This window comes from Heloderma suspectum, chromosome W (genome assembly GCF_057233095.1).
Source record: "Heloderma suspectum isolate Gila_16-S chromosome W, 16-S_ref, whole genome shotgun sequence".
NCBI classification, from domain to species: domain Eukaryota; kingdom Metazoa; phylum Chordata; class Lepidosauria; order Squamata; family Helodermatidae; genus Heloderma; species Heloderma suspectum.
The window spans coordinates 48724864-48781285 of NC_139475.1; the positions used below are offsets into that span (position 1 = coordinate 48724864).

The 56422-nt window shown below is 48.2% G+C and overlaps 1 protein-coding gene across 1 annotated transcript; it reads left to right on the forward strand.

Annotated features, from left to right (window-relative positions):
• The first annotated feature begins 1350 nt into the window (after positions 1-1350).
• LOC146334002 (uncharacterized) lies at positions 1351-17027 on the forward strand. Its single transcript, XM_084824896.1, has 9 exons — positions 1351-1717; positions 7563-7626; positions 8701-8934; positions 9364-9504; positions 10737-10864; positions 11719-11812; positions 13628-13808; positions 15583-15642; positions 16980-17027. Exons 1-9 carry the CDS (start codon positions 1351-1353, stop codon positions 17025-17027), a joined length of 1317 nt encoding a protein of 438 aa, XP_084681022.1.
• The last annotated feature ends 39395 nt before the right edge of the window (positions 17028-56422 follow it).

Here is a 56422-nt window from a genome sequence, read left to right on the forward strand (position 1 = left end):
CACGTCACCCCTCATTTCAAGGACCTCATGCAAAGACCCTTTCTCACACACACACTGCACTCCCCCTGCTCCCAACCAAGTCATAAACTACCCAAAGCACAGTCCCTGTTCCGGAGGGCAGCCCAAGGGGGAAGAGAAGAGGCGTCTGGGATCTACACAAGGATATACAAAGCACAGATAGGCAGCATTTGAAGGATGTAAGTTGAAACTCAAGGATCAAGTTGTTTGTTGTTAGCCTTCGTGGCAATGTTTTATCAAAAGGGAGCCAGTGTGGTGTAGTGGTGAGACCGTGAGAGTGTTGGGACTGGGAACCAGGAAATCTGGGTTGTAGTCCCACTTGGCCCTGGAAGCTCACTGGGTGACTTTGGGCCAGTCACAGACTCTCAGCCCAACCCACCTCACAGGGTTGTTGTTGTGAGGATAAAATGGAGGGGAGGAGGATAATGTAAGCCGCCTTGGGGTCCTTGCAAGAGGAAAAAAGGCGGGATATAAATGCAATAAACAAACAAATAAGAGCCTTTGCAAGCACACGGTATATGGTACGTGGAAGGCAAAAGGAAGAAAAAATACATGCATGCCTCACGGCACTATTGATGTCAGGGTCAACGCTCCGCACCCCCAAAAACCTTTCTCCGAATGTTCTCACACTTTCCCACAATTTTTGTATGTGATTTATTTTCAACCCCACTCAAATGCTCAGGAAACAAAATAGATGGAGAACTTGGGCCCAGCGCTCGTCCTTATGTGACGGACCCAGGTGCTAACTGGTGGCAGGCAACTGGTTCGTTGTCTTTCAACTGGATTTGGAGAGGACGCCATGGATAGGGGACAGTTGTCCAGCAGCCCTTCCAAGAGAGGATTGCCTTCTGTCAAAGAGGAGCCTTGGCCACCCTGGTTTGGGGTCAGTGGGGGAGAGGAGGACGGAAGGGCTGGGAAAACAGAACGGTGTGTGCCGTTCAGCAAAGCCAACGTCACAGCCAACTCCGTCCTCTGCCAAGGAGCCTTCAGAGGTCCAGCTTGGCTGACGTCTTTCGGAGGGCTCTTGGGAGACCCGGGCTGGTGAAGAGAGGCCCAATTTGGCCCTGGCTTTGAAGAGACTGTTGCAGTTGGCCAGAGGAAAACAAACAGAGCAAGGAAAATGTGGCAGGCCGATAAGGACAGAGCTCGCCTGGCTACAGGGGTCTGTTATGCTAACCCTGGAACCATCAGCTCTTCCAGTGAGGCAGGAAGGAAGGAGCCAGGAGAAAGGAAGTATTAATTAGGCACAACATAAACACATTGGGACCACACATCCCCGCCCAGCTGGCCCAAAGGCGAAGCCACTCACCGGACACAACAATTGCCGACACGATGGAGAAGAACCCATACAGCATGGCCAAGCTGGGCTTGGAGGGCAAAGACAGCCTGAAACCCAAGCGGGACTGTGGGTTCTACGTCAAATATTTCTTCCTCTTCCTCTCGCTCATCCAGTTTCTCATTATCTTGGGGCTGGTGCTTTTCATGGTGTATGGCAACCCCCAAGAAAGCACCAAGAAGCGCCTGGATGGGCTGTCGGAGCAGTTGGACCACTGTCACAAGAGCTCGGGCAACCTCAACAAGGAGACTGCCACTCTGAAACGCCAGGTCAATGCCAGCCGAGTGGAGAGCTTCAAGACCCACGTGGAGGTGACCTGGATCAATCAGACCTTGAGGACCTGCAGGCTGCAACGCAGAGAAGGTGCGTTCCACGTTTCTGGATGGCACGTCTCCACGGCAGACAGATACTAGCATAAAGCATTGGGGTGGAAGACAACTCGTGGGTCGCAGGGGAGAGGGATCTTTTCTATGTTCTCTGATTCCTTGGAAGAAGACCAGTTCCCTTAAAGGAGTACATGATACTGAGTACCTTATAGAAAGGTTGGAGATGAGGATGATGATGAAGAATAAGAATAAGAATAAAAATAAGAATAGGGATGGTTTGAAGAAAGTGAATGGAGAAAAGGTTGCATATAAATAAGTCTATAATATATATATATATATACACACACACACACACACACACATATACATACACACACATTAAAATTAATAATTCTACATTCAATAAATTAATAACTTTTCTTATGCCACCAGTTCATTCATTGATAGAATTTGCTGCCGCAAATTTATATTAAGACATTTATGTCTGGTGCAGGCAAGCTGGGGCCCTCCAGTTGTTTAGGACTACAACTCCCATTAGCCTGAACCAGCATGGGGCCAACAGTAAGGGGTTATCGGAGCTGTCGTTCAAAAGCATTGGGGGGGCAGGGCACCTCCCCCCCGATTTTATGGCGATGGATGCTAAGCTTAGATTGAAAGGCTAGGTTGTTTGAAGAGTCCTGTTACCTTCATGTCTGGCTCTTGACATCTGGCTGTCCACCGTTGGGCAGTGGACACTGGGTTAGGTCTTTTTAGGGTTGGGTCACTGGAAAATGACATCTGGCTGTCCACTGTTGGACACTGGACACTGGGTTAGGTCTTTTTAGGGTTAAGTCTTTTTAGCTGGTGATGACGGGATTGATCCCATATGTGCAACGTAGGTGGCCTGCCACTGAGCAATCAAAACCCTTCCTGCGTTATTTCTCCCCTCACTCCCAAGAATTTGGGGGGAGATTTGATCCAAGTCAACCCAAAGTTGCAGGACTCTCTCTCTCTCTCTCTCTCTCTCACACACACACACACACACACACACGGGTAATTATGGCACTTAGAAAGATTTGATATGAGAGAAGTTAAAAGGATTCGCCCCAGGCCAGCTATACCCTGGGCTATGCGGGATATCTTAAAAGGCATCCCGCTCAATGCAAGAGGAAACTAAATTTAGAATGCTGTGTTTGGGCAGAATCATTCCTGCAGGATGAGGCCCACAGGGTGGCAGGGAAGAGGCAGAATGGGACCAAGACCTTGTGTTGCATAGGACTGGGCCCCGAATCAACCGAAACGGCGAAACCTGCATAAAAATTAAAAATATTGTTGCAAATCAAGAAGCACGCTACCTTTGCTTTTGGGTATGGCAAAAGCCATCACGAAGAGTTCCTTCCACTCCATGCGCCTGGGGAATGTTCAAGCACTTCCCTCGTCATGCGCGCTGTAAGGCTTCGTCAATTTATTGATCGAGGACTTAATTCATTGCTGCATGGCTTAGCCAAAAACAAAGGTAGTGGGCTTCTTGATTTGCATGGGCCATACCCCAAAACACGGTAGCGCGCTCCTTGATTGGCGACGATATTTTTAATTTATATGCAGGTTTAGGCTGATTCAAAGCCCAATCCTGTCCGTATTTAGACAGAAAAGTCCTAGAGCTCCCAGCATTTCCCAGCTAGCATGGTTGCCTGGGGAATGCTGGGCACTGTAGGATTTTTTTCCCTGTCTAGACCTGCTTAGAACTGGGCCCTTAATTGATTAAACTAATAAAACACAGACAGCTCATCAGCAAAGATCTCCTTAATAAGGTGGCAATGCTACAATTACATGGAACGTATCGCAAGGCTAAAAGATATGACGCCGGAAGATGAGCCCCTCAGGTCGGAAGGTGTCCAATATACTACTGGGGAAGAGCAGAGGGTATTTCCAAGTAGCGCCAGAAAGAGTGAAGCGGCTGGGCCAAAGCCGAAAGGACACTCAGCTGGGGATGTGTCTGGTGGTGAAAAGAAAATCCGATGCTGTAAAGAACAATATTGTTTAGGAACCTGGAATGTCAGATCAATGAATCAAGGTAAGCTGGAGGTGGTCAAACATGAGATGGCAAGATTGAACATTGACATCTTGGGAATCAGCGAACTAAAATGGACAGGCATGGGCGAATTTAATTCAGGTGACCATCATATCTACTACTGTGGGCAAGAATCCCTTAGAAGAAATGGAGTAGCACTCATAGTCAACAAAAGGGTGGGAAAAGCAGTACTGGGGTACAATCTCAAAAACGATACAATGATCTCAGTACGAATCCAAGGCAAACCATTCCACACCACAGTAATTCAAGTCTATGCCCCAACCACTGATGCCGAAGAAGCTGAGGTTGATGGGTTCTATGAAGACCTACAACACCTTCTAGAACTAACACCAAAAAAAGATGTCCTCTTCATCACAGGGGATTGGAATGCTAAAGTAGGAAGTCAAGGAATAACCGGGATAACAGGCAGGCATGGCCTTGGTGCACAAAATGAAGCAGGACAAAAGCTAATAGAGTTTTGCCAAGAGAACACGCGGATCATAGCAAACATTCTTTTCCAACAGCACAAGAGGCGACTCTACACATGGACATCATCAGATGGTCAATATCGAAATCAGATTGATTATGTCCTTTGCAGCCAAAGGTGGAGAAGCTCCATACAGTCAGTAAAAACAAGACCTGGAGCTGACTGTGGCTCAGATCATGAGCTTCTTGTTGCAAAATTTCAGCTTAAATTGAAGAATGTAGGGAAAACCACTAAACCATTCAGGTATGACCTCAATCATATCCCTGATGAATATACAGTGGAGGTGAGGAATAGATTTCAGGGATTAGACCTGATAGACAGAGTGCCTGAGGAACTATGGACAGAGGTCCGTAACATTGTTCAGGAGGCAGCAACTCAATCCATCCCAAAGAAAAAGAAATGCAAGAAAGCCAAGTGGCTGTCTGAGGAGGCTTTACAAGGAGCTGAGGAAAGAAGGGAAGCGAAAAGCAAGGGAGAAAGGGGAAGATATGTCCAACTGAATGCAGAGTTCCAGAGAATAGCCAGGAGAGACAAGAAGGCCTTCTTAAATGAACAATGCAAAGAAATGGAGGAAAACAACAGAATGGGAAAGACTAGAGATCTCTTCAAGAAAATCGGAGATCTCAAGGGAACGTTTTGTGCAAAGACGGGCATGATAAAGGACAAAGAAGGCAGGGACCTAACAGAAGCAGATGAGATTAAGAAGAGGTGGCAAGAATACACAGAAGAACTATGCAGGAAAGATCTTAATGTCCCTGATAGCCATGATAGTGCAGTCACTGAACTTGAGCCGGACATCCTTGAGAGTGAAGTCAAGTGGGCCTTAGGAAGCATTAATAACAACAAAGCTAGCGGAGATGACAGTCTTCCAGCTGAGCTATTTAAAATCCTAAAAGATGATGCTGTTAAAGTGCTGCATTCAATATGCCAACAAATTTGGAACACTCAACAATGGCCGCAAGACTGGAAAAGGTCAGTTTACATACCAATTCCAAAGAAGGGCAACGCCAAAGAGTGTTCAAACTACCGCACAATTGCGCTCATTTCACATGCCGGCAAGGTGATGCTCAAAATCCTGCAAGCTAGGCTTCAGCAGTATGTGAACCGAGAACTACCGGAAGTACAAGCTGGGTTTTGAAGAGGCAGAGGAACTAGAGATCAAATCGCCAACTTTCGCTGGATCATGGAGAAAGCAAGAGAATTCCAGAAAAGCGTCTATTTCTGCTTCATTGACTACGCTAAAGCCTTTGATTGTGTGGATCGCAACAAACTGTGGCAAATTCTTAAAGTGATGGGAGTACCAGACCACCTTACCTGTCTCCTGAGAAACCTGTACGAGGGTCAAGAAGCAACAGTAAGAACCAGACATGGAACAACCGATTGTTTCAAAATTGGGAAAGGAGTACGACAAGGCTGCATATTGTCACCCTGCTTATTTAACTTATATGCAGAGTACATCATGAGAAATGCCGGGTTGGATGAATCACAGGTCGGAATTAAGATTGCTGGGAGAATTATCAACAACCTCCGATATGCAGATGATACCACCCTAATGGCAGAAAGCGAAGAGGATCTCAAGAGCCTCTTGTTGAGGGTGAAAGAGGAGAGTGCAAAAGCTGGTTTGAAACTCAACATTAAAAAAACGAAGATCATGGCATGTGGCCCCATCACTTCCTGGCATATGGAAGGGGAAGAAATGGAAGCAGTGACAGATTTTACTTTCTTGGGCTCCAAGATCACCGCAGACGGTGACTGCAGCCATGAAATTAAAAGACGCTTGCTCCTTGGGAGGAAAGCTATGGCAAACCTAGACAGCATAGTAAGAAGCAGAGACATCACCTTGCCGACAAAGGTCCGTCTAATCAAAGCTATGGTTTTCCCAGTAGTAATGTATGGCTGTGAGAGCTGGACTATAAGGAAGGCTGAGCGCCGAAGAACCGATGCTTTCGAACTGTGGTGCTGGAGAAGACTCTTACGAGTCCCCTGGACTGCAAGGAGGTCAAATCAGTCCATCCTAAAGGAACTCAACCCTGACTGCTCATTGGAAGGACAGATCCTGAAGCTGAAGCTCCAATATTTTGGCAACCTAATGCGAAGAGAAAACTCTCTGGAAAAGACCCTGATGCTGTGAAGGATTGAAGGCAAAAGGAGAAGGGGACGGCAGAGGATGAGATGGCTAAATAGCATCACCGATGCAATGAATATGAACTTGAGCACACTCCGGGAGAGAACGCAGGACAGGAAGGCCTGGCGTGCTATGGTCCATGGGGTCACGAAGAGTCGGACACGACTGAAAGACTGAACAACAACAACAGATAATGCATCTTCTCCATTTACCCATCTCTATTCCCACACCCCCTTCCTCCCCTGTCTCCCCTGAATCAGCTTTGAGCACACTTCAGGGATGTTGGCGGTATCCATCGGGGGGACCTCAGTGAGCTTTTGCTGGCTCAAACCCCCTCCTCGACTCCAGTCCGACATCTGCAGCTGGCCCGACTTGGCCTGCACCAAGTCGGGTGAGCTGGTGGATTTTCCGCCTTTGCACAGCGGCAGTGCAGCGGGAGGATGAGACAGACGCACTGCTCCATTTTGTGCACAGGGGCTGTGCCCCTGTGCATGAGTCTTTCTTCTCCCTCCTGGCCCCGGGAGGGAGAAGGAAAGACTTGTGCGCAGTAGCCCTGCTGCTGTGCACAAATGGCTCCTTCTCTCCCTCCTGGGAGCACAGTGCTGGTATTGCCTGCCACTGCCATGTGCAAACCCCTCGCTCTCTCGTTACCCATGGCAGTAAGGAAAACATGAGGGGTTTGTGCATGGCAGCAGTGGGAGGCTCTGCCACCACCACCCACCACCACCAGCACTGCCATGCGCATGGGAGGGGGAGAAGGAGCCATTTGCACACAGCACTTGCGAATTCTGGCGGGGAGCCCATGACTAAAGCAAGCGCTCGCGGGAAATCCATCACATCCCAAGAGGGCTGGATTTCCACAGGCCGGATATCCCTAGCAGGGAAGAGCTGTACTTATTGAACTTGGCCAGTGCAGCCAAGGGACAATTCTGTTCCTGTTGATTTTTTGATCCAAGTTTACCAAAATTCCATTCTGGGAGAGAAAGAACTCAAGATTGTACAAAATTCGAATATGGGAAAGATGGTGGTAGAGCCAGTGTGGTGTAGTGGTCAGAGTGTTGGACTGGGGAGACCTGGGTTTGAGTCCCCACTTGGCCACGAAGCTCACTGTGTGACTCTGCGGCCATACACTGACGCTCAGTCTAACCTACCTCACAGGGTTGTCGTGAGAAGAAAATGGAGAGGAGGACCATGTAAGCTGCCTTCGGCTCCAAGAGCAGGGCTGCAGAACACTTTACAGCCCATGGGCCACATTGGGAGAAGCTCTCGGAGGACACATTCCAGCACCGGGAGGGGCCAAAGACAAAAAGGGGTGGGGCAAAAAATGCCCAGAATGCCACTGTATTGCATCTTAAAGATCTTACTGCCAGTGACTGAGCCTGAGGAGTGGCATTCCAACTTTTTCAGATGGGGAAAGCACTGCACAAATGCTGACAAGCCACCAAACTATCCGCATTTGGGGGAAAGGGGGTTCCTTTCTGGGGAACCCTAGAGGGCTGGACTAGAACCCCCAGAAGGCCAGAGGCGGCCCGCACGCTCTGAAGCCTTCAGGTTCGCCAATCCTGTCCTAGGGGAAAGGGGACATACAAAGGTAACAAATACATAAGAAACAGCAGAGGAGAGAAGCCACGGGATACTCAGTGGTGAGCAGGGGGGGCTCCATAGGGATGGTGCGGGTGTCTGATTCCATCTGGGAATCTGGCGGAACCCCTCCTGCCCACACCCCCAAGCCCTGCTCACCGAGCCCCTGCTCCCGCTCACCCCCTGCCCACTCTTGGAGAGCAGCCTGCACTCACTCTGGCAGCCTCATGGAGCTCCATGGTCACCATTTTTTGAAAACCAAAACAGGGATCACAAAAACGTGCATAGTTGTGCATGCATGACAGTGTGCATTTTTGCAAATGCACATAGCTGCTATGAGAAATGCATTTTTGCAAGTGCACATACTTGCACATTTTCACAAAATGTGCATCTTCACACACACATGAGTATGCGCATTCGCAAAAATGCATGTTTTTGCTCATGTGCAAATATGCCCTTTTTTGCGCTTGCCATTTTTTCAAAAAATGGCAACTGTGGAGCTTGACAAGGCCATTGGGGTAAGTTCAGGCTGCTCTGGAGGGCCTTGAGCATGGTCCAGGGACCAGTGGGCAGGGGCAGGGGCTGGGCAGACACCCTGAAAACCTGGACAGGGATGGGTTTGCACATCCCTAGCTCTCCAAAGTACGCACGAGTGTCTGTATTTCCACTTGCACATTGTTGGCCCCCTTGATGCCTTTCTTGTGTCTCCCTGCAGCCAAGCTGGACATCCTTCAGGAGAAGCTGAAGATCCAGGAGGTGGGCGCCCAGGTGAATGAAGGAGATCCAGTCCTTGCAAGAGAGCATCAAAGAGGCCAAGAAGGAGACGAAGGACTGTCAGTTGGAGAAGCTGCAACTGCAAACCCAGCTGCATACGCACCATGTCTTGGGGTCCCAGGTGCTGCTGGCCATGGAGCCCGCCCAACAGAACCTGAGGAGCGCGGTGGATCAAGCACTCTCCGAACTCCCATTCCCCTCCAGTTACAAGGTCAACAATGCGTGCCGTGTAGGGATGTACGAAACACCTACCTGGTTCTGCACTGGGGCATCCGCGGTGGGGGGGAGGCACTCTGTTCCTCCCCCTGGAATCCTCCCCAGCCAGCTCTGCTCCGCAGCAGGTCTGCAGAGCTGCCGGCCGAGACCAGCCGCAGCCAGAGTTCCGGCCACGGCTGGGCTGCTGCGGCCACAAATGGCGGCCATTGTAGCAGCTGCCATTTGCGTCCTTCCAGGCTGCCGTGACAGGCTACATAAGTATTTATGTAGCCTATCACGGCAAAGAGCAGGGGTGCAAACGGCGGCCACTATGCCGTTTGTGCCCCTGCTCTTTGCCATGATAGGCTACGTAAATACTTACGTAGCCTATCATGGCAGCCTGGAAGGATGCAAATGTCAGCTGCTACAACAGCCACCATTTGCGGCTGCAGCAGCTGGCTGAGACCCCAGCCGCTGGAGCTTTAAATCGGAGATTTACACCAAGCGGCAGAAGCTCATTGGGGAGAAAGAGGCCCTGCAGACACTGCTGGACCAGAGCAAGCGACTCTGTGTCCGGAAGAGGGTAAGGAGAACTGACAGCAGAGCTCCACAGTAGCGCACCAGACATCCCGGTTTCCCTCCCCAGCATCTCCAGATCTCTGCCAGATTGGGAAAGGCTCTCACCATCCCCAACCTGGTGCCATCCGGGAATCTGGAGGAACTCCCTCCTGCCCACACCCCTGAGCCCCGCTCACCAAGCCCCTGCCCCCGCTCGCCCCCTGCCCATGTTCGGCAAGTGGCCCACACTCACCCCAGCGGCCTTGTCAAGTTCCGCGGTCGCCATTTTTTGAACAATAAAATGTCCATCACAAAAAGGCAAATTGTTGTGAATGCACATAACTGCATGTGCAAAAATGTGCATTTTTGCAAGTGCACATATTGGCGTATGTGCAAAAATGCACATTTTGCAAGAATGAGTATTTCCATGCATATGCAAATATGTGTGTTCGCAAAATGCACATCTTCGCCCATAGGCGAATATGCAAGTTTTTGTGATTGCTGTCTTATTTTTCAAAAAGTGGCAACTGCGGAGCTTGATGAGGCTGCCAGGGTGAATGCAAGCTGCTTGCCGAGTGCGGAAGGGGCTCGGGCACAGTCTGGGGACTGGCAAATGGGGACAGGGGCTGGGTGGGTGCCTGGAGAACCCAGACGGGGTGGGTTTGCACAAACTCCCTGCTGCTGGGTGTGGTTCTGATGGTCCCCTGCTCAAATGGCTTTCAAAAAGGGCATTAGACCAATTCAGGCAGAATGGCTCTTGAGAAGTGATTGCTCAACAGAACCCCCATGGCTCAGTGGCAGTCTACCTTCACATTCCATTTGCTGGGAATCAGGCTTCCTGCACTGAGCAGGGGGTTGGACTCGATGGTCTTGTAGGCCCCTTCCCACCCCATGATTCTATTCTATTCTGCGAGGAGAAAAGTCATTACCTTTGTGCCTTCCTTGGGGGACTTCCCAGGTGCTTTTTTGCTGGCCGCAGAATGCTGGACTCGGTGAACCATAATTCTAATCCCATTAGAACACAAACACACATGGTATCTTCAGTTTGAGGATATGAACTGTCAGGTTTCTACAGAATCTTCAACTGTCCCTGGAGTCGTCTTGCCATTTCTCCTCCTTGGGGCGATGAATCACATCTTAAATATAAAACAACAGAGGATACATGAAGTCGGCATATCCGATGTTTGCTTCACAGATGAACCCTGCATCTCCCAGCAACCTGGCCATCAGGTTCCCAATGATTCCGGGATCTTCTGGAGGCACTAACACCTTTGGCCATGTTCTAGGGACTTCCACGAACATGGGAAGTCTGAGAAACCCCGTAGGAGCAGCAGTAGTCCCGGACACCTGCAGCAACCCCTGGAGACCTGCCAGCCAACCATGTTCGAGCTCCCAGGGAAACCTAAGCATGCCAGTGAGTAATTTGTTCTGGGAAAGATGGCTCCATTCTGTAAGGTGGCAGCAAATGGCCAGAAAACCCGTGCCACCAGGAGCAAGCAGGAGCCCTGGCAAACTCCTGCCCAAGAATTCAAGGTGGCTGGAGCCAAGCAAAAGGCTACGCTTGGGTTTGCCATACACTGTAAGGCGGTCTGGAGGATGTCACTAGGAATGAGGAGTGTATGGATCTTGTAAAACCTGTTCTCTCTGAATTTTGTGGATTCTCAGTTGCCTTTTGTTCTGTCAGCCCTTCACTGGTGGAATCGTATTTTTTCAGATTTCCCAAATGTGTGCAAATCTGCATTTGCACAAATTTGCACTTGAGAGAATGTGCAACCTCCCCCCCCCCAATCCACAAATCTCCTCAAAGGTCGCATTTTGCATGCTTTAGCCTATGGGGGAAATGTGCATTTTTAGCTGCTGGTTTTTAAAAAAAATTATGTATTTTTCCGCAACTAAATTTGTGTAAAATTCTGGAAAGTAAAAAAAAAAAAAAAGCCCGCAAGTCCGTGGAATCCATGTGCCTGGGGAAAAGCTGGTCTGCTGCGGGATCTGTTGGTTGGATTCATAGAGACCCAAACAAATATGATTTCATTGTGGATTTCTCTGACATCCCTAGCTGGGAATGAGGGGTAGGATGTCACCAAGATGTCGGGGTGGTACACATTTCACTCACATTTCAGCTTTGGCGGATAAAGAGGCACGAGAGCTCTGATGTTTCCTTGGGCTAGCTGGGAGCCTCCCGTTGCCACGAAACTGTCATTAGGAAATGTACGCCCCCCCCCCCAACGTAGCCCAGCCTGTGTGTAAAACTGGGTCTTGTTCTCACAGACCGAATGAGAGCACAGGAACTGCTCAGGGCTGCCGCAGAGAAAGTGAAGCAACATTACCAGCCCCTGGTGGTGAAACCAGGGGAGCAGTCCAGGTAGTTGCAAAGACGTGGGGCAGCCGGGCAGGGGTGTTCGAAAAAACTGTCAGTCCATGGGCAGAATTGGGTTGGGACAAGAGCTTCTACTGTGACGCCAGGTAGGTTTCAAACCAGGGGGGTGGGGAAGCTTTGATCAGGGCTCAAAATGCTTACCAGCTCAAAACACCCAGCTGACTAAATAAAATGATCTGATGGGGAAAAAAGAGACAAAGTCTCAGGATGCAGAAAAAAAATATACAGTTTTGTTCCTCAAAGTAGCTACTTCCTCGAAGTCACCCCATGCATTCCAGTCCTCTGTACCATCATCTTTGTGCCTTCTTTGAGAGTTAATGTTTTTAAAAATTGCCTGCAGAGATCCTTGAAAAAATACATCGTCTCCAGTCCCAGGTTTCATCCTGGAGATGTTTCCAGGATGAATCTCGAATTTCAACCCCTGAAGAAGGCCCAAAATATATGGCACAGGGCCAAAACACGTTGGGTTACTTCAAGGAATGAATATATATATATATGCATGTTCTCCAGTTTTGTCTGACCCTGACTAAATAAAACTTGCAATGTACTTGCAAGTTGGCAATCATAGGACCAGAATAATTAGCTCAGTCTTCTCCAAACTGGTCCTCTCCAGACACAGGTGTTATTAGGTCTGGGCCCATAGGGTTGTGTCCTTGGATCCATTCCCCAGGGTCCTGGAACTATTCCCCAGGGCCCTGAATCTATTTCCCAGGCACCGAATCTATTTCCCAGGCACCGAATCTATTTCCCAGGCACCGAATCTATTTCCCAGGCACCGAATCTATTTCCTAGGGTCCCGGATCTAATCCCCAGGGCCCCAAATCTATTTCCAGGGGCTGAATCTATTTCCCAGGGTCCTAGACCTATTCTACAGAGCCCTGAGTGTCCATTGGTGCCTATGAAATAGGGTTGTTGTTTTTTTTCTTTCAACCTAATTGACAGGCAGGGAGTGATTTTCAAGGGGGATTGCATCTGGGAAGAATTCAGGTTAACCCTGCAAAAAAAAAAAAAAAAAATTCCCCTGCATGGCAATTAGGTTGTGGCAGGGGGGAGGACATTTTCCATTGTTTGAGATGATCTGGGGCAGGGTGCAAATGAAATGCAGAATTTGTTTTATGTGAGGTGATTTAAATGAGAAATAATTTAGCCTGGTCGGCCTCCTGTGAAATACAAAGTTAGCCTTGTAATGAAATGTGCATATCTCAATATGCCGATTTGAGTCCTATGGGCCTGGGCCCCTGAATCTTTTCGGTGCTTGCAACAGGTGCATTGGACTTCAGGTCCCATCATCCCCAAGGCTGTGCTAGCTGGGGACATTGGAAGTTGTAGTCTCACACCATCTAGATGATGCCAGGGATGGGGAAAACCGAGTTTGCACATGGAATACTTAACAGCCACAATCCCAGGGCACAATCTCAGGTAGCTTCAAAGGGGGAGGGAGTGGCAAAATAGAACCTCCAGACTGAGGTGCAGTCTACCTCTGATGGGGAAGGACGGCACCTGCCCAGCCCTGCCCAGAGTAATCCATACAGCCACTGTGTGAATCACCTCCATTTGATATGGGAGTTGCATATACTTCCCCCAGGAGTCACACCACACTGAATTTATTCGGACCTACTTCCCAATAAACCTGAGGCAGGGCTGCGCATTGTGCACGATGAAATCTGTGAGACGAGAGAAACAGCATGGAAGTCTTTCACTTCCATCCCTTCCTCGGGCATCCCTGTTCCCCTTTTCCGGAGGAAGAAAAGACCTCAGCTTAGAGGGACATGTTGATATATTTCTCCCCCACCTCCCAAGGAAAGTGTCTGAGTGTTGGTCGATCTATTTTCACACTCCCCCACCCCTGGCTCATGCATGCTTCTCCTTCATTTTGCTTTTCCTGCCCCAGCAGTTAGAGGCAACAGAGACAAAGCGGCTGCCCACCGGGAACAGAACCTGGGACCATACTGTTGACCTGGATAACCTCGGAGGGACTCCGGTAATGGAAAATGCCCACATTTGTCGATGTGCTTCAAGCGGGCCAGAGGGATAAGGAGGCACTTGAACAACGGCCTTGAACAAGAATGCCAAGCTAGCTCCCCTGCTTTGTTTTCTAACATTGGTGCCCCTTCACACGAGCACCACCTCTGTAGAGCCGTCTTCCCTTGACCTGTTGCTGCTTTCTGTCAATAATCAATATCTCCCATCCTGTGTAAGCATCATATCTCTGGGGGTGTCCAATGTGAGGCCCATGAGTACCAGACCCCTCTCTCAGTGACCACCAGGCTCCCTGGCCCTCCTGATTTTTATTGGATGGGTGGGGAGGGAGTGGGGTGTGGGGGCATTTCTTATGCTGGCTGTGTGGGAGCATTTCTATGCCCCCACACAGCCAATGCTGGTGTGGGGGCATTTCTTAGCTAGCTGGTTTGTTTGTCTGTTTGTTTTGGCGGGGGGGGTGGCTCGCCTAGAGTTGGCTGATCAGCCTGTGGCCAATTCCTGTTCTCATTTGCAATCGCTTCTCGTTTTGCGCGAATGGGAAAATTGCGCAAATGGAGCAGTGATTGGATGTGACATTTGAGCCAATTGAGCTAAATTTGTGCAGATTTCCTAATTTGCGCAACTTTCCTCCAGAGATTAAAGCAGGGCTTTCAGTCTGCCGGGGGGATTTGCACAAATGAGGACATTTGCGCAAAATCAAGCTGGGAAAGTTGCACAAATTGAACACCAGCACATGTCCAGCAATTTGTGAACGTTTGGGGAGAAACATGTGCTCGCGATGCTCACATGTTTTGCGAGCAAAAATGAAATTCTCATCCGTCCCTAGTCTTGCCTGATTTGTGTGGGGGTGTCTCTGAGCATTATCAGTTTGCCTTCTCTGTGAAATGGGTCTTGTGTTGTGCTTGGTGGGGGCAAATTTTTTGTTCGGCATTTGGGGCTCGGATCCCCCACCTCTACCTTGCACTCAGTTTCTCAGCCAAGTTACTTGTCTGTGAGCCTTGTCAGTTTTGCCTGTTGTGGAATGGGTGTTGGAGGAGAACATTGTGGGTTCGAAAGAGTGGCTTAGTGTTTTGAAGCTAGGCATGTATGGAGTTTGTTAAATGCATTCTGTCTGTGTTTCTTAGATTGCCAGGTGTCTTTTGTTCCATCGTCTGCTCATTGATGGAATCGGATTCTTTTTAGGAATGTACAACAATTACATTCCACTTGTGCAAATGCCCGTTTGCCCTAATGTGCATTAATGCAAGGGTGAATTTGTGGTAATGCGCATGTGTGCATCAGCACTAATGCGCATTAATGCAAGTGCACATTTGTTCAAATCACCCCCACAGTAAAAAAATAAATAAATCTGCAAATCCATGGAATCAACTCAACTCGGAAAAAGTTGGCCTACTGCCAAATTTGCAGCTTGGATTCATAGAAATCCAAACTCATTTGAATTTGTGGTGGATTTTTGCGATATCCCTATTTGGAGCGCAACTTCCCCCTCCCCCTTGTACTAAGGTTCTTGGGCACATTATGTTTCTTATACCTTCACTGGTTTGCCTTCTCAGAAATGAGTGTTTTGCGACTCGTTGTGCACTTCATGGCAGCCATTATATGACTAGCCAAGACCCCTCGTGACAGCCATTTTGTGAGGGCGCCCACAACACACTCTCAAAATTCCAAATGTGCCCACCAACCCAAAACAGTTAGAAGCCACCTGGCAGGCACAGAGGCACCATAGATGACCCATCTGGGCCAGGCACCAACTTTTGGGCTTCCCTACCTCACAGGGTTATTGTGAGGATAGAATCTATAACCCCCAATTCACTTTGCTGAGAATCCTCGGCAAGGTAAGAATGAGATCCATGAATATTTTTTCTGTAAGTTCCCGTGGCTACAACACACCTTGAAAATGCATCTCGGCAGCTAAGCAGGGTCAGCCCTGGTTAGTACTTGGATGGGAGACCACCTGGGAATCGGGCTTCCTGCATGGAGCAAGGGGTTGGACTCGGTGGTCTTGTAGGCCCCTTCCAACTCTATGATTCTATGAAATTAAATGCCAAAGAAAATGGTAAACTGACAATTAAGAGGGGGGAAAGGCAGGATTAAGGAAAGAGAGAAAATTGCATCCCTCCATTTTTGTAAGAGACCAGTATGGCATAGTTATGTATATATTTTGTAATATTATGTACACACACACACACACATATATATACACACACACACACACACACACACATACATACATGACACTCTCTCTCTCTCTCTCTCTCACACACACACACACACACACACACACACACATAAGCATGGAAGACAGAGATGTAGGTTGATCTTGAAAGATCTGAGACTTAATAAAGCCTCCATCGTCAGGGACTGTCTATATCTGATCACTTGACATGGAGGAAAAAGAGTATCTTTCTCCACCAATAGTTTGCTGGAAGAGCGCATGCCTTGGGACAGGCTATTAAATCTTTTGGTAGAATGAGATGTGTCCTCCTACTTTCAGCCCAGAGGGAAGAGCCAGACAGGTTAATAATTTTATATGATGATGATGATGTTGATGTCTGGCTCTTCCCTCTGGGGTGAAACTAGGAAGACACATCTCAAAATTATTATTGTTGTTGTTATTATTTCTCATTCTTCTTGTTATTAAAATATTTCTGGGCAGTCTTTCAGGGCAGATGCCCTTCCAAGGCAGCTAACAACATTATGTCCCAAGTTACTAGTCCTCAACGGGGATTTGCTTCCGAAGCACTCTAGCCACTGGGGCAGGAGATATGGAATGTGCTGCAATCGCTCTAGACAGGGGAGATATTCACCTCCCTGCCCCACACGCTGTGTTTCCTGCAAGGACCCTTCAGATTTGAGATTTCCTCCTTGTGCCCAAACCTGAAGAGAGAAAACCAACCACTAAATAGATAACTGAGATCCAGATGTCTAGAAGGCCCTGAAGGGGTTGCTGGTGGATCTGAGCTATTGCTCTTTAATAATAATAATAATAAATATTATTATCACAGCTTCAAAAGAAATAGATGCTTAAGTTTGAGGGGAAGTGAGCCTTGCCTCTGTCTTTTTTTCCTGGAAGCAAAACCAAACCAGGCTGAGGGATTTGGGTGGGGGGGGTAATTGGGCGGCTGTATGTAGCTGTGAATTTCTCCATCTCTCCAGGTTTTTCCCTCTTCAGGTACTTGTTCAGGGTATCTGGTCACATTTTGCTTTCTCTCACATATGAGTTTTTAGAATCTCAGTTTCTTTCCATCCTGAATAGGAAGGAATGTGTGAATGTTGGTAAATCCTTTTCGAAACCAAACTGAAACGAAATTCGCCCGCACCTGCACTGGTCAAATTTAGTAGTACAATTCTCCCCAGCATGGAGAGGAACATGATGTACGTGCCACATAGCTCTTAAAGAGGACGAGCCAGTTAGAAACCCTAATTCGCCACCAACATGTTTGAATATTAGTGCTGTGCCGAAAACGTCTCCCACATTTCCCGCCCCCTGGCCATTCTCATTCAAATAGATAGAAAAGACATTGCTTTCAAGAAGAAATTCAAAGGAGAAGAACATTTTGGAGACCTTCTCCTGGGCTGGGTTTGGGGTTCTGGTGCTTACCTTACTTATGAGGTGACCGAGGAGTGTGCATGAGTGTCCTGTCTTTCGTTGTACAATCATCTCTCTGGCAGCCGGCAGCCTCCTTGGTTTCCAACACTTCAATTCAGTTTCGATGGTGGCTGCCTTCTCTCTCTTCCCCCACAATGCCCCAGAACGATGCTAGGTGTGGGACATTTGGGGGGATGTAAAATAGGGGCCAGGCTGCCAACACAGTTGCTGTTGCCACTTGCTGTAGCAGAGCAACCCCCCTCCCCACAAAAAAAACAACCCTTGGGAAAGGTGAAACAAGCTGTGTTACATCCACTGCCCATGGTGAGCCCTCCCTGCCAGAAACTGTTGGAGAATTTTTTCTCCCCCTGGAGAAATGGTAAAATTCTTCCCTCGATTTCTCTGCCCATGGGCGCGCGGGGTGTGTGTGATTTTGAGAGGCCATTTGTGCCCAGCTCTACTGAATACACAGAGATTTTAAAGAGTGAAACATTCAAAGCCTAGACGGACGAGTCAGTCAATTTCTCCCACATGTTTTAATTCTTTAAATCTCGAGGTCCTTTTGTACCAGGTATGAGAGACTTGGCGAAATCTGGGAAATCCTGATCAAAAACATACCGAAAAGAAATGCTCATTCATCCCTGGTCTCTAGACTTGTGGGGGGGGGGGGCATAGCTTAGTAGAGCCCCTGCTTTGTAGACAGAAGGTCCCAGGTTCAATCTCGGCAGCAGATCCAGGTAGAGCTGGAAAAACTCCTGCCTGAAACTCTGCTGCTCAGAGCTGTGAAAAAAGAGGAAATCCGTCACCCAAGCACTGTTTTGCATAATATTTGCATCTGCAAATGAATATGTTGTCAGGGTTGGATTGGAGCCCATAGAGCCCCAAAGCAGTTCTGATTCTGAGGAAGAGGTAGAAACCGTGGGAAAGGAACCCGCGCACTGTCCAGAGGCGCTGCCGGAGGGAGAGCCCCTCCCTGCTCACATTCCTGAGAGTGGTAGCGACCCTGGCAGGCAGGGGGAGGGAGAACTGGAGCTTTGGGACGCGAAGCGCCGGCGCAGGGACAAGCGGGAGAAGGAGGGCGCCGAGAGGAGGCACTCAGCCTGCTTGGCGCAACGGCAACAGCTGCGCCCCAATGCCCCACGGGAAAGGGGTGGACTTTTGCCTCCTAGCCCTTAAGTTCAGAGGCTTCCCGCCTTTACCCTCCAAATGGAGACCAACTGATTCCCTAAGGCTAGAAACCCCAGATAGGCAGCTCTCTTAAGTTTCCCTCATTAGGCTCATGCAATTAGCATCTGTAAGCATCATTAGGTTGAATGGAAATAAAGCCTTGGAAAAGAGCCGTATCGTCTGTGTGTTGATTCTGGCTACCTGAGGATTTCAGAAGGCAGTAAGGGTGCTCCTGACATATGTGTAGGTAATAACTACAATTAGAAAACCAAGACGTCTCACCACAGTGGAGAAGACTTACCAGGTGACCTGTGTGACTGCTCGCCCTGCTGTCCAGTGTGGGGGGAGTCATAGAATCATAGAATAATAGGGTTGGAAGGGTCCTGTAAGGCCATCGAGTCCAACTCCCTGCTCAATGCAGGAATCCAAGTCAGAGCATCCCTATAGAATCATAGAACAGTAGTTTTGGAAGGGGCCTATAAGACAACTTCAAGGCCCCTGCTCTCGATGCGAGCTTCCACTTTAAACCAGACTGCCCTCTGCCAGCTCTCCCAAAGCAAGGACTGTCCTCTGTAAAGCAGGACACCTGGCCACCCTTCTCCAGCTTTAACTCAGACTTGTGGACAGCCCATCAAATAGAGAATACTGACAACCAGGGAACTGTCATCTATTGGCCCCCCAAAATAAGAACATGAGAAGAGCCTTGCTGGATCAGACCAAGGGTCCATCTAGCCCAGCATTCTCTTCCCACAGTGGCCAAACAGCTGTTGACCAGGAAACCATGAGCAGGACAGGAGGCCAACAGCACCCTCCCACCCATGTTTCCCAGCAACTGGTGCACACAGGCACACTGCCTCTGAGACTGGAGGTAGGATAGAGCCATGAGGACTAGTAGCCATGCTAACCTTCTGCTCCAAGGTTCCAGGTTTTGGAGGGTGCTTGGGTAAGACACCCTCCTTAAGTCCCCTCCCTCAGTGAGACCATCTTCTCACAGCCATGGTCACCAGCTGCTCTTGGGCCTCATACCATACCATACCATACCATACCAGGGTTGGAAGAGGCCTATAAGACCATCAAGTCCAACTCCATACCCAATGCAGGAAGCTGTCTAAACATGCATAGGATTGTAGTACATTGCCTCATCCTTGCTCCACTTGCTTGCTGGCCAGGCAGAGAGCCAAGGAGCAAGTAGGCCGTGGTGGCATCTCCTGCTCCTCGCCACCACCATTGTCTGAACCAGAGCAAGAGGCAGGGGAACAAGTAGGTTGCAAGGGGGAAGAGGAGGAGCAGCTCCAGGGTCTGGGGTGCGGGCCCTCAGCAAGTGCCCCACCATGCCAACTCTCGGTGCTGGCCCTGAGTGCAGGGCTGGATGGAGGTGGTGTGAGTAGTCGGGGTGGAGGGAGGAGTAGGCCGGAAGCCCAGGAAGGAGCGAAGGACAGAAACAGTTGCTTCGGAAAGCCGAAATCCAGACACGGCCAGACACACGACTAGCCCTTCTGTCCCTGACTCCTGCCAGCGATGGGAATAATTCAGCCCCATCCTCGCCCAGTTGCCAGCTCCCGTTTCCTGATCGTAGAAACAGCCGGATGCCCATGTGTGTGTTGTAGAGATCCCTGTCCCCTCCCAAGACGACCGTCCGTAAACATTTTTGCACTGGAGGGGTGCCAATCCCCCCTGCCTAATGATTTTGCAGGGCTGCCATGTATTTCTCTGGTTATCATGAGGTATTTTAAAAAGTACAACATGCCAAGCAAACTGTGCTTAAGAGAATTTGCGATGTGGACAGTGAGGATGGAGCTAAATAAATAAATTTGGGGGGAAAATAAAGAAAATAAAAATAAAGTAAATTGTTGTTTATTCGGTCAGTCGCTTCCGACTCCTTGTGACTTCATGGACCAGGCCCCGCCAGAGCTTCCTGTCGGCCGTCACCACCCCCAGCTCCCCCAAGGTTGAGTCCGTCACCTCCAGAATGTCATCCATCCACCTGGCCCTTGGTCGGCCCCTCTTCCTTTGCCTTCCACTTTCCCCAGCATCAGCATCTTCTCCAGGGTGTCCTGTCTTCTCATTACGTGGCCAAAGTACTTCAGTTTTGCCTTTCATATCCTTCCCTCCAGTGAGCAGTCTGGCTTTATTTCCTGGAGGATGGGCTGGTTTGATCTCCTTGCAGTCCAAGGCACTCTCAGAATTTTCCTCCAGCACCACAGTTCAAAAGCATCTATCTTCCTTCGCATGTTAAATAAAGTAAATAAAATAAAAATAAAGAAAATTTAAAGAATTTAAATTAACTTTTAAATTAAATCATTTTAAATAAAATTAGATGTTTATTTATTTACTTACAATATTTGTACCTCTCTCCATATCTAGATTTCGCAGCGGTGAACGCAAGTGATAAAACCGTAAAAGGATAAAAAGATTAAAACGCCTGATGAAAATGATGCTGTTTTAAAAACATGAAGATAAAATAACAAAGCTGTAATGCAAAGGGTAAAAAGTAGTTATAAAAATTTAGTTATATAACCAAACAGATGAAGTTGTAGCAAAATGAAAAATCGACAGTCCAAAAGGATATTAAGGTTCCTGATTTATAATGATCATATTGTAGGTTAAATTATTAATACACATCAACCTGTTGGGACAAATACACCTTTGTCATATGATTATTAATCTACTTATTTATTTATTTATTTATTTCATTTCTATACCGCCCAATAGCCGAAGCTCTCTGGGCGGTTCACAAAAACTAAAACCAAACAACACACAATAAAACAATTTAAAATATATAGAACATTAAAACCACAATATAACAATACAACCACAATACAATCTACTTACAGAGTGCAAGGACAACTTCGAGCCCCAAGAGCTATACAATCCATAACGCGGATGGTTTATTCATAGCACATGGATCATAACCACTTTCCCACGCACCCTGAAGTTACTTTAAAAACTAGAAATGCAACCCAGGAGGCCAAATTCTGCACCCAGACCCTGTGCAGGGCAGTCACAAATTATGAACAACCTGGCGTCATCCCTATACAGCAGTGAGAAAAGGAAGGTACTCTGTGCATATCCAGAGAGACACTCTCTTAACATGCTCCCGGATTATATCTCTGCTCAACCTTCCCCAACCTGGTGCCCTCTGGATGTATTTGACTGGAACACCCATACTTCCCAGCTGAGATGATGGGAGTTGTAGTCCAAGACATCCAGAGGGCAGCAGATTGGGGGAGGGCTGCTTTGGCTCATATTAAGGACAATGACTTGTCAGGAGACTCAACGGGGGGAAAAATTAAACTCAAAACCAAGAGCATTGTCTGGCCAAAACAAAGCATCCTTTTGTGCAACAGGGAGACAGCTCAAATCTTTTGAAACTTCAGTTTTAAAGTGTTGTTTTTTTAAAACTAGAAATTGCAGGGCGGGGGGGATCTAAACTCTGTGCTTGCTACTGGGGCCCTACACAGAGTACTAACCATAAATGGAGAAATTCTCTGGCTTCCCACACACGGAGACGCACACACCCCTGCCCTGCTAGTCCTCATGATATGATCTTCCTCTCCCATCAATATTTTGGAAGCGGTGAGGCCAGGCGGACTGGGAGCGCTCAATCCTGGCAACCAGGCAGGAAAGGGTCTCTGTGACCTTTATTGTTCTCGCTTGAAACAGGGGGCTGGTGTTGCCATCAGATAAGGGACACGAAATGCACGTGCGCCACCCCTGGAAACGTCTTGTTCAGAGTGATCGATGCCTCCAGTCCTTGAGGCACCACACCGTCCTTGGAAGCAGAGAGTCCATGCCTAGCACTGAGGGACTAACCTATTTCCCCTGTATTGTTTCATGGGTTCACTCGGCCTTGTGCTCCCCGCTCCCTGACATCCGGGCTTACTGGGAAGAAGGCCTTGAATTCATTCTGGGACCAGAGCCCGGCTGGGTTGCTAAATTCTTTCAATCCTTCAGCTTGTTGCACAAAATGCTAGTTTCGCCCCCTGGAGGCTAGTCCAATTTGCCCCAAAGAGGAGAGTCAACTTCAGGCTGGGTCCAACTCGATTTTATTGTTTGCAAACAGTTCGACAAAGGAGCTCACGCTCAAAGCAGAGTCGACCCTGGGCAACCTCCGCGCCGCAGTTTTATCACTTAGCTTGCATTCCTCAGCCAGCGTGTCACTTTTGATTGGTTGCCAGCGGTTTGCCTGGCTGCCTTATCTGAGGGTTACTGTCTGCTCATTCCAGGCATGCGCAGCTCTTACAGTACTATGTGCTGCTTAAGACACATACAATGGCTTTTAGGTTACATTTTTACTACAATTCCCCCCTCAAAAGGCTTTTCTCAAATTTATACTCTCTTTGGTCCTGCGGTGGACTATGCACTTAAAGGCGCAAACTATTATTGCTGTGGCATTGATGGTTTTCTCTAAACAGCAAGTGAGGCCTGGGACGCCTTTGTTCTAGCTACTAGAATGTTGACAACAAAAACACTTTTTTTTTGAACTTTTGGAACTCAGTATTGTTCCGTTCATCAGGAACCCTTGAGACGAGAGCACCCTCTTTCTGTAGAGCTACTTGAGTCCTTTCAGGGGTTCATTATTCCAACGGTGACCTCCAGGTGGGTCAGCTTCCGGTGTGACCCTCTCTGGTGCAGGTGATGCCTTTATTCAGTGTGATGGATCCACTTCTTTCCTCCAGCGACTTTTATAGCCGTGTGAGTGGTGAGTAGAACCTGGAATGGACCCTTTCATTTCTCAGTAAGTGGTTCATCTTTCCAGGACTGGATTAGCACCCAATCGCTGGGATTGAGATTATGCACTGGAGCATCTAAAGGCCAGGATTGGTGCGGTGTCGCAAACCTGTGAAAACAAAACAGACTGCAAAGCAGTAACATAACCTTGAATCTTAAAACTTTTACTTTTAAATTCACATTTAAGCTATCAGCCATAGGTAATATCCGAGGTGGGCGCTTATGGAACGTTTAAAAGGTGTCAATTTAATACTTCCCTTGGGGGTGCACCGTACTCGAGTCAAGGTGATGGGCAAGGCCTGTGGCCTTTCAACTTAATCTTTAAACAAATTCTAGTGAGCATTGTCTTTAAGGTGCGGTTCATCTTCTCAACTTGACTTGTGGATTGAGGTTTCCAAGGGGGGTGTAGCTTCTAGTTAGTTTGTTATGCCTGGGCCACTACTTGCGTCACTTGTCCAACAAAATGGGCCCCCCGATTTGATTCACTCTCTTTAGGTAACAAGAGCCTAGGGATTACTTTTTAACAGGATCTTGGCTACTGTCTGAGCGGTGCAGTCAATTGCTTTTATCATTACTAGCAGGTACCGATAGCCATGAGTCTGGGGCAACTCTGAAAAGTCAATTTGAAATCTCTGAAAAGGATAGTAAGCGCATGGGCGACTTCTCATTTGAGCTGGGGGCTCAAACATCTTTGAATCATTTTTGAGGCACAAAGGGCAGTCAGCCACTGTTCTCAGGTCTTGGTTTAACCTGAAGGAGGTGCTATCTGCCTCGGGCGCACTCAAAATCGGGGTGTTAAAGGGGGATGATCCCTTTATTAACTAACCATAATTTTTGAACTTCTCAATGAGCGGCTTCAAGCCTGCACAGGTGGCTTTTTTCAGAGGATACTGCCTCACGCACACAGGGCTCTCCCTTTTTAAAGAAGATTTTAATTTGTGTTATGCATTTGCTCGGGCAGGGGTTCTGTCTGCCCACACACATGGATTAACATTCTCTAAAATCTCAGTCCCTTTGGCCTCTGACACAATCTTGATTGCTTGAAGGGCCATTCGATAATTTGAGCCCTGCATTGCTGGCAGCTGTACTACAATCTGATTATCACGGAAGAAGATTTTAGCTTGCAGTTTTGTTAACAAGTCCCGCCCCAAGAGGGCAACCAGGTATGCAGATGAAACTACAAAGGCATGTTCCAGTATGTTATTTCCAGTCTTCGTGAGGAGGGGCTTACACATGGGGAATTTAGTTTGTTTTTTTCCCCTTTAATTTCTTTTATAGTTACATGCTTTCCACTTTCTCTTGCCGGGGGGCTTCACAGGGATCATAGAAAATGTGGCTCCAGTATCTACTAGGGCTTTACAGTCCTCGCCACCAACCCTTACTTTTACCTTGGGATTCTCCCGAGCGTTTGTTCGTAGGGTGGTGGCCCTTCAGCTAGACTCCCCCCACACTGGAGGACCCTGCCAGCATTTGGCAGCCTTCAGGGTGAGTCTCTTTTCTCTTAGCTCTGGACAATCTTTCTTCCAATGTCTCTTCTCTCGGCAATACGCACATTTATTGAGCCCCGGTCGGCCCTTTCCTTTTCTGCCCGCCCCCTCTGGTCGCTTCTGTGCTCTCAAACCGCGGTTTATATCTCCGCCCATGGTGGCTGCCAGCATTGCCTTTTCCTTTTTCCAGGAATGGCACTTTTTTATGTGCTCTCATGTGCACCATAGCTCTAAAAACTTCATGATCTGGGGTCTGATAAGGCTAAAGCAGGCGGTGATATTAAGGCTTGCTTCAATTTAAGAAAAGCCTTTTTTATTTTAATTGTCCACTTCTAGTGGGTAATATTTTTGTTAAAGCTTCATACGGGGGCTTCACCCCTTTTTATGGCTACTATAGCCTCCCTCTTGTAACAGGCACACTTACCTTTTGGCTTGCCTGTTCTGCAGATCATGTTTCAAATTCTCTGTGCCATGCACCAGTTTTAACTCTTTGTTTTCTCTGCAAGTTAGGCTGTTTGCCATTGCTTCGACAGAGACTCACTTGCTTAGATCTTCTTACTAATCTCAACAGCACACATTTGGGATAAGCTTTTTTTCTTTTTTTAAGCCTTTTTGTCTGCTACTTTCTTCTGCCTTCTTTTATACCTTTTTCATATCATTAAAATCTAACACCATGACTGGAAAACATTTGTTTTGTATAGTAGGGCATGGTGGAGCAGATCTAACCATTATACTGCTCCTCTGACTGCATGGTCAGGGCCCATCAAAATCAAGGGAAGGGCGTTCTCATATGTGGAAAGAGTTCCAAGCCACCATTTTTGCATCGGCAACTCCACACTGCATGAGTTTTGGCAGAGTGTCAGGTTTGCCTCTGAGCAAATGGAACGTCAGAACAGTTCAGATTTTGAGAAAGAGCTGGAACACATGGGGCAGGAACTTTCTTAGGCTTCAGAAACACAGCTGGGCTTAGAAGTATCACAGGAGAGTGGGGGACTCTTTCTCTCTCACCTCTTAAGTTAAGAGAATTTGCTTCCCCCCTTTTTAAAGGGAAACTAACTTTCGTAGTTTCTCTTTGAACTTTTTGAAGGCTGTTTCCTTGGTAGTCTATGAATCTCTAGAAATTTGTATCTGTATGCTTCATTAGGGTAAATGAAATCAAAGCCTTGGAAATCATAGAATCATAGAATAGTAGGGCTGGAAGGGGCTTACAAGGCCATCGAGTCCAACCCCTTGCCCAGTGCAGGAATCTAAATCAGAGCATCCCTGACAGATGGCTGTCTAGCCTCGTCTTGAATGCCTCCAGGGTGGGAGAGCCCACCACCTCCCCAGGTAATTGGTTCCATTGTCGTATTGCTCTAACAGTTAGGACGTTTCTCCTGATGTTCAGCTGGAATCCAGCTTCCTGTCACTTGAGCCCATTATTCCGTGTCCTGCACTCTGGGATGATGGAGAAGAGATCCTGGCCTTCCTCTCTGGGACAACCTTTCAAGTACTTGAAGAGTGCTATCAGATCTCCTCTCAGTCTTCTCTTCTCAAGGCTAAATATACCCAGTTCTTTCAGTCAAATGCAGCTTTTTATCTGAGTGTTGAAATCACAAATCAAACTGTACACTGAGCTGATCACAAACAAACAAACACACAATCTACAACAACGGGAGTTTAAGGCTATGACAAGCCTCACAGTACTTTTTACGGCAAGTCTTTAACTGTCTACAGTTCCAGTCCATGTGCAGAGTGCCTCTAACAAAGAAGGCTTTGGGCCATAAAGAAGGGATGCTTTTAACAAAAGCTCTGTGTCTCTTCATCAGTTCGAATGGGGAAGGTGTAACCTTACACCTCTTCTAGATCCCTCCACAGGTAAGAACAGAGCAGTGCTGCTCAGCTTTCCAGCTGTGATGCTTTTCTTGTTGTTTTTTTTTTTTTTTTTGCAAATCTCACTCTTTTGTCAGGTCCTCACAGACACCTTCCAGCCTCTCTGCTTGCTAAGGCTAAACCAGCCACGGCGAAGGGGGGTTAGGCAAGTCCCCCTTGGCTCTGCTCTGAGCAGGCTGACAGAGATAAGCTCACACAGACCCTGATATTTTAAGAACTTGCTCTGTCTTTGTTTCTTGATTTTGCCACAGTCTTTAAGACGTCAAACAAATCTCTTTCTTCAGAAGTTGCAACTTTTTCAACTGCTTTTGCTTCTTCTAACAAACGTGGATACGGTGGCAGACAAACTGTCTCTGGAGGGCCCCCTCCCTCCCCCAACAACCTCTCCTCCCAACCTAACAGGCCGAATCAGACCGGGGGGAGCTCAGGGCACCTTGGGCAGGGTCTCCCAGTCTTCAAGCTCCTTCCGTGGGGCTTGAATCGGGGGGAACAGGGGCTTTGGGCTTCACCTCGGAGCGTATCATCATGACTTTACAATATTGAACTTTATATTCAACCTTTTCTCGCCTTCAGTGAGGTTTCTCAAACCTCAGGCGCTTGACTTTGCTTAAGTTCTTTAGCATGCATCCCAAGGGAGTGGCAGAGCTTTCTGAACGGGAGCTACCCGCCCCCATTGTGCCTACCTCTATTTGAAACCATACACGGAGCCTGACAAACCTCCGACGCTCCGAAGGCAACTCAAACAGAAAGACAGAAGGGAAATCAAGTACTTACTCTGCCCAGCACCCTAGTGCCGTCTCTTCAGACCCGTTCAGCCTGGTTGACTCAATCAATGGAGTCCACGCCTTTAACCTCCTGGGTGTCCCGACCCCGTTCTCTGGTGCCGTGGCAGACCTCAAAGGCGGTCCGGCGCGCCCCACAGGCACCTTTGCCGGTTCTGTCGTTTGACCCCAGGGTGGTCCAAGGGACTCCTGACCAGCTCACCAGTTTGTTGCACAAAATGCTAGTTTCACCCCCTGGAGGCTAGTCCAATTTGCCCCAAAGAGGAGAGTCCACTTCAGGCTGGGTCCAACTCGATTTTATTGTTTGCAAACAGTTCGACAAAGGAGCTCACGCTCAAAGCTGGGTCGACCCTGGGCAACCTCCGCGCTACAGTTTTATCACTTAGCTTGCATTCCTCAGCCAGCATGTTACTTTTGATTGGTTGCCAGCGGTTTGCTTAGCAACCTTATCTGAGGGTTACTGTCTGCTCATTCCAGGCATGCGCAGCTCTTACAGTACTATGTAAGTACAGTACTTGGCCCCGCTAGCCAAGCCCCTGCTGCTGCTTGCCCCCTGCCCACGCTTGGCAAATGGCCTGTACTCACCCTGGTGGCCTCGTCGACCTTCGCGGTCACCATTTTTTGAGAAATAAAACAGCGATTGCAAAAATGCACATATTGGTGCACACGCGAAGATGTGTGTTTTTGCAAATGCGTATATTTTCAAATACAAGCCTTCACAAAAAATGTGCATTGCGCACATGAGAATATGCGTATTCACAGAAATGCACATTTTTGTGCATACAAAAACGTGGGCATTTTTGCGATCACCATTTTAGTTTTAAAAAAATGGCGACCACAGAGCTCAACCAGGCCACTGGGGTGAGTGTGGGCTGCTCACTGAGCATGGCAGGGGCTCAAGCGTGTTTCAGGGACCAGCGAGCGGGGGCCAGGGGCTGGGCAGGCATTTGGAGAACCCAGATGGGGGTGATTTCACACATCCCTACATTATACACAAAGAATTCCCATCAACTTCTATTTTTGTATTTTCTGAAGCTGCAGAGCTTAATCAATGAACAGATCAGATTAGTCAATCGGGTGGCCAAATGTGAATTGCCAAAAAAGAGGACAGGGATTTGCATACAATTTGCACCTGCTAATGTATATGTAGAGATGAACCTTTAGAAATTATTATTAAGATTTACCTGGAAATACAGTTCACCTCACCGTTATGTAGAACACTGTGACCAGGTGACTGGTTCACCTGCTGTTCAGCCTGCTGTCCAGGTGCTAACTGGTGATGGGCAACAATTCTAATGGGTTTTTTTATGTGTAAACTGGGATTGGACTGGGGAGCTCTTCAGACAGAGAAAAAATTGGTGGCCTTTCAAACACAGGACTGGCCAGCTTCTAGCACACAGGTCTCTCCCTCTCTCTCTCTCTGCTCATCTGTGTGTGATTCTGTCTCCATCCCAGTTTCAGAAACAGCTTCTCTTTGCTCCTTCACACACAGAGGGGCAGTAGCCCTCTCTCCTTAGTTGGGGTGGGGGCAGCGATGGAGTGTCACACACGCACCCATGCTCTAAGCTTCCCACACCTAGCACCTGGCAGATGTGTTGGACTATGTCTCCTTTCACTTCATGAGGGCATCAGGGTAGCTTAGGGGGGGCAGAGGGCAGGCTGCATGTCCAGGGCTCCTGGAGAAAAGTCCGGGGGGTACTGCCACTGCTAGCCCCACACAAACTCATACACACATAAACACAAACACACATGAACACACACTCTGGGGAAACAAAGCCCTATGAAGAGAGACTGAAAGAACTGGGCCTGCTGAGCCTTGAGAAGAGAAGACTGAGGGGAGACAGGATAGTGCTCTTCAAGTACTTGAAAGGTTGTCACAGAGAGGAAGGCCAGGATCTCTTCTCCATCATCCCGGGGTGCAGGACACGGAAGAATGGGCTCAAGTGACAGGAAGCCAGATTCCGGCTGAACATCAGGAGAAACGTCCTGACTGTCAGAGCCATACGACAATGGAACCGATGACCTAGGGAGGCAGTGGGCTCCCCCACACTGGAGGCGTTCAAGATGAGGCTGGACAGCCATCTGTCAGGGATGCTCTGACTTGGATTCCTGCACTGAGCAGGGGGTTGGACTCGATGGCCTTGCAGGCCCCTTCCAACCCTACTAGTCTATGATTCTATGACTCTATGATGCTGGAGAAATTCAAGATGGACTAAAACGAGCTTGGATTTCTAAGAATCTGACCCGTGGAATCCGTTGTGGAGCGCCCCCCTCAGGCCACATGGAGTCCGTGGACTTTTGGATTTTTTTTTAGTTTTCCCCCAAATTTGCATATTTATTCATAGAAAAATACACAAATTTCTCCTGAGGAAAAGTTGAATGGAATGGGGGACAATACGCCAAATATTACATACTAAAGTAAATTATGTAAATTGTTATGAATCCTCTCATGTATTTATTTGCGTATTTTTCCACATGACGAAAAGGAACACTTCGCTTCTGTCTGTGAGCGGATGATGGAACAAAAGGCACCTGACTATCTGCGAAAGACAGATGGAGTGCATTTTACACAGCCCTTACATCCCTAGAGTACGCACACAAAGTGCACACAAAACACACACACACACACACAAATACAAACAGAAACACACACATAAACCTACAAAAACACACACATGAAAGCACACCAAAACGCACTCAAAACACATGAGCATAAACACACATGAATAAGCAAAAAAACTCAACATGTGTACACATGCAAAAATGTACACAAAATGCACATGAACACAAAGATGAGCACACACAAAACACACATGAACATGCACAAAAACACACACAAAATATGAGCACAGGAAAACACAAACATATGCAGAAACAAAACACACAAACAAAAAAGAACACAAGCATCTGCTGTCTGAGGAGGCTGCCTCACACTTCCTAATGGTAGGTGGTGCCCCAGTCATGTTCTGGAGCAGATGGGACATGTGCACCTGCCATGCCTCACAGAGACAGGGTATGCTATGCTGTCAAGCAATGCTCAGTGATGGCAAGAATTGAATTGTGCCGTCTGCTTATCTCCTTCCCTTCCCAAGTCTCTGGATTACAGATGCAAAAGGGTCAGTCGCAAAGCAGAAATTACATCGTTTTTAAAAAATCGACACAGGGTGGAAAAACTGCTGTGGGGTTGTGGAGAGGTCCTGAGCCGTCGCCAAAAACAGCACCACGTCTACACCCACACAAGACCAGAACTTCCTGGGGGATACCTGCATGATATTGGGCAGCTCAGATTCTGCTTAATAATGCTTGGTTATTTCATACGCACACACACTTGAGAAGAGTGGGTAATTAATATATGGGAAGCGCAGGCTTAGAGGGCCTTAAAAGGAGTTATTCGGGGGGGGGCTGTTTTAGGTGAGGGACCATAATTGCCCCCCACAGGGATGGTGTCAGTGGGTTTGGCCAAACCCATTGGGCAAACCATATGGGGAACCTCCACAGGCCAAATTGTTGTTGTTCAGTCGTTCAGTCGTGTCCGACTCTTCGTGACTCCGTGGACCACAGCACGCCAGGCCTTCCTATCCTGTGCTCTCTCCCGGAGCGTGCTCAAGTCCATATTCGTTGCATCGGTGATGCTATCCAGCCATCTCATCCTCTGCCATCCCCTTCTCCTTTTGCCTTCAATCCTTCCCAGCATCAGGGTCTTTTCCAGGCCAAATTAGGCCCACACAATAAATGTTCCCCGCCCCGGCTTAATGAATGGAGGCAAAGTGGTCTGTCAAAGATTATTAGCCATAGATCGAACCTCGTGCTCAGAAGCAGTGTATCACAGAATACTGGGGGTGGGGAAAGAGATTCGTTCCATTTGCTCAGTGGACATCCCTCACTTCATACTGAACCGACGCTATCCATCTGTGCGCCCAGCCCATTCTAGCTTTCCTCTGTGTTGAGAGAGACATGGCATTCTGTGCTTCTCTCAGCATGGAGAAAGGTACTTAGCCAAACCTCTTTCTGACACCAGTGAAGTCCCTTCTTATCTCTGCCTGGGTCTCTCATGTATAGGGATGTCAGAGAATTCCGCCACGGATCTCGGTGAGGCCGAATGCCAGTGCATTCGGCCCCCCGAACTCCGTGGTGGAACAGCCTGCCACCCACCCGCCCCCCCCCGCAGATCTCCCCTGGGACGAGACTTACCTGGGGAGGAACTTCCGGGCGGCTGCGGCAGCAGCGGCAGGTCTTCCGACCGGCTGCCACCGCCATTTGCAGTCTGGTTCCCCCCCCCATTCGTGATAAGCTACATAAAGTCTTACGTAGCCTATCACATCTGGGTTAAAAACAAAACAAAACACGTACACAAATGGCGGTGGCTACGGCTGACACTATTTGCGTTCCCCCTTATTTTTGGCCGTCTTAGTCTACGTAAATATTTATGTAGAGTAAGACGGTGAAAATAAAGGGGAACGCAAATAGCGTCTGCTACGCTACGCTATTTGCGTTCCCCTTTCTTGTCTTCGTCTTAGTCTACATAAATATTTACGTAGACTAAGACGGCCAAAAATAAGGAACGCAAATGGCGGTGGCCGTAGCCGCCGCCATTCGCGTATGCGTTTTTTTTTTTTAAACCCAGATGTGATAGGCTACGTAAGTCTTTACGTAGCCTATCATGGCTGAATTCAGGGATGCAAATGGCAGCGGCTACGGCTAGCCAGCGGCCTGCTAGCCGGATGTCCGGCTGCTGGCTGAGCCGGCCAGAGGCTCTGCGGAATCCCTGCGGAGCGGAACTGGCCGGCCAGGTAAGCGGGGTTTCGTACATCCCTACTCATGTAGCAGCTTGGAGGCTGAGTCCATGGGCTGGATTAGGCCCACAAGAAGGGGTTTCTGCACCCCTGTGCCACAGGACCACGCTGCCTGTGAATCTTGGGTCTCTCATCGAGCAGGGCTGCTGTTCTGTTCAGCACTGGCATTTTCCAAAATGGACTGGCGTGCAGTTCGGAGGTGTATGCAGCAAGGTCCCCTCTGTGTCTATTTGTGACAAGAACTGAAATGACTAGGTGTGGCGTGCCAAGCCTTCTGTCACATTCCTAGTCATAGAATCCTAGAATAGTAGGGTTGGAAGGGGCCTACAAGGCCATCAAGTCCAACCCCCTGCTCAGTGCAGAAATCCAAGTCAGAGCATCCCCGACAGGTGGCTGTCCAGCCTCGTCTTGAATGCCTCCAGTGTGGGGGAGCCCACCGCCTCCCTAGGTAATGGGCTCCATTGTTGCACTGCTCTAACAGTCAGGACGTTTCTCCTGATGTTCGGCCGGAATCTGACTTCCTGCAGCTTGAGCCCATTCTTCTGTGTCCAGCACTCTGGGATGATGGAGAAGAGATCCTGGCCTTCTTCTCTGTGACAACCTTTCAAGGACTTGAAGGCACTATCATATCTCCCCTCAGTCTTCTCTTCTCAAGACTAAACATGCCCAGTTCTTTCCATCTCTCCTCATAGGGCTTTGTTTCCAGTCCCCTGATCATCTTTGTTGCCCTGCTCTGAACCCTCTCCAGCTTGTCTGCATCCTTCTTAAAGTGCGGTGCCCAGAAGTGGACACAGTACTCCAGATGAGGCCTAACCAGTGCTGAGTAGAGGGGAACTAGTACTTCCCGGGATTTGGAAGCTATGCCAAATTAATGCAGCCCAAACGAGCATTTGCCTTTTATGCAGCCACATCACACTGTTGGCTCATATTCAGCTTGTGATGGACAACAATTCCAAGATCCTTCTCGCTTGTAGTGTTGTTGAGCCACGTATCCCCCATCTTGCAACTGTGCATTTGGTTTCTTTTTCCTAGGTGCAGAACTTGGCATAATTAAACTTCATGCTGTTGTTTTCTGCCCAGCACTCCAGTCTATCAAGATCACTTTGAATTTTGTTTCTGTCTTCCAAAGTATTAGCTATCCCACCCAATTTTGTTGTTGTTTTTTGAATATATTTTTATTTATTTTATTTTTATAAATGAAATAAACAATACCAAAATTACCAACAACCTAATCAATACTTCAATTTCCCAACAGTACAATATTCTGGTGAGGACACCACAATAACAAAGAGAGAAGAAAAAAGAGGAAAAAAAAGAGAAAAAGGGGGAAAGGGAGGAGGAAAGGAAGTGAAGAAAAAAAGAAAAAAAATTCCCTCCCCTTCCCTCCCCCTCTCCGTCTCCCTTAAAAAATTAAGTTTAAACTTAAACCCTCCGATGCCATTCTATTTTAAAAACAATACCTATAACCTTACCAATCTTACAGTTTAATAAACAACCTTACATTGTTATATCATATCATCAATCTTATATCAAGGAAACAGGTCTACAATTCATTCCTAAAAGCCTATATTATTATTATTATTAATAATGAAATATATATATAGTATTATATAATAATAAAACTTAATATAAACCTTCAACCATCAGTAATAAATTTTATGCTAGATATAGTATCTATTTTAAAATAAAAAATATAAAGAAAAGCAAGTAAAAATAAAAGATAAAAGAGAATAAACCAATATAAACATAATCATTTATCTTCTGAATTAGCCTGAGTCATATAGACTAACAGAAACAGTTAACAAAGTTTGTTTAAAGATTCCAGTTCATTGGGTTGTAACAAAATTCTCACGCATTTTTACGTTAAGCCAAGCCTCCGCCATTTCATGATTTAGAAACTTCTTCATCTGACCTTCAGACACGATACAAAGTGTAGCAGGATATTTTAAGTAATATTGTAAGTTCATTTGTTTTGTTAGGGATGTACGAAAGTGACTTACCTTTCGTGGATCATGTTGATGGTGGGGGGGGAGGCGTTCCGTCCCTCCCCCCGGAATCCTGGCCAGGGGGGGAGGCGCTCCGTTCCTCTCCCCGGAATCCTCGAATGGCCGGCTGTGCTCCGCGGCAGCTCCGTGGAGCAGCCGGCCAGGCCCGGCCTGGCCAGGCCAGAGCTGTCCGCAGCCGGATTTCTGGCCGCGGAGGGCTCTGGGTAAAAAACAAAAAACAACGCGTACACAAATGGCGGCGGCTACAGCCGCCGCCATTTGCATTCCTTCTTTTTACCGTCTTAATCTACGTAAATATTTACGTAGACTATGACGGCGAAAATCAAGGGGAATGCAAAAAGCGTAGCGGGCGCCATTTGCGTCCCCTTTTGATTCCCCGTTTTAAACAGTGAATGAAAAAGGTACACAAATAGCGCCCGCTACGCCATTTACGTTCCCCTTGATTTTCGCTGTCATAGTCTACGTAAATATTTACGTAGATTAAGACGGTAAAAAGAAGGAATGCAAATGGCGGCGGCTGTAGCCGCCACCATTTGCGTATGCGTTTTTTTTTTTTAAACCCACCCCCAACCATGATAGGCTACGTAAAGATTTACGTAGCCTATCACGTCTTTTTTTTCTTTTTTTTTAAACCTAGCCATGATAGGCTACGTAAATCTTTACGTAGCCTATCACGTCTTTTTTTTTCACAAGCCTGGAAATGGCGGCGGCGGCAGCCGGTCAGAAGACCGGCCGCCGCCGCCACCACCTTTGCCGGAGCCGCCGCCACCCGGAAGATCCGCCCCAGATAAGTCTCATCCCGGGGGGGATCCGCGGGGGGGCAGGGGTGTGGCAGGCTGTTCCGCCACAGATTTCGGGGGGCCGAATGCACTGGCATTCGGCCTCACCGAGATCCATGGCAGAATTCTCTGACATCCCTATGTTTTGTAGGGATGTACGGAAGTCACTTACCTTTTCAACGGGGTGATTTGCGGTGGTAGTCGGATCCGGATCAAAATCCTGATCCGACTGTCTCCGCTCTGCAGAGATTCTGCAGAGCCGCCGGCTGGAGCCACCTGCAGCTGGACATGCGGCCGCTGGGTAGCCTTCCGGAAAAAAAAAACCTACATATGCAAATGGCAGCGGCTACGGCGGCCGCCATTTGTGTTCCCTTTTTCCCGCTGTTTTAGGCTACGTAAATATTTACGTAAGCTATTACAGCGAAAAAAAGGGGAATGCAAATAGCACCCACTACGCTATTTGCATTCCCCTTTTTTTGCTGTAATAGCTTAACGTAAATATTTATGTAGGCTAAAACAGCGAAAAAAATGGAACGCAAATGGCGGCTGCTGTAGCAAAGGCAGTTGCCCAAATGGCATGGTGGCCGCCATTTGAGTCCGCAGCAGCCGGCCAAGAGACCAGCTGCCGCTGCTGCCGCCGCCACCGAAACCGCCGCCGGAGCCGCCGCCTCTGGAACATCCGCCCCAGGTAAGCTTTCGTCCCGGGGGGGGGATTCCGTGGGGGGCGGGGGTGGGAGGTCGTTCCTCCACAGCTTTCGGGGGGCTGAATGCCAGTGCATTCGGCCTCACTGAAATGCGTGGCAGAATTCTCCACCATCCTTATTGTTTTGCCATATTCTTTGCATTGATAAATTGCTTTCTCTTATTTGCCACCTCTTTGATGTAGTCTGGGAATAACATAACTTTATCTTGTTTCCAGGAAAGGCTTCCAGCCATTCTTGCCAAGCGCAGGATATAATTATTTGTGGAGACTTTTGCAAATTGAACTATGATGGTGTAATCAGTCCCTTTAGCATTTGGCACACGAAATGCCTGCTCAATATCAAGTAAATAATCAGATGGGATAGGGAGTATCTCATGCAAAAGTTTATCCACAAAAATAGGCAATTTTACATAATTAGGCAGATTTTTAATCCCAATAATCCGTACATTGCATCTTTTCGTCAAGGCCTCCAGTTGAGAGATGCTATCAGAGATATTTTTAACACAGATTTGTGACGTAGTTTCATTTCCTGCCACTCGGTTTTCAAGATCATTGATTTTCGTCTCCATTTTTTGCCGTGACGCATTAATTAAATCTACTCTACAGCTCCTTGCAGGGCAGTGATGGGATTTTGGATTAAATCCAGCCTTTTGACTTGCTCTGTATATTGCGAAGATAAAGTCTTTATCAGCGTAAATAATTCCCCTATATCTTCTGTCTTCGACACTTTTGACACAGAGGATGCGGGGTGAGTAGATGCCGGCTCCTTTCTTCTCCTCAACACAAACATGTTCCTCTCAAACAAATCTTACAGGTCCTCAGATGTTCTCAAATATTGTTAATGTTTCTTAAATCATCCCTCAGAAGTTGTTGATATTTCTTAAAGCATATATTATTATGGAACACGTCAGCCCTGTTTTCTCCTATAAAATAGGAGTCTCAGTACAGCTTTTTGCATTGGTAAAGCTCTGGGGAGATAATCCTGGAATCCAGCCCCCCCACTATCGTGTGGAAGTTACCTTTCTCCAAGATGTTGTCCAGAGCTGTTGCCTTGCCCCCCCTTTCCATTCCAGGGGGGAGATGAAAAGGTTTTTCAACCTTTTAAAAAGCTGTTTGAGAAAGCTCCCACAGAGACCCATGGGAAGCTACCAGAGCGACATCAGTCCCAACCGGAAGTCCTTGCTATCCTGTGTCCTCTGCAAATTTGATCAGCATTCCCTGCACCTCCTCCTCCAAGTCATTAATAAAAAATGTTGAAGAGATTGATTGATTGATTGATTGCATTTATACCCCGCCTTTTTTCCTCTTGCAAGGAACCCAAGGCGGCTTACATTATCCTCCTCCCCTCCATTTTATCCTCACAACAACAACCCTGTGAGGTGGGTTGGGCTGAGAGTGTGTGACTGGCCCAAAGTCACCCAGTGAGCTTCCACGGCCGAATGGGGACTAGAACCCGGATCTCCCAGCTCCTAGTCCAACACTCTTGCCACTACACCACACTGGCTCTCCATCTGGAAGCACCTTGAAAACAATGCAGTGATTACTCGAAGCCAACATGGATTTGTCAAGAAGAGCACTGGGCCCAGGCCAGGACTGAGCCCTGCGGAACCCCACTTGTCGCCTCTCCCCAGTTTGAGAAGATCCCATTGAGAAGCACTCTTTGAGTCCGATTCTGTAGCCAACTGTGGATCCACCGGATAGTTGTTTCATCTAGCCCACTTGGAGCTAGTTTGCTCAACAGGACATCATGGGGCATTTTGTCGAAAGCTTTGCTGAAGTCGAGGTATATTATGCCTACAGCATTCCCACAGTCCACAACGGAGGTGACTTGATCCAAAAATGAGGTCAGATTCGTCTGGCAGGTTTTGTTCGTGACAAATCCATGTTGGCTTCAAGTAATCACGGCATTGTTTTCAAGGTGCTTCCAGATGGATCGCTTTATGATCTGCTCCAGAATTTTCCCAGGGATTGATGTCAGACTGACTGGTCTGTAGTTCCCAGGTTCCTCCTTTTTGCCCTTTTCAAAGATAGGGACAACGTTAGCCCTCCTCCAGTCATCTGGCACTTCCCCCGTCCTCCAGGATTTCTCAAAGAGAATAAACAGTGGCTCTGAGAGTTCTTCTGCCAGTTCCTTTATTACTCTAGGGTGCAGTTCATCTGGCCCTGGAGATTTGAACTCATTCCAAGTAATGAGGTGTTCCTTGACCATATGCCTATCGATCTCAAGCTGCAATCCTGCCCCTTCAGCCTGTACTGCACCTTTACCGGGAGGTCATAGACCCTCTTTCGGGAGAAGACTGAGCCAAAGTAGGAATTGAGCACCTCTGCCTTTTCTTTGTCATCTGTTATCGTTTTGCCATCCTTATTTAATAGCTGAACCACTCTTTCTTTCCTCTGTCTATTACTATGCATGTAGTTGAAGAAAGCCTTTTTGTTGTTTTTAGCATCCCTCGCTAACCTCAGCTTGTTCTCAGCTTTAGCCTTCCTGACACCATCCCTGCAATTCTGTGCTACCTGCCTGTGCTCTTCCTTTGTTGCTTGGCCTTCTCTCCACTTCCTACATGTGTCCTTTTTTGTTTTCAGGTCATCTCTAAGCTTGTTGTGAAGCCACATAGGCTTCTTCTGTTGTCTTCCTCCTTTTCTTCTTGTTGAAATTGTTTGTAATTGTGCCTTGAGAATATCCTTTTTTAACAGCTCCCACCCATCTTGGACTCCTTTTCTCGGTCACTTGCCATGGGACCTTACTGATCATTGTTCTGAGTTTATGAAAATCAGCTTTCTTAAAATCCAGGGTACGCATTTGGCTACACTCAGCTTTTGCTTCCCTTAGAACCAAGAACTCAAGTATAACATGGTCGCTTTCCCCCAGAGCTCCTGTAACTGCTGCTTTATCTACTAAGTCATCTCTGTTGGTTAGGATCAAGTCAAGGATAGCCGATCCTCCAGGAAACAAGGCTTCAGGCTATCTCTATTAGTCAACGACCAGCTTCTTTACAAATGCACATTTTAGAAAACTCTTACTGCATAGAACCAGCTCATCGACACATCTACAAATATCAATAGAGGAGACAAAGTGGAAGTTAGAGAAGTTGCCAGCAGTCTGGGCAAGAACTTCCTGGCCAGATTTGCTTCACAGGGATGCCCCTCCCGTAGGGTGGCTCCCTCCTGCATTGGCTTCCCCAAGTGGCCAACTTGGCGGAGCATCTGAGCCCACCTCTAACTCTTCCCGCTTCGCTCTGCGACGAACCCTAGCGTCCCTCAAGTCACAACCTTCAACCTCCTTCTCCTCCAAATAGGGATGGCGGAGAATTTCTCCCTGAATCTTCGGGAGGCCGAGCGCCGAGGCATTCGGCCCCCCGAAAGTGTTGGGGAAATTCTCTGCCGGCCCCCCGCCCCCCCCCGGGATGGGACTTACCGTGGCCGAATGTCCCTCTCGGCGGCGGGTCCCGGTGGCGGTTCGGCGGCATTTCATCGGGGGCGGGGGCGGCGGCCAGTCTCCCGACCGGCTGCCGCCGCCATTGCAAAAAAAAAAAGTAAGTAAAAAAAACACACACACCCGTGATAGGCTACGTAATGATTTACGTAGCCTATCACGGCTAGATTTCCAAAGTCAGCTGTGATAGGCTACGTAAATCGTCACGTAGCCTATCACAGCTGACTTTGAAAAAAAAAAAGCGCGTACGCAAATGGCGGTGGCCCATGGGCGCCGCCATTTGCGTTCCTTATTTTGGCACGTCTAGTCTACGTAAAGATTTACATAGACTACGGCGAAAATAAGGGCAATGCTATTTGCGTTGCCCTTATTTTCGCCGTAGTCTACGTAAATGTTTACATAGACTAGACGTGCCAAAATAAGGAATGCAAATGGCGGTCCCCATGGGAGCCGCCATTTGCGTACGTGCTTTTTTTTTCCCCCCAAAATCACCCGTGATAGGCTACATGACGATTTACATAGCCTATCACGGCTGACTTTGGAAATCTAGCCGTGATAGGCTACGTAAATCGTTACATAGCCTATCACGTGTGTGTGTGTGTGTGTGACTTTTTTTTTTTGCGGCTGGGTAGACGGGGCGCTTCTACCCGGCCTGAATTTCACCGGCGAGGGATGGGGCGCCTCCCTCCTGGCCTGAATTTCGGCCGGGCGAGGCGGGGTGCCTCCCCCCCTCGCCTGAACTTCGAGGGGAGAACCGAAGCGCCTCCCCCCCTCGCCTGAACTTCGAGGGGAGAACCGAAGCGCCTCCCCCCCACCGCGAAGCAAGCTTCGAGGACAGGTAAGGGACTTTCGCCCATCCCTACCTCCAAAACTTGAGTTCTCATGGTGGAGGAAGGGGGGAGCCGTTCAGCCTGTGCCATCTGTGTGTCAAGGTCTTGGGAAGAAAATCTCCCCATATCTGGGCTCTGGGCTCACTAGGGAGGGTGCCTCCCTCTGTTCTTGCTGTTCCCATTCTGATTCCGAATCTGAGCTGCCAGACATCTCCACATGTCAGATTAATTCCTGACAGCTTAAAAAGGACAGGTCCCTGCCCCTCCAGGCTTACAGTCTAAAACTGGGGGAACAACAGCATGGTGATGTGGGTGAAAGACACCCCAAAGGGTCTCTTTTCCTTTAAGGCTGTGGGTTTGATGAAGGAGGGTGCCTTCTGTACGTACAGGGAGGTGCACATTTTGGGCCATGCCTGTGTAATCATGGCAAAACAAGCCACAAATAGCTCCACGCTGGTCTTTTTAAATGTGGCCTGCAGTGAGCCACAGATGAAGGGTTTGTGTTTTCAGAGCAATTATAGCAGACAGAGAGCAGCTGGAGAGCACTCCTTAGCCAGAGGGCAGAAGGCTGCTGGAGAGATGGACCCCTCGGTCGCCAAAACTGCTCTGAAAGTGCTGGGTTTGTGTGCAGCGTTGCTGTTCCTGGTGGTCGTGGCAGCCATATCCATGGCCATGGTGGTGTGGCGCTCGGACGCAGGCTGCCAGCTGAAAGGGTGCCATCCGCCAACAAGACATGTAGCCCTGGGAGACCGGGTGGCCGAGCTGGAACGGGAGCAAGCCAGGCGAGGGAAGCAACTGGAAAAGCTGGCCCAGTGGGAGAAAGATCTGCAAAGGCAGCTGGGCCAGGCCAAAGACAGCAGGAAGAGACTCAATGCCACTTTGATACACTGCTTAGAGAACATGGTATGGGGGGGCTGGGGGGGATAGAATTACTGATTATTTTCAAGGTGGATAATTCTGGGAGTATATAAGAGCCCTGTTGGATCAGCAGAAGGGGGTTACATCTGGTCCAGTCTTCTCCAAGTAGGGATAGCACAGGCACCTGATTCCATCCAGGAATTTGGTGGAATGCTCACACCCCCAAGCCCTGGTTACCAAGACCCTGCCCCCGCTCGCCCCCTGCCTGCTCTCGGCAAGTGGCCCACACCCACCCCGGCAGCCTCGTTGAGCTCCGTGGTCGCCATTTTTTGAAAAATAAAATGGCAATTGCAAAAATGTGAATATGTGTATATGCGTGAAAATGCACATTTTGCGCATGCACAAATATGCACGTGTGCAAAATGTGCATTTTTGCAATCATCATTTTATTTTTCAAAAATGGTGACCCCAAAGTTCAAAGAAGCCACCAGGGTGAGTGCAGGCTGCTGGCCGAGTAGGGAGGGGCTTGAGTGCAGTCCAGGGACCAGCGAGCTGGGGCAAGGGCTGGGCGGGCACCCAGAGAACCCGGACCGGGGTGGGTTCACACGTCCCTACCTCCAAGCCCTCCACAGTTATTCCTCACCCAGCATGTTGCCAGGTTTAGTACCCCAAAGGAAGACTGCCCCTGTACATGAGTGCTCCATTTGGCTACTGTGGCTAATGGCCCTTAATGGGCCTCCCCTTCTCCTCCCTATTTCTAATCCTCTTACAAAGGCTTCTGATTTCATGACTTGCATCTTCCACAGGGATGGGAAAACCAGGCACGCTTGAGCTCACTGAAATTCTCTGAACTTTACTTCAAAACTTGGTTTGCTTTGCTCCCGTTCTCAATTGCAACATGTTTTTCAGTTCAGGTTGAATTGGGAAAGTTCTGCGTTTTGAGAAAGTTGTGCATTTACCCAAATATGCACGCTTGGAGAAAGTTGTGCGTTTTGAGAAAGTTGCGCACATCCTACATCCCGCCCATGGAGCCTTTCTAGAATCATAGAATCATACAATAGTAGGGTTGGAAGGGGCCTGCAAGGCCATCGAGTCCAATCCCCTGCTCAATGCAGGAATCCAAGTCAGAGCATCCCTGACAGATGGCTGTCCAGCCTCGTCTTGAATGCCTCCAGTGTGGGGGAGCCCACCACCTCCCCAGATAATTGGTTCCATTGTCATATTGCTCTAACAGTCAGGAAGTTTTCCTGATGTTCAGCCGGAATCTGGCTTCCTGTCACTTGAGCCCATTATTCCGTGTCCTGCGCTCTGGGATGATGGAGAAGAGAGCCTGGCCTTCCTCTCTGGGACAAACTTTCAAGTACTTGAAGAGCGCTATCCTATCTCCCCTCAGTCTTCTCTTCTCCAGGCTAAACAGGCCCAGTTCTTTCCGTCTCTCTTCATAGGGCTTTGTTTCCAGGCCCCTGATCATCTTTGTTGCCCTGCTCTGAACCCTCTCCAGTTTGTCTGCATCCTTCTTAAAGTGTGGTGCCCAGAACTGGACACAGTACTCCAGATGAGGCCTAACCAGTGCTGAGTAGAGGGGAACTAGTACTTCCCGGGATTTGGAAGCGATGCTTCTATTAATGCAGCCCAAAAGAGCATTGGCCTTTTTTGCAGCCACATCACATGGTTGGCTCATATTCAGCTTGTGATCGACAACAATTCCAAGATCTTTCTTGCTTGTAGTGTGGTTGAGCCACGTATCCCCCATCTTGTAACTGTGCATTTGGTTTCTTTTTCCTAGGTGCAGAACTTGGCATTTCTCCCTATTAAATGTCATGCTGTTGTTTTCTGCCCAGCGCTCCAGTCTATCCAGATCACTTTGAATTTTTTTCTCTGTCTTCCCAAGTATTAGCTATCCCGCCCAATTTTGTGATCAAATCTAATCAGCATTCCCTGCACCTCCTCCTCCAAGTCATTAATACAAATGTGGAAGAGCCCTGGGCCCAGGACTGAGCCCTGCGGTACCGGCTCGTTCCCTCTCCCCAGCTTGAGAAGGTCCCATTGAGAAGCACTCTTGGAGTCCGACTCTGTAGCCAACTGTGGATCCACCGGATCGTTGTTTCGTCTCGCCCACTTGGAGCTAGTTTGCTCATCAGGAGATCATGGGGCACTTTGTTGAAAGCTTTGCTGAAGTCGAGGTATATGATGTCCACAGCATTCCCACGGTCTACAAGGGAGGTGACTTGATCCAAAAATGAGATCAGATTCATCTGGCAGGATTTGTTCTTGACAAATCCATGTTGGCTTCGAGTCATCACTGCGTTGTTTTCAAGGTGCTCACAGATGGATCGCTTTATGATCTGCTCCAGAATTTTCCCAGGGATTGATGTCAGACTGACTGGTCTGTAGTTCCCAGGTTCCTCCTTTGTGCCCTTTTTGAAGAGAGGGACAACGTTAGCCCTCCTCCAGTCATCTGGCTCTTCCCCCATCCTCCATGAGTTCTCAAAGAGAATAGACAGCGGTTCTGAGAGTTCTTCCGCCAGTTCCTTTATTACTCTAGGGCGCAGTTCATCTGGCCCTGGAGATTTGAATTCATTCCAAGTAATGAGGTGTTCCTTGACCATATGCCTATCGATCTCAAGCTGCAATCCTGCCCCTTCAGCCTGTACTTTGCCTTTGCCGGGGGGTCATAGACCCTCTTTTGGGAGAAGACTGAGCCAAAGTAGGAATTGAGCACCTCTGCCTTTTCTTTGTCATCTGTTATCGTTTTGCCATCCTTATTTAATAGCTGAACCACCATTTCTTTCCTCTGCCTTTTACTATGCACGTAGCTGAAGAAAGCCTTTTTGTTGTTTTTAGCATCCAGCTAAAAAACTAACCTCAGCTCGTTCTCAGCTTTAGCCTTCCTGACGCCATCCCTGCAATTCTGTGCTACCTGCCTGTGCTCTTCCTTTGTTGCTTGGCCTTCTTTCCACTTCCTATATGTGTCCTTTTTTGTTTTCAGGTCATCCCTAAGCTTTTTGTGAAGCCACATTGGCTTCTTCTGTCGTCTTCCACCTTTTCTTCTTGTTGGAATTGTTTGTAATTGTGCCTTTTTTAAAAGCTCCCACCCATCTTGGACTCCTTTTCTCGCTAGCATCGCTTGCCATGGGACCTTACTGATCATTGTTCTGAGTTCATTAAAATCAGCTTTCCTAAAATCCAGGGTACGCGTTTGACTACACTTGGCTTTTGCTTCCCTTAGAACCGAGAACTCAAGTACAACATGGTCGCTTTCCCCCAGAGTTCCTGTAACTGCTACTTTATCCACTAAATCATCTCTGTTGGTTAGGATCAAGTCAAGGATAGCCGATCCTCTAGTTCCTTCCTCTACTTTCTGTAGGAGGAAGTTATCCGCCACACAAGTCAGGAATTTCCTGGAGGGGCCATGTTTTGCAGAATTTCTCTCCCAACGAATATCGGGGAAGTTGAAGTCCCCCATTACTACTATATCATGCTTCCTTAAAACATTGGCTATTTGCTTTTCAAAATTTTCATCCTCGTCTTCTCCTTGGTTGGGTGGCCGGTAGTAGACTCCGACCACCATGTTCCTTTTATTCTTTGCTCCATTTATTTTGATCCAGATGCTCTCGATGGGGCTACCAAGCTCATCCTCCTGTATTTCTGTGCAGAGGTATGTATTTTTCACATACGGTGCAACCCCACCTCCCTTTCTGTTCTTCCTGTTCTTTCTGAATAAGTTATATCCTTCAATTGCTGTATTCCAGTCATGAGAGTCATCCCACCAAGTCTCAGTTACACCTATCAAGTCATAATTTCCCTCCTGTATTAAGAGTTCAAGTTCGTTCTGTTTGTTTCCCATACTCTGGGCATTAGAGACATCCAAGACCATGTGCTTCATGGTCTGGCTTTCTTCCTACATGTGTCTGAAGACTATTATTGGGTGCTATCGGAGCTGTTCTCTCCGTTGCAGTGCATGTGCCTACGTCCATTGTTACCCCCAACATTACATCTCCCTTCCCCGTAGGATTCAGTTCAAAGCCCTCCTGATGAAGTTCTTCATGCTGTGGCCAAACACATTCTTCCCAGCCTTTGTGAGGTGCAACCCGTCCCTAGCCAACAGCCCATCTTCCAGGAAGTATAGCCCGTGGTCCCAGAATCCAAATCTCTCTCGTCGGCACCACCTTCGTAGCCAGTCATTCACCCGGAGTATTTTTCGTTCCCTTTCTATCCCTCTTCTAACTACTGGAAGGATGGATGAGAAAACTATCTGGGCCCCAAAGTTCTGGAGTTTCCTTCCCAAAGCTTCAAAGTCTGACGTGATCTCTTCGTAGCTCCGCTTGGCAGTATCATTTGTTCCCACATGGATGAGAAGAAAGGGATACCTGTCAGTGGGCTTTATGAGTGCAGGCAACCCTTCAGTCACGTCTCTAATCTGTCCTCCCGGGAGACAACATACCTGGCGAGTCCATGGGTCTTCGCGACATACTTGGGTCTCGATCCCACGCAGCAAGGAGGCTCCCACTACTACCACTCTTCTCTTCTTCTTCTTGTAGGCCTGGGTTTCATCGCCTCTGTTTGACTGACCTTCAGCCCCTTGCTCACTCTCATGCAGGTTCCCCTGTGATTCTTCCTCTGCAGGCTGTCCTCCAGTCTCATCTGCAAGTACCTGGAATCGGTTCCACAGCTCCACTGCTTCCACTGGTGCAGAGTGGTGTCTAGTTCTTCTTCTCCTAACTGTCACCCTTTTCCAAGGAGTATCCTCTACTCCATTTTTCTTCACCTCAGCATTTCCCACTGCCTCAGCTTGCTGTTGCTCTTCAAGCTTCTGGTCTGCCCTTTGCTGCTGTAGTTCCCCCATTCTGTCCAAGAACTCTTCGTGTTCTCTTATTCCCCGGCGGGTCGACAGTTGCCGCTCCAGTCCACTTACTTTTTCTTCCAGCAGCGTGATCAACTTGCACTTGTTGCAGGTGTAGGCCATGTTGTTCTCAGGCAAGAAAACAAACATGGCACAGGCCCACTGGAGAGTCTTGTCCTTCCATAGCCTCTTTTCCCTTTTTGTGTCTAGGTTTGTGATTGTTCTAGACTAGCCTGTGCCTGCTCCTCTACTCAGTAGAGGTTAAAAGCAGAGTCCAACTGGTGTGAAAGTGTGTGTTATAAGACAAATAAATGGAAAAAAGTTAGTTAAAAAATAAAATAAAATTAAAAAATTAAAAAAAAATTAAAAAAAAGGTTAGGGGCCTCCCCCTTGACCTCCCCTGCCGAACTCCCCTGGCCAACTCCTGTTTGCTCCCCCTGGTCGCTCGCTCTCTGGGAGCTTGCTTCCTTCTGTAGTCCCTGGACCAGCTGGAGCAGCTTGCTCTGCTCTGCTCAGCTGGGAGGCGGGAAACAGACTGAAGCTTCCAAGGGGCGGGGAAACTGGTGCATTGTCCAGGAGCAAAATGACATCAGGGGTTGTGACCATGCCTTAAGATGCATTTCACCCAAGGAGGCCTGTGGGGGTCACCCCCATTCCAATGTAGTTGCCCATCCTTTTGTTGCACAAAATGCTAGTGTCGCCCCCTGGAGGCTAGTCCAATTTGCCCCAAAGAGGAGAGTCAACTTCAGGCTGGGTCCAACTCGATTTTATTGTTTGCAAACAGTTGGACAGAGGAGCTCACGCTCAAAGCAGAGTCGACCCTGGGCGACCCCCGCGCCGCAGTTTTATCACCTCAGCTTGCATTCCTCAGCCAGCGTGTCACTTTGATTGGTTGCCAGCGGTTTGCCTGGCTGCCTTATCTGAGGGTTACTGTCTGCTCATTCCAGGCATGCGCAGCTCTTACAATACTACGTGCTGCTTAAGACACATGCAATGGCTTTTAGGTTACATTTTTACTACACTTTCTATATCAGTTGAAACTGGTTCGGTAATGGCATCTTGGGTAGCCTTCAAAAAGCGTTCCCCAACTTGGAACCTTCCAGAGATGTTGGACTTCAACTCCCAGCATTTCTGACCATTGGCCACGTTGGCTGGGCTGATGGGAGCTGTAGTCCAGCAACATCTGGATCCCCACCCCTCCTCTAGAACAGCCTCCCCTTCACCTGGTGCTGTCCAGATGTGTCAGACTACAACTCCCAGCATCTCCCAGCCAGCATGTTGGGAGTTGTAGTCCAACACATCTGGAGGAAGCCAGGTTGGGGAAGGCTGCTTTGAAGAATCCTGGACTTGTAGCTTCATGAAGCCTTTTCATAGGAGCTCTATTTTCACATTCTTTGGTAGGCAGGATGTCAGAAGTGGTCAGAAAGGCAGCTGCCTCCAGAGTTTGTTCCTAGACCGGTGCACAGCCATCCAGGGGCTTTTTAAAAGTAGACCTATAATTTTTGTAGGCCTCCAGGTACGCGCTAAAAGCTGGATGGCCACATCTGGAAGGAGGCCCAGAGGCAGAGGCCTTGAGGTTCCTTCTGGCCCTCTTGGAGAAATAAACAGACACAATTACAAGGCTTCCTGAGAAAAACGACAGACAGGCAAGGCGGGTTCCTCTGGAAAATCAGTTACCATCCTACATTTACCATCCTACATTTACCATCAATTACGATCCTACAAAATCAATTACCATCCTACATTGTTCTCCTAAGCAGTTTCCTCCACAGCTGCAGGAGGTGGAACGAGGTGCTGGGATGGGTCGGCAAAGGAGATTTGGAGAGATGGTGCTTCCTTCACTGTCGAATCATACTGCACACACACTAGGGGGGTTGAGCGGAGGAGGGCAGCTTCCTGGCAGCATCAGTTTTCTTTCTGCCTGTGTTTCATGGACGCACACGTGCACTCCCAAGCATCTGTGAACTCCATTGAAAAATAATATTGATGCAACCACACATACCATCACATCAGGTCTGCTTGCTTTGTAATGCAGGGATGGGCAATGTGTGTTTTTTCTGTTGAGGGCCATTTTCCTTCAGGGGTGATCTGCTAGGGGCCACTTGGCAGTGGTGGGCAGGGCTGAAGCTGGCAATGGGTGGGAGTAGAAGTAGATGGGGCCACCCCCCCCTCTCTGCCACCCCCCCCTCTCTGCCACCCCCTTTTCTCTTCCTTTATGTCACTCCCTTCTCTGTCTCTGTCTCGCTCCTTCTGCCACCCCTTTCATTCACTCCCTCTGCCTCCCCTTCTCTCTCTCTCTTTCTCTCTCTCTTTCACTCCCTTCTGTCTCTCTCTGCCACCCCTTTTCTCTCTCTCTCTCTCTCTGCCACCCCATTCATTCTTTCTTTCTCTTTCTCTCTCACTGTCACCCTCTCCTCTCTCTCAGCCTCCCCCTTCTTTCTCTCTCCCACCCCTTCTCTCTCTCTCTCTCTCTCCCTCCCTCCCCTTTCTTTCTCTCTCTCTCTTTCTCTGCCTCCCCATCTTTCTCTCTTTCTCTCCATTTGTCTCTTTAAAGAAGGGGGAATGGCTAGAGATGGGAGTTGCTGGTGTGCCACATGGGTGTGGCTAAAAACAGAAGGGGCAGGGCTTCAAGAAAACGACCCAACAATGCATGCTAGAGATATTTCTCCACCACCACCACCACTTACACCATTCACTTCTCCTGTTGTGCAGACGCAGTTGGATGCCAACCTCTCCACCCTCCACAATGAGATATTTACCCTTCAAGCCGCAGGGCTGCAGATGGGCAGTCGCAACAGCGCTCTTCTAGGTAAGCCAACCACAGATAGGGTGCAAGAGGAGGGATGCCGCAAGCATCCAGCTGGGGGCTCAAACTCAGCCCCCTGGACGCCAGTCCGCAGACCCCAGTGTCTGCCTAATTCGGCATGTGCTGAGTCAAGCAAGCACGGAGGTACCTGTTCCTCCACCAAGCTGGCATTTTGCAGAAAATAGCAGCTTGGCCTTTTCTGTAGAGGCGGATTTTACATAAATGGCAGCCATAAAGAGGCCCATCTATTGCCCATTTATGCCTGTAATGCTGCCTGAATGGGCCTCCTCACGGCCACCATTTATGTAAAATCAGCCTTTGTGGAAAAGGCTGAACCACCATTTTCTGCAAAATGCCAGCTCAGAGGAGGAGTGGCAAGAAGGGTGGGCGGCTGTCCAGCAGGGGTTGGGCAAGCAGTGCGGGCAAGGGTGAGTTCAGCCATCCCTGTGCAAGAGTCTCCAGGGAGAAAATGGGATGGGTGCTACCATGGTGCAGGGTTTTTGGAGAACTGGCCCAGAACTGTATCCGGATCCAGGAACACAAAACCCTAATTATGCACACCTCTATCTGCCAGAAGATGGCTCCACCCCCATCCAAAGGCACCTCCTTCTGAAAAGGCCCTGCCCCCTCATGGATGCTCCACCCCATGCAGCACAAAGCTCCACCCATTCCAGTAACACCCCCAAAAAAAGACGAGGAAGGGAGAGTTCTTTTGATGGAACTGTATTTTCAACTAAGAAATACTTTTTAAAGTTTGTATTTAGTCTTTATACAACTTATTCCATCCAATGGAATGACGGGAGGCCATCTGGTAGGATGCTGCAGTTGCATCCTGCTCTGTGGATCCCGCACAGAGCATGAGGTTGGTCTAGAAGACCTCTAAGGATCTCTAAACACGATTGATTCCATTGTTGTGAGAGAGAGAGAAAAAACCAACACATTTTCCATCCCAAAATATCCTGGAACTACAGCAGGGGCATGGAAACTCTTTAAGACTAAACAGCTGGATTCTATTTGGGAAAAGCTCTTGGTAGGGATGGCGAGGGTGCCTGATTCCACCCAGGAATCCAGCAGAACCCCCCCACCCACACCCCCGAGCCCCACTCGCTGAGCCCCTGCCCCCATTTGCCCCCTGCCCGCGCTTGGTGAGGAGCCCACATTCACCCTGGCAGCCTCATTGAGCTCTGCTCTTGCCATTTTAAAAAATAAAATTGCGATCGCAAAAATGTGCATCTTTGTGTATGTGCGGAAATGCGCATTTTGAGAATGCACATATTTGCATATGCGAAAATGTGCATTTTTGCAAGTGCACATATCTGCGTATGCGCAAAATGCCCATTTTTGAAAAGATGTGCATTTTGCATGTATGCAAAGATGTGTATTCGCAAAATGCTGATTTTTGCACAAATGCAAATATGCAATTTTGTGATGGCCATTTTATTTCTCAAAGAATGGCAACCACAGAGCTCAATGAGGCCGGCAGGGTGAATCTGGGCCACTCGCCAAGCATGGGAGGGACTTGAACGCTGTCCAAGGACCAGCAAGTGGGGGCAGGGGCTGGGTGGGCACCTGGAGAACCCAGATGGGGATGGGTTCACACATACCTAGCTCTCAAGAGCTGCACTCCAGCAGTAGGCGGTGCCAAAGGTAAAGAGGGTGGAGCCAAAAATACCTGCATATTTTAGCTAGCCTTAGAAGCAGCATTTCAGTCCTCAAGAATGAGGGGGAAATTGCAGAAAAGCCAGAAGCCATCTAGGGAGCCTCGAAAGGCTGGATGCAGCCCCTGGGCTGAACTTCTGCACCCCTGCTGCAGAGATTCAGCCATCCCCGACACTGCCATCATTCAGGCTCCAGCAAAAGATGTCTTTCTTTGTACAGACTTTGGGGACAAGGGCAACTGTTTGCTCAGCCTTCTTGCGTTTTAGCAATGGCTTCACTGAATTTGATGACGTCTTTGCAATGTCATTACGATTTGAATGGTGCTTCTACGTCGCACTGTTTGATAGGGGCTGTTAGTCGCCCTGGGCTCCTTGCGAGGAAGGGCAGGGTGGAAATCCAACCAATCAATAAGAAAATGCACCGGCAGGGTGTAGTAAAAATGTAACCTAAAAGCCATTGTATGTGTCTTAAGCAGCACATAGTACTGTAAGAGCTGCGCATGCCTGGAATGAGCAGACAGTAACCCTCAGATAAGGCAGCCAGGCAAACCGCTGGCAACCAATCAAAAGTAACACGCTGGCTGAGGAATGCAAGCTAAGTGATAAAACTGTAGCGCGGAGGTTGCCCAGGGTCGACTCTGCTTTGAGCGTGAGCTCCTTTGTCGAACTGTTTGCAAACAATAAAATCGAGTTGGACCCAGCCTGAAGTGGACTCTCCTCTTTGGGGCAAATTGGACTAGCCTCCAGGGGGCGAAACTAGCATTTTGTGCAACAAACTGGTGAGCTGGTCAGGAGTCCCTTGGACCACCCTGGGGTCAAACGACAGAACCGGCAAAGGTGCCTGTGGGGCGCGCCGGACCGCCTTTGAGGTCTGCCACGGCAACAGAGAACGGGGGTCGGGACACCCAGGAGGTTAAAGGCGTGGACTCCATTGATTGAGTCAACCAGGCTGAACGGGTCTGAAGAGACGGCACTAGGGTGCTGGGCAGAGTAAGTACTTGATTTCCCTTCTGTCTTTCTGTTTTGAGTTGCCTTCGGAGCGTCTGAGGTTTGTCAGGCTCCGTGTATGGTTTCAAATAGAGGTAGGCACAATGGGGGCGGGTAGCTCCCGTTCAGAAAGCTCTGCCACTCCCTTGGGATGCATGCTAAAGAACTTGAGCAAAGTCAAGCGCCTGAGGTTTGTCAGACTCCGTGTACTAAGATGTCGAAAGGCAAGCTGGTTACACTCTGTCAATTGGAATGGCCAGCATTTGGAATTAGTTGGCCAGACATAGGATCCTTTGGTGTAAATCTTGTAAATGCTGTATATAAAAATGTGGTGAATAATGGGCAATGGGATCAATTCGCCTATATTGATGGGTGGTTGAATTGGTGCGGAAAGAATCCCCCTTAGTTACAGAAGTGTAAATGTGCAAATGTGTTACTGGCAAAGGACCGCAGGGGCAAGAGACCCCGGGTGGTGTCCGAATCAAGTAGTAAGAGATAAATTTGCCTCAGGGAAGGTGAGGTTATCAGCATTTGGATGAGTGCCGACCAAAATCCACTGAAGGCGAGAAAAGGTTGAATATAAAGTTCAATATTGTAAAGTCATGATGGTATGCTCCGAGGTGAAGCCCAAAGCCCCTGTTCCCCCCGATTCAAGCCCCACGGAAGGAGCTTGAAGACTGGGAGACCCTGCCCAAGGTGCCCTGAGCTCCCCCCGGTCTGATTCGGTCTGTTAGGTTGGGAGGAGAGGTTGTTGGGGGAGGGAGGGGGCCCTCCAGAGACAGTTTGTCTGCCACCGTATCCAAGTTTGTTAGAAGAAGCAAAAGCAGTTAAAAAAGTTGCAACTTCTGAAGAAAGAGATTTGTTTGATGACTTAAAGACTGTGGCAAAATCAAGAAACAAAGACAGAGCAAGTTCTTAAAATATCAGGGTCTGTGTGAGCTTATCTCTGTCAGCCTGCTCAGAGCAGAGCCAAGGGGGACTTGCCTAACCCCCCTTCGCCGCGGCTGGTTTAGCCTTAGCAAGCAGAGAGGCTGGAAGGTGTCTGTGAGGACCTGACAAAAGAGTGAGATTTGCAAAAAAACAAACAAACAAGAAAAGCATCACAGCTGGAAAGCTGAGCAGCACTGCTCTGTTCTTACCTGTGGAGGAATCTAGAAGAGGTGTAAGGTTACACCTTCCCCATTCGAACTGATGAAGAGACACAGAGCTTTTGTTAAAACGCATCCCTTCTTTATGGCCCAAAGCCTTCTTTGTTAGAGGCACTCTGCACATGGACTGGAACTTTAGACAGTTAAAGACTTGCCATAAAAAGTACTGTGAGGCTTGTCATAGCCTTAAACTCCCGTTGTTGTAGATTGTGTGTTTGTTTGTTTGTGATCAGCTCAGTGTACAGTTTGATTTGTGATTTCAACACTCAGATAAAAAGCTGCATTTGACTGAAAGAACTGGGTATATTTAGCCTTGAGAAGAGAAGACTGAGAGGAGATCTGATAGCACTCTTCAAGTACTTAAAAGGTTGTCCCAGAGAGGAAGGCCAGGATCTCTTCTCAATAATCCCAGAGTGCAGGACACGGAATAATGGGCTCAAGTGACAGGAAGCTGGATTCCAGCTGAACATCAGGAGAAACGTCCTAACTATTAGAGCAATACGACAATGGAACCAATTACCTGGGGAGGTGGTGGGCTCTCCCACCCTGAAGGCATTCAAGACGAGCCTAGACAGCCATCTGTCAGGGATGCTCTGATTTAGATTCCTGCACTGGGCAAGGGGTTGGACTCGATGGCCTTGTAAGCCCCTTCCAACCCTACTATTCTATGATTCTATGATTTCCAAGGCTTTGATTTCATTTACCCTAATGAAGCATACAGATACAAATTTCTAGAGATTCATAGACTACCAAGGAAACAGCCTTCAAAAAGTTCAAAGAGAAACTACGAAAGTTAGTTTCCCTTTAAAAAGGGGGCAGCAAATTCTCTTAACTTAAAAGGTGAGAGAGAGAGAGTCCCCCACTCTCCCGTGATACTTCTAAGCCCAGCTGTGTTTCTGAAGCCTAAGAAAGTTCCTGCCCCATGTGTTCCAGCTCTTTCTCAAAATGTGAACTGTTCTGACGTTCCATTTGCTCAGAGGCAAACCTGACACTCTGCCAAAACTCATGCAGTGTGGAGTTGCCGATGCAAAAATGGTGGCTTGGAATTCTTTCCACATATGAGAACGCCCTTCCCTTGATTTTGATGGGCCCTGACCATGCAGTCAGAGGAGCAGTATAATGGTTAGATCTGCTCCACCATGCCCTACTATACAAAACAAATGTTTTCCAGTCATGGTGTTAGATTTTAATGATATGAAAAAGGTATAAAAGAAGGCAGAAGAAAGTAGCAGACAAAAAGGCTTAAAAAAGAAAGAAAGCTTATCCCAAATGTGTGTCGTTGAAGATCTAAGCAAGCGAGTCTCTGTCGAAGCAATGGCAAACAGCCTAACTTGCAGAGAAAACAAAGAGTTAAAACTGGTGCATGGCACAGAGAATTTGAAACATGATCTGCAGAACAGGCAAGCCAAAAGATAAGTGTGCCTGTTACAAGAGGGAGGCTATAGTAGCCATAAAAAGGGGTGAAGCCCCCGTATGAAGCTTTAACAAAAATATTACCCACTAGAAGTGGACAATTAAAATAAAAAAGGCTTTTCTTAAATTGAAGCAAGCCTTAATATCACCGCCTGCTTTAGCCTTATCAGACCCCAGATCATGAAGTTTTTAGAGCTATGGTGCACATGAGAGCACATAAAAAAGTGCCATTCCTGGAAAAAGGAAAAGGCAATGCTGGCAGCCACCATGGGCGGAGATATAAACCGCGGTTTGAGAGCACAGAAGCGACCAGAGGGGGCGGGCAGAAAAGGAAAGGGCCGACCGGGGCTCAATAAATGTGCGTATTGCCGAGAGAAGAGACATTGGAAGAAAGATTGTCCAGAGCTAAGAGAAAAGAGACTCACCCTGAAGGCTGCCAAATGCTGGCAGGGTCCTCCAGTGGGGGGGAGTCTAGCTGAAGGGCCACCACCCTACGAACAAACGCTCGGGAGAATCCCAAGGTAAAAGTAAGGGTTGGTGGCAAGGACTGTAAAGCCCTAGTAGATACTGGAGCCACATTTTCTATGATCCCTGTGAAGCCCCCCGGCAAGAGAAAGTGGAAAGCATGTAACTATAGAAGAAATTAAAGGGGGAAAAAAAACAAACTAAATTGCCCCTGTGTAAGCCCCTCCTCACGAAGACTGGAAATAACATACTGGAACATGCCTTTGTAGTTTCACCTGCATACCTGGTTGCCCTCTTGGGGCGGGACTTGTTAACAAAACTGCAAGCTAAAATCTTCTTCCGTGATAATCAGATTGTAGTACAGCTGCCAGCAATGCAGGGCTCAAATTATCGAATGGCCCTTCAAGCAATCAAGATTGTGTCAGAGGCCAAAGGGACTGAGATTTTAGAGAATGTTAATCCATGTGTGTGGGCAGACAGAACCCCTGCCTGACCAAATGCATAACACAAATTAAAATCTTCTTTAACAAGGGAGAGCCCTGTGTGCGTGAGGCAGTATCCTCTGAAAAAAGCCACCTGTGCAGGCTTGAAGCCGCTCATTGAGAAGTTCAAAAATTATGGTTAGCTAATAAAGGGATCATCCCCCTTTAGCACCCCGATTTTGGGTGCGCCCGAGGCAGATAGCACCTCCTTCAAGTTGGACCAAGACCTGAGAACAGTGGCTGACTGCCCTTTGTGCCTCAAAAATGATTCAAAGATGTCTGAGCCCCCAGCTCAAATGAGAAGTCGCCCATGCGCTTACTATCCTTTTCAGAGATTTCAAATTGACTTTTCAGAGTTGCCCCAGACTCATGGCTATCGGTACCTGCTAGTAATGATAAAAGCAATTGACTGCACCGCTCAGACAGTAGCCAAGATCCTGTTAAAAAGTAATCCCTAGGCTCTTGTTACCTAAAGAGAGTGAATGAAATCGGGGGGCCCATTTTGTTGGACAAGTGACGCAAGTAGTGGCCCAGGCATAACAAACTAACTAGAAGCTACACCCCCCTTAGAAACCTCAATCTACAAGTCAAGTTGAGAAGATGAACCGCACCTTAAAGACAATGCTCACTAGAATTTGTTTAAAGATTAAGTTGAAAGGCCACAGGCCTTGCCCATCACCTTGACTCGAGTACGGTGCACCCCCAAGGGAAGTATTAAATTGACACCTTTTAAACGTTCCATAAGCGCCCACCTCGGATATTACCTATGGCTGATAGCTTAAATGTGAATTTAAAAGTAAAAGTTTTAAGATTCAGGGCTATGTTACTGCTTTGCAGTCTGTTTTGTTTTCACAGGTTTGCGACACCGCACCAATCCTGGCCTTTAGATGCTCCAGTGCATAATCTCAATCCCAGCGATTGGGTGCTAATCCAGTCCTGGAAAGATGAACCACTTACTGAGAAATGAAAGGGTCCATTCCAGGTTCTACTCACCACTCACACGGCTATAAAAGTCGCTGGAGGAAAGAAGTGGATCCATCACACTGAATAAAGGCATCACCTGCACCAGAGAGGGTCACACCGAAGCTGACCCACCTGAAGGTCACCGTTGGAATAATGAACCCCTGAAAGGACCCAAGTAGGTCTACAGAAAGAGGGTGCTCTCGTTTCAAAGGTTCCTGATGAACGGAACAAAACTGAGTTCCAAAAGTTCAAAAAAAAGTGTTTTTGTTGTCAACATTCTAGTAGCTAGAACAAAGGCGTCCCAGGCCTCACTTGCTGTTTAGAGAAAACCATCAATGCCACAGCAATAATAGTTTGCGCCTTTAAGTGCATAGTCCACCGCGGGACCAAAGAGAGTATAAATTTGAGAAAAGCCTTTTGAGGGGGGAATTGTAGTAAAAATGTAACCTAAAAGCCATTGTATGTGTCTTAAGCAGCACATAGTACTGTAAGAGCTGCGCATGCCTGGAATGAGCAGACAGTAACCCTCAGATAAGGTTGCTAAGCAAACCGCTGGCAACCAATCAAAAGTGACACGCTGGCTGAGGAATGCAAGCTAAGTGATAAAACTGCGGCGCGGGGGTTGCCCAGGGTCGACTCTGCTTTGAGCGTGAGCTCCTTTGTCGAACTGTTTGCAAACAATAAAATCGAGTTGGACCCAGCCTGAAGTTGACTCTCCTCTTCGGGGCAAATTGGACTAGCCTCCAGGGGGCGAAACTAGCATTTTGTGCAACAAGGGGGATCAAAATGATCCGGTTTCGGAGGGCCCTTGAGGAAGAAA

Bases quoted from the DNA above. Each gene is read 5' to 3' on its own strand.
- LOC146334002 (XM_084824896.1), top strand. From the start codon at position 1,351: ATGGAGAAGAACCCATACAGCATGGCCAAGCTGGGCTTGGAGGGCAAA. The intron at 7,627-8,700 runs CACCGGGAGGGG...CAGGTGAATGAA, and splicing joins TCTCGGAGGACACATTCCAG to GGAGATCCAGTCCTTGCAAG. The intron at 15,643-16,979 runs GTAAGAATGAGA...TTCCCTCTTCAG, and splicing joins TGCTGAGAATCCTCGGCAAG to GTACTTGTTCAGGGTATCTG.